This window comes from Impatiens glandulifera, chromosome 4, assembly GCF_907164915.1.
Source record: "Impatiens glandulifera chromosome 4, dImpGla2.1, whole genome shotgun sequence".
Classification (NCBI taxonomy): domain Eukaryota; kingdom Viridiplantae; phylum Streptophyta; class Magnoliopsida; order Ericales; family Balsaminaceae; genus Impatiens; species Impatiens glandulifera.
The window spans coordinates 3,910,220-3,982,308 of record NC_061865.1 but is presented as its reverse complement, the minus strand read 5'-3'; the positions used below and the strand labels follow the sequence as shown (position 1 = coordinate 3,982,308).

General features: G+C 28.9%; 8 protein-coding genes across 8 annotated transcripts; 5 read left to right on the top strand and 3 right to left on the bottom strand.

Annotated features, from left to right (window-relative positions):
- Nucleotides 1-3,854: 3,854 nt before the first annotated feature.
- On the bottom strand, nt 3,855-4,533 carry LOC124936591 (probable histone H2B.1). The gene has a single exon (XM_047477103.1). It carries the CDS (start codon nt 4,457-4,459, stop codon nt 4,010-4,012), a length of 450 nt encoding a protein of 149 aa, XP_047333059.1. The 5' UTR covers nt 4,460-4,533; the 3' UTR covers nt 3,855-4,009.
- A 5,306-nt stretch (nt 4,534-9,839) lies between these two features.
- LOC124937041 (double-stranded RNA-binding protein 2-like) lies at nt 9,840-11,805 on the top strand. The gene is made up of 3 exons (XM_047477556.1): nt 9,840-10,294; nt 10,395-10,614; nt 10,970-11,805. The coding sequence occupies exons 1-3, from the start codon at nt 10,049-10,051 to the stop codon at nt 11,575-11,577; spliced, it is 1,074 nt and encodes a 357-aa protein (XP_047333512.1). The 5' UTR covers nt 9,840-10,048; the 3' UTR covers nt 11,578-11,805.
- A 16,709-nt stretch (nt 11,806-28,514) lies between these two features.
- LOC124934484 (P-loop NTPase domain-containing protein LPA1 homolog 2-like) lies at nt 28,515-37,630 on the top strand. The gene is made up of 9 exons (XM_047475022.1): nt 28,515-28,523; nt 34,103-34,225; nt 35,460-35,507; nt 35,580-35,782; nt 35,858-35,939; nt 36,015-36,362; nt 36,470-37,143; nt 37,221-37,335; nt 37,409-37,630. Exons 1-9 carry the CDS (start codon nt 28,515-28,517, stop codon nt 37,628-37,630), a joined length of 1,824 nt encoding a protein of 607 aa, XP_047330978.1.
- Nucleotides 37,631-41,878: 4,248 nt separating this feature from the next.
- On the top strand, nt 41,879-43,695 carry LOC124936737 (berberine bridge enzyme-like 8). The gene has a single exon (XM_047477256.1). The coding sequence runs from the start codon at nt 41,886-41,888 to the stop codon at nt 43,464-43,466; it is 1,581 nt and encodes a 526-aa protein (XP_047333212.1). The 5' UTR covers nt 41,879-41,885; the 3' UTR covers nt 43,467-43,695.
- Nucleotides 43,696-45,166: 1,471 nt separating this feature from the next.
- Nucleotides 45,167-48,349, bottom strand: LOC124934483 (dihydroceramide fatty acyl 2-hydroxylase FAH1-like). The gene is made up of 6 exons (XM_047475020.1): nt 48,299-48,349; nt 48,124-48,216; nt 46,524-46,720; nt 46,332-46,437; nt 46,115-46,264; nt 45,167-45,289 (listed from the first exon to the last, which is right to left on the bottom strand). Exons 1-6 carry the CDS (start codon nt 48,347-48,349, stop codon nt 45,167-45,169), a joined length of 720 nt encoding a protein of 239 aa, XP_047330976.1.
- Nucleotides 48,350-57,471: 9,122 nt separating this feature from the next.
- Nucleotides 57,472-60,513, bottom strand: LOC124936463 (dihydroceramide fatty acyl 2-hydroxylase FAH1-like). The gene is made up of 6 exons (XM_047476963.1): nt 60,331-60,513; nt 60,175-60,267; nt 59,223-59,419; nt 59,029-59,134; nt 58,643-58,789; nt 57,472-57,810 (listed from the first exon to the last, which is right to left on the bottom strand). The coding sequence occupies exons 1-6, from the start codon at nt 60,379-60,381 to the stop codon at nt 57,691-57,693; spliced, it is 714 nt and encodes a 237-aa protein (XP_047332919.1). The 5' UTR covers nt 60,382-60,513; the 3' UTR covers nt 57,472-57,690.
- Nucleotides 60,514-60,631: 118 nt separating this feature from the next.
- On the top strand, nt 60,632-66,720 carry LOC124934482 (pentatricopeptide repeat-containing protein At2g34400-like). Its single transcript, XM_047475019.1, has 5 exons — nt 60,632-60,655; nt 63,393-63,522; nt 63,623-63,681; nt 63,769-63,841; nt 65,315-66,720. The coding sequence occupies exons 1-5, from the start codon at nt 60,632-60,634 to the stop codon at nt 66,718-66,720; spliced, it is 1,692 nt and encodes a 563-aa protein (XP_047330975.1).
- Nucleotides 66,721-70,387: 3,667 nt separating this feature from the next.
- LOC124934481 (TPD1 protein homolog 1B-like) lies at nt 70,388-70,798 on the top strand. Its single transcript, XM_047475018.1, has one exon. It carries the CDS (start codon nt 70,388-70,390, stop codon nt 70,796-70,798), a length of 411 nt encoding a protein of 136 aa, XP_047330974.1.
- The last annotated feature ends 1,291 nt before the right edge of the window (nt 70,799-72,089 follow it).

Below are 72,089 nucleotides of genomic sequence, written 5' to 3'. Positions count from 1 at the left end.
TGTGGGTATATGTAGAAAAAAAATGACATAAAAAATAATTACTTGACTTGTTGATTCAAGTGCGTGATGATATCGATTGAATGACTTTTTCAATACCTCCACAAAAACGAGCTATAGAGAACTATTTATTAATATATTTTAAAAATAATATCAAAAAATTGAATGTGCCAATAAGAATATTTCACATGGGCTTAAGGATAAATATGGAGATGGAAATGACAATATGTTACCACCCTATATTTTTCATTTTAAAACAAGTTTGGGTATTTTTGTAGTGAAAAGTTTCTCAACTAAATTGTTTTCGAATTTTATACTTTAAACTTATTTATTTGTTTATTATTATGTTTCAAAATGTATTTAAGTATGACACATTATCACGTTATGTGTTGTGTCTATGTCGTGTCGTGTAAGAAATGTGTTTTTGCACGACATGACACTTACTGTGAGTCTGTGACATGTCGTGCTAGAATTATAATAAATCTCAATAATTCAAAATACATATTGATATGGGTTAGATGCAAGGATTACATTTGAAGCTCGTCGTCTTCTCATGCTAATATAATTTTTTGTCGAAATGTCTTTAATTTTCATGTAAAATCACTAACACATTTATATATATATATATAATGATGCTTAATTTTTAAAGTGTCTGAATTGCCGGGTCGAGAGCTGTGGTTAATTTAGATATTTATGTGAGAGTAAATGGATACTTGGGTCGGATTGTGGGTTGACCCGCCCATAAATTTAAAACGGTTAAAAATAAATTTAAAAATGTTATTTGTAGGTTTTGAACTTGCAACCTATCAAAACAAGTACAACCTTTTAACCAACTAAGGTAACAACACTTTATATTTAAGATTCAACACCAAATTTGATGAACGTGAGACATTTTAACAATAAAAGTTCAAATTTTTAACTAACTAATCTATATATATATATAATGATGCTTAATTTTTAAAGTGTCCGGATTGCCGGGTCGAGAGCTGTGGTTAATTTGGATATTTATGTGAGAGTAAATGGATACTTGGGTCGGATTGTGGGTTGACCCGCCCATAAACTTAAAACGGTTAAAAATAAATTTAAAAATATTATTTGTAGGTTTCGAACTTGTAACCTAACAAAACAAGTACAACCTTCAACCAAATGTGATTGAGATGTGGTTTGTCGAGGGTTAATAGACCGATATCATTTGAAAGTGGTTAAAAAAAATGAATTAAATATTTAATTGACCAAAGTATGAAGTCATTATGCTAATTATTAAAAATATGAATCAAATATTTGATTGACAAAGTGAAAGTGTAAAGTCACGAAATGAGAGATTAATTCGGAAAAAATATGTGATGAAACATGTGAGAAAATAAATTGTTTTATCGAAGTGAATAAAATGTGAAATGAGAGTGTTATATTTTTTATTTTAATAATTTTAAACATTGAATAAATATTATTATAATTTTTTAATTTAATTTATTTTTATCCTTACACGAAAATTTTCCTAGTTTATGTAAAAACATTTATGTTTTCATGTAACCTACGAGACAATACTAAATAAAACATATTAATTATTTTATAATCTATATAATTATATATTAAATATATTATATATATAAAAACATGTTTATAATTTTATTTCAGTTGTATTTAAATTAATTTGTATTAATTATGTTATAATTTATATAATTATATATATACAAATATAAAAACATAATTATAAATTAATTTGTGAGATATTTAAATTAATTTGTATTAATTATTAATTATTTTATTTGTGATATAACATATTAATAATTTTATAATCTATATAATTAAATTATTTATGATATATTTAAATTAATTTGTACAAATTATTTCATAATTTATATAATTATATATTAAATATATATATATATATATATAATAACATATTTTAAAATTTATTTGTAAATATTTAAATGAATTTGTTTTAAATATTTTATAATTTATATAATAATATATTAAATATATATAAATATTAATGTAAAATCACTAACACATTAATGTAAAAATATTTATATGTTCATATAAATTTATATCTTCATGTAACTCTATCGGAGAATAAAAAAGATGAAACAAGTGATACCTAATTAAATTTGTTTCACTATGTATTTACATTGCTAAAAGAATGGAACAAACTAGTGAAGCTTGCTCATAAGTATTCATTATGTATTTATAGCGCTAATATGAATGAAACAATTTAGTTCACTAGGTATTTACAGTGTTAAAAGAGTGGAACAAACTACATAGTGAAACTTGATCAATAAATATTTACTGAGCGCTGATAGAAGTTAAACAAATAATACCTAGTGAAGCAAAACTTCACTATGTATTTATATTAATCAATCATTAATTTGTGTTTGCTTTACTTTTATTTACATTGTTAATAAAACTGAAGTAATAATATAAATAAATATAAATTTTTTGGTTGCACTCCCACTATTACTTTATCTCTCATCGATTTTTCAAACCCTATCACAAATTTTCTCTATTACAATCTTCTCGTAAAAATGGCATTTGTTGGGGGTAGCGTCAAATGATCTTTGTGGTCTTTGGGATGATGTTAATGCAACATTGAATCTCTTGAAGTGTATAGCGACTTATTTTTGGACATCTGCGATTTCTCTGTTAGAAATCGTCCGTCGAGTTTTTGCCTTTTTTTTTGCAGATTCGGTTTAATGAGATCTGCAAAAAATTATTCTATCTTCTTTTCTGATTTTAATAGTTTTCCCAAAGTGTCTGAACGAAGCCGTTTGTTAACTATTTAAAACCCTAAAAGATCCACTCGTATATTTTTATTATTCATTCATTGAGATTTATTGTTGCTTGTTTATATATATATATATATATATATATATATATATATATATATATATATATATATATATATATATATATATATATATATATATATATATATATATATATATATATATATATTTATTGCAGCAGCAACAGTCGAAGACAAAAATGAACGTATTAGGGAAACAGAGGCCTCAAAGGATGAAGGCTTTGGTGAAGCAGAATAACAATAATAATAGAGAAAGAATGAATGGTGGGTTTGAACAAAACAACAGAATGTGACAGCAGAAACAACAGGGGTGGAAGAAGAGGTTATGTCATATTTCTCTTATGAATGGATGTACATCATTTTGTTGATAGCAGCCAACAAGACAACATTGAAGCATTTGCAAATGCTTGGTTTCTTTTACTTTTGTTGTATTAGAAAATTTCCAATTCACTTAGATGAATAAAGAAAAAGGTCTTATACGTTTTTATTTTAGTTTTGGGGACTAATTAATTCTTTCTTTTTCCTTGTATAACCAATTAGAGAAAGTATTCTTACATTTGGATCACAACAGTAAACTTATCGTAAATGAATTATTATTCTTCATATTTATTTCATGAAGGGTAGAGGCATGTATGTTATTGAAAGAAGACAGACAAGTTGTTGAAATAATAAAAGAATTATTATATGATAAATATGTTGATTATATGTTTTTTTCTTTTTAAAAATAGCCACAAAAATTCTAATTTGTTTATAATTATAGATTGCCAATAAACATGTCACGCTACCCACTTATTTGTTTATTTCATGTATTTTTTAACATGCTTAAAATCTTATATATTAAATATTAATGTTTATGTCCACAATAATAACAAAATATACGAGTCACAAATGTTAATATTTTAAATAATTTATATCTAGTGGATATCGTTTATCTTAGATTAAGTATTTAAAAAAATGCATATTTTCTTAAAATCATAGAATCTATGATCAAATCAAATCTCATAAATAATCTACAATTACAAGCATCGGTAGAACAAGGCAAGAGTCGATTCAATGATTCGTAAGAAGAAGATTTCATAATCAGTCAATTCAATTGAGTTTCAAGATTAGCAAATACTTAAATATACAAATTCATAGGAAATAACCAGAATACCAAATCAGAAACCCTAACCCTAGATCAGAACCAACAACAATAAATTCGATTTCAATCTAAGAGCTAGTGAACTTAGTAACAGCCTTAGTACCTTCAGAAACAGCATGCTTAGCTAATTCACCAGGAAGAACAAGCCTAACAGCAGTTTGAATCTCGCGAGAAGTAATCGTAGGTTTCTTATTATAACGAGCGAGTTTAGAACTTTCCTGAGCAAGCTTCTCGAAGATGTCATTGATGAAACTGTTCATGATTCCCATCGCCTTGCTCGAGATCCCGACGTCAGGATGAACCTGCTTCAAAACCTTGAAGATGTAGATCTTGTAAGTTTCAATGCTCTTCTTGTTTCTCTTCTTCTTCTTGTCTCCGGCAGCCGCAGCGCCGACGTCCTTTGGTAGCTTCTTGCCGGCCTTTGGCTTCTTCTCCGCCGGAGACTTCTCGGTGACGGCGGACTTCTTCTCTTCTACCGGCTTCTTCTCCGCTGGCTTCTTCTCTGCCTTGGGCGCCATTGATGATGAGATTGGGATAGGGTAAGAAAGAAGTTATTGAGAGAGAGAAAGAGAATGGAATAATGTGTGATTTGAGAAATGATCGAGATTGAATTATATAGAAGACAATTAGGGAAATCTTATTGGTCAATGAACTCTCACCCGGATCGCTGACGTGTCTTGATATTTTCATTGATAGTTTTGCATAAGGAGCGCTTCGTGACGCGGATTGCCAATTTATAAAATAATAATATTTTAAATAAAAATAAAGAGATTAATGGGCCGATACTGAGTAAGGCCCAAGGTTGGTGTTTTACAGGCCTTGTTTTACTCACTTGTTAATAAAGTTAACCAAAGAAAAGGATTGCTATATATATATTTATATTATTGGATTTTTTTTTTTTTTTTTTTGCAAATTCAAAGTTGAGTTTATTAATATAATTAAGTTAATGTTAATGTTGGAGTAAAATTATAAAGAGAGTAATTCAAAGGATTTTGATAGATGCTACGGCTATCGGATCAACATTAGAGGGATGTATTTTTTATATTTATTTTTTTGGGTTAATTATTTTTGGATACATCACTTTTTCAGTTATAATGGATGACGATACATTTATTAATATTATTTTAAAAATAATTATTATTTTGGTGTTTATAAAAAAAAATATGAAGGTATTAATATGTATTGATATAATAAAAAATAATAATTTAAAATAAAAAAAATATTTTATTATTATGATTAATAAATTAAGTGATATAATAGATGAGATAGAGAGTGATATAATAAATGAAATAGGGAGTGATATAATATTTAATTATGATTGAATTATTTATATAACTCTATCAAACAAACTCTTATTTTGGTACAGTATGTTATTTTGGTACAGTATATAGTAAATTAGAAGATAGTTTTAGAAAAATTTTGTATAAATATCAATGTTGGATTTGTTTTATGGCTAAAATATTCATTGAGAGGATAATTATTTATAAAACTTTAAGTATAAAATAAATCATAAAAACAAAAGAGTAATTGAGTAGAGTTGGATTATGGTTCACATATTAAATTTCATCAAAACAATGCGGATAGATGAAAAACATAGTCCTTAGACGGTTAATTCGATGCTACTTGTTCAGGTTTGCATGTATGTATTCCACTCATTATTTGACAATTATACATAAAAATGAAGCAGTACACCATTCATTTGTTGATTTTTTTTCTCTTTATACATATGGCGTTATCTTAGTGGATACAGACAATGCATATACGGGTAGCATCAAACTAACCTCTTAAACACTTATTGTGGATGCTTTTGAGATATATATTATTTTCCGAGGAGTTTGATGTTGAGTTACAGGACTTCAACTAACCAAGTTCATGAATAAATTGGAATAGTTTAAATCAGGTAAGACAAGGAATGATCTTGTTATGGATTCCCTATGTTCCCTTTATAGGAGGGTAAAATGGTCAAAATAATTTATTTAATTTTAAATATAACCGTTTTGTCTTTCCATATGAAGGGAAAAGAAGGAATCCCATAACAGTGAATCATTTTTTAGTTAAATACGACACTCAATCATAGTGATGTCTTGAAAATAACAATGTCATTCTTCACCTCGATTTGTTGAACTAGGCTATACATATCTATTCGAGAAGAAAACTCGTTGGATCATATATATATATATATATATATATTTTGTTTGAATGAAGACTAATATTTAAAAGATTGATTAATGGATTATAAAAAATATATAGTTGTCTGATTGAGAACCTCTTAATTTTATTGAGGTTTCTTGTGGAATTTATATGATTGATTTTATTAATATAATTAAGTTAATGTAATGTTGCAGTAAAATTATAAAGAGAGTAATTTAAAGGATTTTGATATATATAGATGCTATGGCGATCGGATCAACATTTGAGGGATGTATTTTTTATATTTATTTTTTTGGATAAATTATTTTTTTTTGGATACAACACTTTTTCAAGTTAAGATATGGATGACGATTAATTTATTAAGAATATTTAAAAAATAATAAATTTGAGTGTGTATAAAAAATATAAAGATATTAATATCATGACATAATAAAAATTAATAATTTAAAATAATAAAATATTTTATTTTATGATTAATAAATGAAGTGATATAATATATGAGATAGTGAGTAATATAATGTTTAATTATGATTGAATTATTTATTGGAACAAACCCTTTTGTTGTTGGTAAAAATAAAATATATTGTTTATTTTGGTAAATGGAGAAATAGTGTGTGGTAAATCAGTAGATAATTTTAGCATTTTTGTATAAATATCATTGTTGGATTTGTTTTATGGCTCAAATATTCATTAAGAGGATAATTATTTATAAAACTTGAAGTATAAAAGAAATCATAAAAACAAAAGAATAATTGAGTAGAGTTGGATTACATATCACATATTAAATTTCATCAACAATATTAAATTTCATCAACAATGCAGATGGATGGAAAATGGCCCATTAGACACTTATTGTGGATGCATTTGAGATATTTATTGTTTTTGGGGGAGCTTGATGTTGAGTAACAGTACTTCAACTAACCAAGTTCATGAATAAATTGGAATCGGATAATTTAAGGAATGATCTTGTTACGGGATTCCCTATGTTCCCTTTATAGGAGGGCAAAACAGTCAAATAATTTATTTATTTTTAAATAGGATCGTTTTGCATAAATGATCCCGTAACAGTGAATTATTTTTTAGGTAAAATACGCCACTCAATCATTGAGTGATGTCTTGAAACGAACAATGTCATCACTTCACATCGATTTGTTGAACTAGGCTATACATATCTATTTGAGAAGAAAACTCGTTGGAACATATATATAGAGAATTATAAACAATAAAAACAATATATATGTTTGTCTCGAAGTCGATACATTAGTTATTCCGATTAAATTTCATTAATGATTAAAAGAAATATTATTTGGAACGTTTAAGAACTTTCGTTTAAGAACTTTTGGTTGTGACATATATTATTTTAATAAGACTAATATTTAAAAGATTGATTAATGGATTATAAACTATATATATAATTGGCATTTGTGTGATTGAGAACCTCTTAATTCTATTGAGGTTTCTCGTTAGATTTCGGTGACATTATGAAAAAAATTGTATTATGGTAAGTCGTATGTGTAATAAGAAGGTGAAATCGACTATGGTAAGTCGTATGTGTAATAAGAAGGTGTATTTTGTATTTTCAAGGATGACTAATATCTCAAGTTTTTTTGTGAAGTATGATTGAGATTCACTTATTGATGTCCGAGTCTTTGATAATTGATGTGAAATGTTGATTGAATAAGCTAATATGATATGAATAAATATTTGAGTTACCATCCCGATTATGTTTTAGTGGACTATTAATTGGAGATAAATTGTCGAGTTTTTAATGATCGTAATCATTCGATACGTATCATTTATAATGTTATTATAATGACGCATTATAATATCTGTTATGGAAAGCATGTTGAGTAGGTTGAGATGTTATTCGTTCTATTTAAGAATTTATGAGCTCGATAATTTATTGGGTAACGTCATGGTTGACAAAAAAAACTCCCGAACATAGTCATTTTCTCGATTTTTTTAATATTCCTCTTTCCTGCACATGACCATTTTCTAAAAAAAATAAAATAAAATTTGAAATTATGACATACCACGTCGAATTTGTGACCTTATTTTAGTTATAATTTTGTTGACCAACTCATTTTAAAACACAAGAATGAATAACACGTCTATGTCTCTCAAATGTCAAAAATATGTAATAACAAATAATTGTTGTGGAGATTAAAAGCCTAGAGTAGAAAAATTCACATGAAAAACCTTAGTTGAAGTTATGATATAAAATATATATTTTTTATTTATCAAAATACTAGTTTGATATTTAATTTGGTATTTGTTTAATAAGAAAATTTGTGTAAAATTGTTACATTTTATAGTTAATTTTTTTTGATTGGCTAGTTCATATAAATAATATAATAGGAACTATTTGATGTATATAGTTTAATATTTAAAAATGATCCAATCCATCCTTTGAATAAAATCTGCGGATCAAACTAAAAATTATTAAAATAATCAACATCTTCCATCACTCTCAATATTTATAAATCAATATAAAATTTAAAAATTATAATACAAAAATATTATTTTATTTTCATAATGCCCCAACCATTAGAACGCGTTCTTTGACAAAATGATAGCCTACATGTTACAATCAAAGTTTAAAATGTTCCCACTCACATTTGCATGAAAAGCAAAAGCCTTTTCTCAGAAAAAGGAAAAAGAATAAAAAAATAAAGAAGCAAAGACCTAATTTGATTGTTGTTTTGGTTATTTGAAATTTTTATTGAAAATTTTAATGAAAATATAAATTATTTGAATTCTTGTTTAAATTATTAATTAATTTGTCATGTTTTAAAATAAAGTGATATTTAAAATCGTTTTGGTTGTAATTTTAAAAAACTGAGTATTATTATTGAGATTTACACATTCTAATTTGTAGTTAGTTTGGATAACAAAAAAAATATATATATAATTTAAAACAAAAAATTGAAATTTTTTGAATAAAGATATATATTTTTTATTAATTTTTTTTTTATAAATTCATAATTTTGTGTACGATTTACTAATTTTGACATATTTATATTTGGATTTTTTTTTTTTGAAATATGCGCATTCAAAACTATTCATATGTTCGAATGTTTTAAAAAATATATAACTATTTATACAAATATGATAAACTAATTCAGAAAAGAAAAACTATTATATTAAATTAGGAAGACAAAACACTAATTCGATTGTGAAAAAACACTTAAATGACTAACATTATGATAATTAGAACCATAATACATTTCAAAGTTCGGATAAAAATGACTTGTGAAATTAGAGCTCTATAATGTACCAATTGCGATTTCATATTTCTTTTTTCAAATCTAGTATGCATTTCAAATTCCATTAATCGTGATATTTATAAATAATAAAATATTAATATCACAAATTTAACTATTTAGGATTTTGACTATAATTATCTAAATTCGAATTCGATTAACAAAATTTTTAATTTATCAAAAAAATAATAATTAAATTAGTGATATTAATTTTTTTTTATTAATAAATTGATATTAAGAAAATAAATAAAGAACTGAAGATTTGAAAAACAATATCCAAATTTTCAATTGGTGTCAAGTAAAAAAAACCTAATTTGACAATTCAGCATGTATTTATGTAAGTAAAAAAAACCTAATTTGACAATTCAGCATGTATTTATGGTAAGTATTTATTAAATTTAAATCTAAAAATTAAAGTAAAAAAAATTAAAAAAAGAAAACTTTGAATTTATAATGATTTGTCTTTTCCCGTCCCCCACTTCCCGCATATCTCTTTACTCTCTCCATGTGATGCATTAAACTCTCTCTCTCTCTCTCTCTCTTCTATCCCAAAACCCTAATCTCCATGCCCTTCTGATGATTCAAGCTTAATATACTCATCCTCTCGATCGGCGGCCTCAATTGGACGACTTCCATCTAAGAAATCTCCAATTTGAATACCCTTTTTTGGTGTATCTGAACGTTATAACAGAGATGTACAAGAACCAGCTACAAGAGCTGGCACAAAGGAGCTGCTTTAATCTTCCATCCTATACCTGCATCAGAGAAGGACCTGACCACGCTCCTCGGTTCAAAACCATTGTCAATTTCAATGGCGAAACTTTCGAAAGCCCTAATTTTTGTTCAACACTCCGTCAAGCTGAGCACGCTGCTGCCGAAGTTGCTCTCAATTCACTCTCATCTCGCGGTCCATCTCATTCCCTCGCCGCAAGGATCCTCGTAAGTAGTTCTGATTTAACAATTTGTGTTTGAAAATGATTTCATGGAAGCTGTTTAGATCTTGAATTGTCACTTGCAATTTCATATCTTTATATGTTAGGATGAAACGGGTGTTTATAAAAACCTGCTACAAGAGATTGCACAAAGAGTTGGGTCTCCATTACCTCAATACAAAACTTTCAGATATGGTTTTGGACATCTACCTCAATTTATTGGTGTTGTAGAACTAGCTGGAATTGCATTTACTGGAGAGATGGCTAAGAACAAGAAACAAGCTGAGAAAAGTGCTGCCTTATCTGCTTGGACTTCTCTTAAACAATGTAAGTCGCCTTCTTTTTGCATCATCTTTATAGAGTGTATTTTGGTTGATTATGTGATTCATGATGGGGATAGTTGATATTTGAGATTCAATTCAAACAACTCAGGGTCTTGTTCTATCTTTAAAATGCTTTCGATCCTCGGTTATTTGGATAACCAGTATGTTTTTTGCAGATCTAACTAAGTCTATTTTGATTGATTATGTATGTGATTGATGATGGGGATAGTGCCTTGTTCCATCTGGGTTATTTGAGTTTAGTCTTAAATAACTTACTATCTCATAGTTCAAAATCATCAACCAATTTTCAAGCCTTGGTTTATTATGAATAATCTAAAATTTTGTTTTATTTTGACCAGTGGAACAAGAAGATACAAATTCATCAACTGAACCAGACAATTCAACCGATGAGCTTGAACAGGTCAAAATATCACGAGCCTTAGTGAGGTACCGTCTTAAAAACAAGATAGGTTTGAGTAACTACCCAAACAAAAGCCCTATTCCATTTGAAAAGATATTTCAAATCCATAACCCACCAAGACCATCAAGTCCAATTTCAACCACATCCAAAATCCTCCCATTAATATGTCAAAAGCCAGTTCCTCGTAATAGACCAGTATCATCTCCCACACCAAATGAAGTCCCCTTTTCGCAAAAGTTCCCATCAGCAGTTCGTGCAGCTCCTTACGTTCCATTACACCATTTTAGGGCACCCAACGTTAGAATCGCTCCTGCTGTCACAATTAGATCTGCAATACCAGTTTATTCTGCTCCTCCTGTGACAATTAGATCTGCAATACCAGTTTATTCTGCTCCTCCTGTATCCTCTGTGAGGATTGCACCACCCGTCTGTACAAGAACTATTCCTGTTGGTGTTTCTCCTTTTCTGAACAAACCGGTGAGTTGGGAGGAAGAAGGAGATGCTGAAAGCAAGACAATAGAATCTTTGAAACAGATGAGACTCTGAACTATATGTTGTAGACAACTTTCATCGGATTTGAGTATTGTATTCTGTATTGTTTAGCTGTTACTATGCGTTTTCTCGCCATTTAATGGTGCGTTTCTTGTATCCTAGTTCCTTGGAAGCCCCCATAGCTGGGGTTGGATTTATTGAGAAAGGATTAGTAGTAGTGTTATGTTTCCATATTGACATATAAATTTCAATAATTGCATGCCCATTATTTTTAATTTGTTAGATCTTGAAGCATACATTTGTCTTTGTAATCTAGTTTGCAACAACTTCTTAGTGTAATATTTGTATAATCTACTTTTGAATCTTTTATTCAAAATTCGACTTTCATTAAAATCGTTTAAGTTGAGATGTTATTTGTAAATAATATTGCTTCATGTATTATAATTTTTTTAAATTAAATTATTTGAGTGAAAAGATATTAGACATATACAAATGATCCAATTGAGAAAGTGAAAGAACATAACATTGGGTGACTAGTGACTATAAATAAATTTTAATTATAAAATGTGGGTTTTTTTATGTGAATTATTTTTTAGATTATTTTCAAATAAATTATCATCTCATTAATTATTACTTTATTAATTAGATCATTAATTAAAGTATTAAATTATTTTTACTTTATTTTAAATAATATTATAAAATATTAACATTAAGAGTTAAGAAACTTAGAATGATATTTTTTTTATTTTTTTATATATATTTGACATTACTATCTTCATCAATGGTTAGATTTGTTAATTTGGGATTATATTATTTTATTAATTAAATCATCAAACAAAATATTAAATATTAATGATTCATATTTTTTGCTTTCTAAAATTAAATATTAATTTTTTTTTGATTCCTTTATCAACAAATAAATAATATCTCTTCAAAACAAGTATTTTTTTTTTTTTTAAAAAACCAAATTATTTCCAAGCGGCCCAAAGGTTAATTAATCTCTTTCTTATACATCTTTTTTTTTAGCACAACCAGCCCAATTAATTTTTCTTCTCTAGCCCAACACAGCGCACAATTTTGTATATCATGTTTTATTCTTTTTAATTGACTTGATCAATCTTAGAAGATTAACTGTGAAGGAAATATTGGCTTTTGTTAGTAATAAAAAAACAATTGAGAGGGAGATTTTTCTTATAATTTTCTATTAATTCCAAACAAGACTTCTTTTCTTATAGTGTTTTTTTTAGGTAGAAACGATCTTTTTATAAGATTTTGTTTCATATTATAGTTATTATCAAGAGCTTGTTTGATGATGAGTTATTTAAAATTTTTATTTAGTTATTTAGAAAAATATGATATAATGAAAGAGTAAGTTATTCAGCTTTTTAATTTGTTAAGTTACTATTATTTAAATCTTATAAAAAGAATTAAAAAAAGGTAAAAAATTAGATAATTAGATTATTAAAAAGAAATAGATGTGATGGTGAGTTTTGAATAAAAAATCAAAATACTCAAATATCGAACTTGCTAAAAGTTAATTTTAATTTTATTTACTTTTTCACTCACATCATTATCATTATCATTATTATTATTATTATTATTATTTTTTTTTTTAGAAAAACGACTTAACGTAATTTCATTACAAATTCTCAAAAATGAAAAAAAACTACGAGTTTAAGAGATCATTCTAGACAGGCCTAGAATGATTTTGAAATCATAACATTCTGAATAAAAGCTAAAAAGCTAAAAACGTAAATGAATTATCTGATTACAATGTTTTCAATTCAGTGAGTTTACAAAACGGTAAATTCCAGTTTCTATAGATATTCCAATTTCGCTCCGTGCTTGAAATTCTTATTCACGTTCCCGCGAGGGCGCTGCAATCCGATACAAAATCTTTTCATAACTCTTCAACGCTCTTGTGGGTTCTGCCATATACCCTTGCATTCCGTTTTGCTAAATGTTATACACTACTGCTCCAAAACCGCACTTGAACACGCTTGTTGCAAATCTATTTCCCTTGGCTTTAGGTAGTGCTGCATCTTTGATTTCATTCCATTCGCACAGGAAACTGATCAGCTCCAGGTTTTATAGAATCTGTCCCAAAGCTCTGAAGAAATACAGCAACTCCCGAATAAGTGATCTATGGTTTCTTCATTTCCTCTACATAGAAGACACCTCGTGTCCGGGATGCTCATATACTTGCTGATACGATCACAAGTGCTGAGTCTTTCCCAGAAGGCGAACCATAGGATAAAATGGTGTCTAGAGATAATCTTTGTTGACCATACAAGAGGAGCCTATTCTACTTTCTACGCTTTTTCCCAGGTTACTTACCATATTTTCTTCGATACCAGCTTCCCATTGTCCTCAGCTTTCCATTCATGAATATCCGGTCTGTCGTGTAGTTGTATGTTACTTATATGATCAAGTATCCTCTGTCCATCTGGATTTTTTCTCAGGAGTGAGTCCCAATTCCCGTCTTTAATGTCTCTGATTTTCGCTTCTATGCAGTCCTTTCTAATGCAGATATTTTGAAACTCCTCCCTGTGGATGATAGACTGGTTTTCGAAGTAGGGGTCGTGCCAGAATATAGTGCATTTCCCGTCCCATAGCCAGATGTCATAAAGATATGCAATATTGCTTCTTAGTTTAAGAATCTTTTTTAGAGACCATCTCATACCTTCATGAATTTTGCAGGTCCAGATGCTCGTTTCGTATTTCATAAACCTCGTATGCATCCATTTGATCCATAGTGACTCCTGATTGCGCTCCAAAGCTCACAGATGCTTGAAGGTGAGAGCCTTGTTCCACTCGATACAGTTCTTCAAGCCGATGCCTCCCTCGTCCTTCGGTTTGTAGAGCGGTCCATTTGACTTTTTTTCCTCCTCTTCGGCTAGTGCCCTAGATAAAGTTTCTCATCAGTGTATCGAACTCCTTCATTACCTTCTTCGGAATGATCATTTGCTGCGCCTAGTAGCCAACTATGCCCATGACCACGGTTTTGATAAGTTCGATCCTCCCTGCATAAGAAAGTTTTTTCGATGCCCAACCAGATATCATATTTTTTACCTTTTCAATTAGCGGCTTGCAGTGTGAGATCTCGATCTGCTTCGCGGTTAACGAAATTCCTAAATACCTTACGGGAAAACTGCCTTCCTTGATGCCCATTATGTTGAAGATGTCCTGCTTTATTTCGTCATTCACGCCTCCATAAAATGCCACACTTTTGTTTTCATTAATAGTTAAACATGTAACCTCAGAAAAGAACGTTAGTGTAGCCCTAATAGTTTTAATGGATTCAATGTCTACGTGCGCTAGAATGAATAAATCGTCAGTAAAGCATAAATGAGTTACCTCCTCTACCTCACAGAATGAGTGAAAGATGTATGGACGATTCTTTCGGAACATCGCGAAGATGCTCTCAAAGATCGCCATGATAGCTACGAAAATATAAGAAGAGAGGGGGTCCCTTTGTCTTACCCCGTTTTCACGCTTGAAATAGCCTATATGGACTCCATTTACGCTAACAACAAAGTAGGATGATGAAACACACTGTATAATCCAATCAATAAAAATCATAGGAAAAGCAGAAACAACCAGAAAGTCTCGAATGACTTCCCATCTAACAAAGTCGAAAGCTTTCTTGGTATTTATTTTGAAAGTTACTCTCGAGGATATTTCTTATTCCTGTAGCCTTTTAAAAGGCTCTGCATGTGAAGAATATTATGAGAGATTGTCCTACCGAAGATGAATGTTGATCGGTTAAGATTTATAATTTTTCCTATGACATTTTTAAACCGTTTAGAATTGATTTTTGAAATTATTTTATAAATCTCATTATAGTAGGAAATTGGTCTGAAATCTTGTACTTTCTCGGGTACATCATTATTATTTTATTACCAAATAATTTAAGTTATTATTTTAAAATATTTTTATTCAATTTAAAATTTATATATAAAATATATTTAGTTGATCAATCAAATTGTGAAATTTGGGGCTTCTTATTTGTCCATGTTAATTTCAGACATTTTTTTTTCAAAACTTACCCTGTATGATTTTTATTGTTAGTGTTATAAAAAATTGAGTATAACGATTTTAAACGCGTTTAATTTATTATCTACGTGGTATATATAAAAAATAAATAAAATATTCATGTTAATAATTTAACTACCGAATTTAAGTGAATTGAGTTTTGACTATCGATTCTCTAAAATTCAGTAGTCAAAACAATTCATTCGTATAAATTCCATATTGAAATCACGTAGATAATAAATTAACGTTGTTGGAATCAGTTAAGACAAAACTTATTTTGTATAATTTTAAAAATAATAATCATAAATTATAAGTTTTAAAATAAAATATCTCAATTTTCAATTAATCTCTAATAAAGAGCCTCTAAAGTTTATTAATTTATCATAAAAAGTTCAAATAACCTATAATATTAAAAAATTCATAAAACCCCAAAACAAAACACCATTTAATACGTCTCTATCAATAACATTTGTAATAAAAACTTATGGATAAATAAAAGTCTCTTTTCATTTTAAACAAAATTAATGTTTGTTATTCCACTCCTATAATTTAACCTTTATTTTTTGTCTAATTTTTTGAATTGGGCTTAATGGAGCTAATTGAAATATTGAAAATTTTCTTTTAAATCTTACCATTCCTATCTCTTTAATATTAGAATGTTTTGTGAAACAGTTATAAATGTAATTAATTTATTAATTACGTGATATTTATAAAAATTAAATAAAAGATATTTTTCACTAATTTAATTACCGAATTTTAACAATTAAAATTTTTACTGTCAAATTTTTGAATCAATATTGAAAACCCTAAATTCGTTGAAATTAAGTATTTAAATTAGTGAAATAATTATTTATTTATTTATTTATAAATATTATTATATAATATGTTAACGATGTTTAATCGGTTAATACAAAATTTCATTTTGTAAAATTTTAAAAATAAGAAGACAAAAATGGTAATATTTAAAAGAAAAAGTTTCAAAATCTCATTTGATTTCTAACAAGAACCCAATTTTATAATTTATCGCTTTATTTTAGGGAAATATGAGGAAATGACCCTAAAGAGGGGTCAAATTATGTTTGGTGCGGGCCCATGTTTTTTATAGCGCTGGTGACCCCCAAAATTTTTTCTGCCGAAAATACCCCTATTGCGTCACACACTCTCCAGTTGCGTGACGCACCCGAGGGCATTGTGAAAAGTCCACAATGCCCTTACTATATAATTAAAAAAATTCCAGTTTTTCATTTCTTTCTTTCTTCTTCTCTTTCTTCACTTCTCTTTCTCCTCCTTCTCTCTAAAAAGGACAACCACCGACCGACGAAGACGGCGAAATCCCTTTCTCCTCCTTCACAATGTCTCTTTCTGCTACTGGTATTCTTCCTCCTTCCTTTATTTCTCTCTTTCCAAGCTTTGTTTGTTAGGGTTTAGTGATTAGGAATGAGTAGGTGAATGCCACCGTTGCGGCGGAATCCGGGTGCGTCATCCAGTTGCGTAACGCAGTTGCGTCACGCATCTGCATAACGCACCCCAGACCATTTATAGCTATTACTTGCATTTCATTGTTACAGTGTCTCTCGATTGATACTATCATTTTTTTCAATTGCAGCTGAAGTATTTGCTGATGTATTTGTTGTGTACAATGGAGAGTGGCAAATTGCAGCCAATGGTACCAGGTTTTTCTCTACACAATCATGCAAAACTATGGATATACCCCAATGTACTACATTTGCTGAATTAGTTGATATAATCTATGAGACGATTAACGTTCAAAAGTCTGCATATGATTTAGTGATTAAAGTCATTTATGATCCTTCTGCAAAACTTCCCCCTGTTGTTATTGAGGGAGATAAAGATGTGGGCATGTATTTATCACGGTTGATATCGGGTCGAAGTTCGTCATCTTCGTCACCACTTTGTGTCTCATTAGTAGAGAAGTACCCAAGTCAAGATAGTACACTACCAATCATTACTCAAAAAACTATACCCGTCGTTGTTTCTGGAGTTGTTTCTCAACAGATTTTATTTGAAAGTGAAAATGAAGGAGGAGGAGAAGAAGATGAACGGGCTCATCATGAACTGATTAATCATGAACGGGTTATTGACTTTAATTATGAACGGGTAAGTGACTTCCAAGCTACTACTAGTCCTGCATCAGCAATTGCACGCACGCCGCACCGGTCAATACCTACACCAATGGGTACACCATCTAGTGCAAGAGCGTCAATGGGTACACCATCTAGTGCAAGAGCGTCAATGGGTACACCATCTAGTGCAAGACCATCAATGGGTACACCATCGACAGACCCGACAGACGTATCACCGACAGACCCTTCATTTGCATTGGCGTTAACTAGTGAAACCGTATTGAAAGTCGGTACGTTATTTGATACTAAAAAAGAACTTCAACTGACGCTATATAAATATGCGATGGCTTATCATTTTGAATTCAAAGTGAAAAAGTCTCGAAAACATCTTTGGTATGTGAAATGTATGGATGAGACATGCAAGTGGAGCTTACGTGCTGTGAAAGGTAAGTTTTCCGAGATGTTTGAGATTCGGAAATTCAATCGACAACACTCATGCTCAGTTTTGTCGAGGTCGGAGAAAAAAATGCAAACACCGGCATGGGTTATTGGGTAGTGCATGAAGGGTAAGTACATGGACCATCACCATAACCACTTGCCTAAGAAAATAATTGAAGACATGCAGTCAGCTTATGGGATGTTTTTGACTTATAATAAGGCTTGGAGGGCAAGGGAAACGGCTTTAACGACGGTGCGAGGAACGATAAAGGATTCCTATGGAAAATTGCCTTCATACCTATACATGTTGGAGAAGAATAATCCGGGTACCATAACAGATATTCAGACAGACGAGCACGGCCACTTCAAGTATATGTTCATGTCTCTAGGCTTCTCAATTAGAGGTTTCAAAGCCTTCCGTCGTCCCGTATTGTGTGTTGATGCAAGTTTTCTCAAGCACAAGGTGGGAGGTCAACTATTGGTGGCTGTTGCATTGGATGCCAATGAGCAACTGTATCCTGTTGCATTCAGCGTTGTTGATTCAGAGAATAATAACTTGTGGACTTATTTTATGCAAAAACTTAGAGAAGCAATTGGATTAGTTGATGATCTCGTCTTCGTATCCGATAGACACCCAAGCATCGCCAATGCCTTGTGTGCTGTTTTTCCAGAAGCAGACCACAATGCGTGCACATATCACATAAAGATGAATATTAATGCCAAATTCAAAACTGATAATTGTCATGTCGAGTTTGATTTGGCTTCTCGTGCGTACACTATCCCCCAATTTAATCGGTTTTTTGACAAGATTAGGGTTAAAGATCGTAGGATTGCTGCCTATTTGGAAGAAATTGGGTTTCAAAGATGGAGTAGAGCATATTTCCCCGGTAAGCGATACAATCAACTCACAAGCAATTATGCAGAGAGTTTGAATAGTCAGTGCAGGGAAGCCAGAAAGTATCTAATTTCAGCAATGCTTGAGTCTTTAAGAACAACATTACAAGGGTGGTTTAATGATAGAAGAGAAAAAGCGTCCAACCACCAAGAATTTTTATCTCCAACGTATGAAAAGTTATTATGTGATGGTTTTGAGAAAGCATGATTCGATACCGTATCATCCCTTAACCGATTTGAGTTGTATGTGCATGATAATGAGGCACATTTTAAAGTCAATTTGAAGGACAATGACTGCACTTGTAGGGTATTTGAAGTCTCCGGTCTTCCTTGTACACATGCACTGGCTGCTGCCCGTCACAGGAATGTGGTTCCTTACGACTTATGCTCAAGGTATTTAATCGTTTTGAACCTATTTATTTAACCTATTTTTAATCGTTTTATTTTCCTTCTCATAGGTATTATACAACTGTATCTTGGTTGAATGCATATGCGGAGACATGTTATCCGGTTGGTGATGAAGAGAATTTGGATCTTCCCGATATTATCAAACAACGCGTGTGTCTAAAACCACATGTAAAGGTTAAGAAAGGTCGGCCACAAACTAAACGTAGGACATCCCAAGGTGAGGTCCGTAAGGTCCCGAGACGATGTAGTTCATGTGCAGGTCTAGGACATAATAGAACAACATGCAAAGCAGTGATGCCTGCACCGTCTACTGCAAGAGTAAGAGCATCATCTCAGCAGCATGAGCCCTCATCATCTCAGCAACATGTGCCCTCATCATCTCAGCAGAATGAGCCATTATCATCTCAACTGTACGAGCCCTCATCATCTCAGCTCTACGAGCCATCATCTCAACTGTACGAGTCATCATCTCAATCTTACGAGCCATTAGCTTAGAATGAACTTGTTAGTGTTGTGTTGTGGTGTTAATGTTGTTTTTGTAGACTTATTACCAAGTCAAGTGTATTGTATTAAGGATTCAGTCAATGTTGTCTTTGCATTCAGCGAATGTTGTTTTCTGGTGTTTTTTGTAGTCAATGTTGTTTTATGGTGAATGTAATACAGAGACAGGGTGCATTCAGATAACTGCTAAATGTTTTCATTGCGTGACGCAGCTGCGTGACGCAACTGCGTGACGCAGCTGCGTGATGAAACTGAGTTACGAAACTGTGTAACATGGTTTACATTAGTGCAGAACCTATTACATTAGACATGGTTTGTATAACTGTGTACTTAAGGCATTAAAATAATTGGTGCACAACCTATTACAATAACATATATAACATCAACAATGTTTGATATCATTAAATCAACCATATTACAAAGGTTTGGGATTAACATTACAAAAATTTGATATCAGTACAAAAGTTTCATAAATAACATATGGATCTACAAGTCCATGAAATAACCTCACTGCCCACTTTTCTCTCCAAGCTTTCATCTCATTTGAGGTCATTTCTGCTAGATTCAGGTTTGCAGTCAAGTACTCAATATACATTAGTACAAAGACACCACAATCTCCACTCTTAGTTGCTTTGGAGACTTCTGACTCTGGAAGTCTTGTGTATGGAAAAACGGAATCAGGGTTAAGTAGAGAAAATCTTTGTTTATCTTCAAGAGGCAATGCCTTGTCAAATAAAACCGGAATTATTTCGCACATCGGTAGCACAAATTCATCAAGATTAGCATACCATCCAGGATCGCAGTCATATACGTCTAAGCGCCATTGCTGTAGACGGACAACACAAAGTATCTAGTGGACGTCTTTGATGTTCAAAGGAATATATATATCATCGCATACTTTCCAACTGTTCAGAAACATGTTTTCATTGACCCAGAAGAATTCTAAAAAGTTTTCAATGTCATACTCAATACGACTTTTCTTAAATTCAGGGTAATCAACAGTGAACCTGGTGTGGAGCCAACAATCTCCAATAAAGAAGTTCTTCTTATATGTCTTTGGATATAGCCAAGATCTTCTTCTCAGAATGAAGCAGCCTGCATCGATTTCCTACACGAGAGAAAAACATTCAAAATACAATCTGCAAATGTGAAATTATTCTAACATGAATATTACTTACATCATCTTGCAGCCAGGTGAACCTTTTTAGCAATCGGCGAAATAATGCCTTATCACCTAACGTAGTTTGGAGCTCAATTTTTGTGTCGTCTGTTTTTGGATCTTTAAGCCATATTTTCAATTGATGAAGAAGTTGATCGTCATATTTTAGAAGTGGATTGACGGTGATAGGATCTTTTAACTTGGGCTGTTTCATATTAGGGTCGGTGAAATCTGGATCATGCTTCGGCCTCATATTCCTTCTCGTGACCAATATGTCTTTCTTAGGAAGAGGAGGAGGAGGAGTATTGCATATTTTCAGTTCATCTTCATCATTTTCCTCTTTCTTCTTCCCCACTTTCTTCTGAAAAGTCTTTTGTATAGGCTTTCTCTTCACTGACTTCTCCACTTCTTCTTTCTTCTCCACTTCTTCTTTGTTCTTTGCTTCTTCTTTCTTCTCCCCTTCTTCTTTGTTTTCCACTTCTTCTTTTTCTCCCCTTCTTCTTTGTTCTCCCCTTCAATATGATCTTCAATAAGGTTGTCATTCGGATCCTCAATAACTGCCTCTTGAACAATGTTCTCTATCGGCGGATCCTCAACAACCTTCTCATTCTCGACAACCAATTCAACACTATCCTGCAAAATGGCTCCATTATTAACCTTCTCATTCTCCTTTTGTTCCTCTTTTTCATCGAGAATGTCATTCAGACCAATGGCATTCTCCTTTTCTTCCTCTTCTTCGTCACGAATGTCATTCAGACCGATGTCATTCTCCTTTTGCTCCTGCAACAAAATTGAAAAGAATTTATATTCAGGATGCGTCAAGCAGCTTGCGTCAAACAATAACCAAGATGCGTCAGACATAAAGTAGTAAAAAACAGAATTACCTGGTTGGTGACATGGCTGGCGAACTGGTTGCTTAGACTGAGAATCATCTTTTCAAACCGAATAAAGTAGTTTTGTTGATTCAATTTGATGTCTCTTATGTCTCTCTTCATCTCTTCGACATATTTTTTTATCTCTTCGACATCCTTCTTTATCACTTCGGCATCCTTTATCTGAACAAGAGATGCCGGTGTCGGTTCACGTGCAGGTGCCGGTGATGATGGAGGTGTTGAAGTTGCGGATGGGGGACTCATGTTACGCAGGCTACGACGCTTGGTGGCTGCTTTGTTGGGGGGATATATCATCATATTCAACCTTCCTCTTCCTCTTGGAAGGTTGGACAGTAGTAGGTTCTTCATCAACATCTTCATCAACATCTTGATCTTCATCTTCATTAGCCTTTCTCTTTTTCCCCCATCAGTAACTTCCTCAAACAAATCATCGAATGAATTGTCAATTTGTTCAAAATCCTCCCCACTGTACAAACTCGTCTCCGTGGAGGACTCTTCCATCTTAGAAAACACAGCGCTATTAAAGGCAGATTGTACCTCCTGAAATGTATTCTTCCTTTTGGATTGATACAACAGTATCCTTGGGCGAAAAGGGCCATCAACATCTTTCCTTGTGGCGAATTTAGGGACAAAGTTTTGAATGATCTCATAGCTCCACACCTGTAGTGCTAGTACAAACCCATAAACGGTATAAGCAAAAGAATTAGTAACTCCACTCCCTTTCCTGGACATATATACAGACCTGTGGTGTTTCATGTCCTGGTCAAGACCCCTCATGGTGAATCTAAAGGACAACTTTCCCCATGGAAATCGGAAGAAATCTTCAACATCTTCAACCATATGGATGATTTTGAGATTTAAAATCTGTTTTGGGTCATATGAGAAGAGGTACTGGTTAATCAAGAAGATCAACCCGATCTTCCATGCGTCTTCCTTATCGGTGCATTTCATAAAAATAGATTCCAACTCCATCATTCGAATTGTCGTATTCCTTTTGAAATATTTTATCAGCAATGGTGGACAACCTCGACATTCATCTTTGTATATAAGCAATTTGTCGAAGTTGAGGCCTGTAATCAATGCGTACTCTTTCAGACCAAAAGTATATTCCTCCCCATTCAAGTTGAAAATCATCCTATTCAAATTGGCATTAACCTTCCGAAGTAGCAACTGATGTAAAATTGTCCCTGAGAACAACAAGTCTGGGACTCCTTTCAATAAATACTGAAATTGGGAATTTAGAGCCCTCTCCATAAGACCTAGCGCTTCAAACCTATCAGATACTTTTTTCAGGGCTAGGACAGATTTCAATGAAATCATACCAGGAAAATCATAAACCGTGAAGTCTGCCATCTACAAAAGGGAAAACAAAAACAACAATGTTTGTGAAAACCTTTCACAACAAATATAAACAAACGAGAAGAAAAGCAACCGTCAAAATAGCTAGAAACAACTGTCAACTACGTTACGCAGCCTGCGTGACGCAATTGCGTCACGAAACTGAGTGACGAAACTGAGTGACGCAGCCCAACCCATAAACCATGCATGAACCATTTGAAAGCAAGAAGCATCCTACCCTAAACCCTAACATAAAACATGCATGAACCATTTGAAAGCAGGAAGCAACCTACCCTAAAATCCTAACATAAAACATGCATGAACCATTTGAAAGCAAGAAGCAACCCTAAAACCCTAACATAAAACATGCATGAACCATTTGCAAGCATGAAACAACCATAAACCTGATACGAACTTCAGATTTAGATGAGAAGAGAGACTGTTTCACCCTTCGATGAAGAACAGTATAAATTGACAAAGATGAGAAAAGAGATGAGCAACTGCTCGTTCATTCAGAAAAAATACTTGATACCCATCTAAAGAGAGATTACTGATTATATATTCTCAGCACATTCTCTTTAGGGTTAGACAGCTGGCCTAACTAACTGGGTCAGAATTTAAGAAAAACATAAGTTTAGGGGCAGAAATAAAGAAATATTAAAACAGAAAAGACAATAAAAAGAAAAGGAAAAACAAATGATATTCTTAATCAGGTTGCTGTGATGTCGCCACGTGGCTCCATAGTCTCCGTCGGATCTTTTGTAGTTACAGTTCGTATCAATACCTTCTCCATCTGAAATTCGACGTCCCCGGCGAATTCATGTAGACATCTACTTCGTCTCCAAATTAAAACACGCAGATTACTCCATCGTTCTTGCCTTGAAATCATAACTCTTCCTAAACTTCTCCCTCTCACCAACAAATTCACCTATTTCCTTCTCTTGAATCTTTATAAAGTTTGTTATTTCATCATTTCTAGATGAGCTATTTGGATGATGATTGGAAAACTGTTTCTTCACCTCTCGTTTATCTAGCTGCATTTTCTCAAACTTAGTTTCCAGTTCTACTCTGGCTTCATGAATCATCTTCATTTGAGCACTGAAGCAGTCTTCTTGAAACACAAACTCTTCATTGGTTTCTTCGTAATGTTTTTTGAACCTCATCTTACCGATGCGATACTCCTCCTTAGTCTTTTGCAGCTTTTCACTAACTATACCAAGTGATTTGTCGAGACCTCTAGATCGCATATGTTCTTTAGCCAGCCTATCCCTAAAGCACATGAGTAGCTGATTGTCTTCATTTACTTGCCTTGTCTGCTTCAAAACCATTTCATTATCAGACTGCAACTCGTATTTCAGCTTCCCCTTTCCTTGGCAATGTTGGTTGAAGACATCCATGTCTTTATTATCTGCCATAAATCCATAGAATTGACGCTTTCCACCAAGATAGAACATGACAGAATTGCGATAAGCTTCCATGTGTCCTGTAGCTGAGCTATCGAATATCATAATACTAATCTCGCAGTGACCTTGAGGTCCATCAGCATGTTTAGCTTTTGAAGTATTGTATTCATGGAAATATTGCAGCAGCTCTGGATTTCCCATGCCTATCCACTTTTCATCTTCACCTTTTTTGAGTTTTGTGTTCATAATAATAACTATGGGAGGCCACACAATTTCGCGATCTTTCATTGTTTGATGTGAAAGACCCCTCCATTGGCCAAATGCTTCACCAGCTGGTACAATCGGGGCTCCTCGAATCTTGCGTTCTTCATCCAATAGTGTCGCAAGCTCGCAATGTAGCTTCATCCTAATCGCCCCCTTTGATGCATGCGTGACAATCGATGGCAAACCTTTATACCAGTAAATCGCACCTGGACCATCCTGGCATGCCAGCCAGTGCCACTGTCTGGCTACATCATTCATTTCCTCATTCGAACATTTATCAAATATCTTAAAGAAATCGTCTAACATCTTCTGTTTCTTCCTAGTTTCATGGCTCTTCTCACTTGCACATGAATCATACACATCATTGTCAGAATCATCAAGTACCTCATACTCATCAGACTCATGATTATTGAAAACTGTTTCCTTAAAAACTTGCACATTGGCAGCAGCAACAGTAGAAGCGGCAGTCGTTGAAGACCAATTCCATCCATTCTGAAGAGACAGACCAATTGCAGGCCCTGAAGCTGCCAAATTGTTACTGAAACTATTTCCTCTTCCTGCCTTTGGTTGTTGCCAACCCTTACCTGCACTTTTCCCATTATTCCCCCAAGCTTTAGGTGGGGAATTCACAGTTTGTTGATTCCATTGTTTTTCGGGTTTGTTCAAAGAGTTATTCTTGGACTTACGAACACACGTCTCCCATTCACCACCTTCAGAGTCCATACTTATATCAGTAACATTCTTACCCAGCTCCTCTACCTTCCCATTTGACATTGAATTATTTGTACTGTAAGTCAGATCCAAATCAAACCCCCCCTCCTGATATCTTTTCTTGTTTTGGAAAACAACAGGATGAGCTTTGACCTGCAAACCTTTCACTGTAAAGTGAGCATGTTTAGACTTAATATCATTCATATGGGATGATTCCTCTAGAGTAGAACTGAATGACTGAGGGCTTTTTAAAGTGTTCATCCTCATGGGTATGCCTACAACAGACAGCCTAAATGGTGCATCATTTAAAGAATACTTTATTCTGGAATCTGGAGAATTATTATGTTGATTCGTTGGCATACCAGCAGATCCCAAATTCATATTATCAGTGGAGCAATAACCACTCAAGTTATATTTATGAACTGACCTGTTTTGATTTAGGTTCATCGGTTGGCTGGTAACCGTTTCACAAATCAAAAGGCCAAAATGTTGTAGGAGTGCTTTCTTGAGTTCCATCCATGTTAATTCCACTGACTGGTTCCTTGTCTGCACAAACGCAACATACTAGGTTCTAGCGTTTCCCACGAAATGGATCAAGGCAATATTCACCTTAGCAGCGTCGGTGGTGCCACCAACCTTAAAATGGTGTTCAGCCGAAATCATCCACCCTTCGACGTTCACTCCATCAAACTTTGGGAACTCTTTTTCTGTCAATCTCGTTGTAGAAACATATTGTCTATCTATAAGTGGAGTTGCTTGTGAGTAACCCGTTGAATCTGCAGCATCATGACTTGTTACAGTTTGCAAATTATCTTCAATAGATCCCATTTTGTTTTTCAGCCATTCCTGCATTTTGTTTACCGTCTTAGCAAGAGCATCTATTGATTCACGCAGCGAGCTGTTTTCCGATTGATGCAGGTTGTCTGCCATCTTGAGGAACGTCGACTCTGATACCACTTGATACGAACTTCAGATTTAGATGAGAAGAGAGACTGTTTCACCCTTCGATGAAGAACAGTATAAATTGACAAAGATGAGAAAAGAGATGAGCAACTGCTCGTTCATTCAGAAAAAATACTTGATACCCATCTAAAGAGAGATTACTGATTATATATTCTCAGCACATTCTCTTTAGGGTTAGACAGCTGGCCTAACTAATTGGGTCAGAATTTAAGAAAAACATAAGTTCAGGGGCAGAAATAAAGAAATATTAAAACAGAAAAGACAATAAAAAGAAAAGGAAAAACAAATGATATTCTTCATCAGGTTGCTGTGATGTCGCCACGTGGCTCCATAGTCTCCGTCGGATCTTTTGTAGTTACAGTTCGTATCAAAACCCTAACATAAACCATGAATGAACCATTTGCAAACAAGAAACAGCCAACCCTAAAACCTAACATGAACATAAATCAATGAATGAACGAACCATAACATAAACCAACATAACTAAAACTAACCTGATGAAGTCAATGAATGAACGAGAAGACGAAGACGAGCAGGAAGAGACGTCGAGGCAGTTGCGTCGTCGAGGCAGGTGCGTCGTCGGGTGCGAGAGAGAGAGAGAGAGCATGAATAGTGGTCGAGGCTTATTTGGGTTTTTATATAAAAAAAAAATTAATGTGACACATCGTATTCTACTTGACGCATCCGAGATGACGCATCCATCTTGACGCATCCGAGATGACGCATCCATCTTGACGCATCCGAGTTGACGCATCCGAGTTGACGCATCCTACGTGACGCATCCTACGTGACGCATCCTACCAAACAAACAACCTGCATTCAACGAATCAGCGAATCAATGAGGAACGTTCTGTAAAGGAAATATACACGAACTGAATAGGAAATCGAAACAAACAATAACGAAATAAACACAAAATATAGTGGAATGGTCGAATGAAATGTCAATTTTGATATCTTATATTGGTAGAGTAATTTTGGAACAAAATATCCTACTTTACAAATGATTGCCCGAGACATCTTTGCCATACCTATATCTACCGTTACATCAGAATCTGCATTTAGTACGAGTGGTAGAATCGTAAGTCCTCACCGCAATCGACTTCTTCCCGGAATGTTGGAAGCATTAATGTGCACTAGAGATTGGATTTGTGACGACAATTCAGGTAAATACAAATATTTATATGTTATTACTTAATATAGATCCACTCTTGTTACTAATGTATGTATTTTTTATATATTTAATTCTTAGCTACGTCTTCATTTGATGATTGCACATCTACTATATGTGATCCTGACAAAGAATTTACTTTCTATGTAATTAATTGTTTGTCAATTATTTGAGGTATGTTATTAGTTAAATAATTTAATCTTAATTTTATTTTTTGTATTTGTTAATGTTGATTGTTTTTTCTTTTGATTTTGTAGGTTGTAATTTACATGTGTTAAAGAAATGTATTCAAGAAGGATGCTTTTTGTGAGAAAACTAATTTGATGATTTCTGAAGTTTTTGCGTTTAATTAAGAATTATGTTCTATCACTTTTAAGTTTTTTTTTTCTGTATGTTTGTAGTATGGATGAATTTATATTATGTGTGGATGATTTTCTATCTATTGTTTAAGGATATAATATTTATTAATAGTTTTAGGTTAATTATATTTTGTAGTAACATATTATATTTAATTTATATATTTTTAATTAATTAAATATAAATTTTTAATATTTCATATCGGGTAATGGGGTACCCGTCGGGGGTAAGGTACCCGATAAATCGGGGATGAGGATATAAATAGAGATACCCATCGGGTTCGGGGTTGGGGTCGGGTAGTAATTTGAAATTCGGGTTCGGGGATGGGTACTTCACTACCCGATGGGTAGGGTACCCGTTGCCATCCCTATGCCCATGACCACGGTTTTGATAAGTTCGATCCTCCCTGCATAAGAAAGTTTTTTCGTTGCCCAGCCAGATATCATGTTTTTTACCTTTTCAATCAGCGACTTGCAGTGTGAGATCTCGATCTGCTTCGCGGTTAACGGAATTTCTAAATACCTTACGGGAAAACTGCCTTCCTTGATGCCCATGATGTTGAAGATGTCCTGCTTTATTTCGTCATTCACGCCTCCATAAAATGCCGCACTTTTGCTTTCATTAATAGTTAAACATGTAACCTCAGAAAAGAACGTTAGTGTAGCCCTAATAGTTTTAATGGATTCAATGTCTGCGTGCGCTAGAATGAATAAATGGTCAGTAAAGCATAAATGAGTTACCTCCTCTACCTCACAGAATGAGTGAAAGATGTATGGACGATTCTTTCGGAACATCGCGAAGATGCTCTCAAAGATCGCCATGATAGCTACGAAAATGTAAGAAGAGAGGGGGTCCCTTTGTCTTACCCCGTTTTCACGCTTGAAATAGCCTCTATGGACTCCATTTACGCTAACAACAAAGTAGGATGATGAAACACACTATATAATCCAATCAATAAAAATCATAGGAAAATCAGAAACAACCAGAAAATGTCTCGAATGATTTCCCATCTAACAAAGTCGAAAGTTTTTTTGGTATCTATTTTGAAAGTTACTCTCGGGAATATTTCTTATTTCTGTAGCCTTTTAAAAGGCTCTGCATGTGAAGAATATTATGAGAGATTGTCCTACCGAAGATGAATGTTGATTGGTTAAGATTTATAATTTTTCCTATGACATTTTTAAATCGTTTAGAAATGATTTTTGAAATTATTTTATAAATCATTATTATAGTAGGAAATTGGTCTGAAATCTTGTACTTTCTCGAGTACATCATTATTATTTTATTACCAAATAATTTAAGTTATTATTTTAAAATATTTTTATTCAATTTAAAATTTATATATAAAATATATTTAGTTGATCTATCAAATTGTGAAATTTGGGGCTTCTTATTTGCCCATGTTAATTTCAGACATTTTTTTTCAAAACTTACCCGATATGATTTTTATTGTTAGTGTTATAAAAAAATTTGAATATAACGGTTTTAAATGCGTTTAATTTATTATATACGTGGTATATATATAAATAATAAATAAAATATTCATGTTAATAATTTGACTACCGAATTTAAGCGAATTTAGTTTTGACTATCGAATTTCTAAAATTCGGTAGTTAAAACAATTAATTCGTATAAATTCCATATTGAAATGACGTAGATAATAAATTAACGCGGTTGGAATCGGTTAAGACAAAATTTATTTTGTATAATTTTAAAAATAATAATCATAAATTGTAAGTTTTAAAACAAAATATCTCAATTTTCAATTAATCTCTAATAAAGAGCCTCAATTTAAGTTTATTAATTTATCATAAAAAGTTCAAATAACCTATAATATTAAAAAATTCATAAAACCCAAAAACAAAACACGATTTAATACGCCTCTATCAATAACATTTGTAATTAAAACTTATGGATAAATAAAAGTCTCTTTTTATTTTAAACAAAATTAATGTTTGTTATTCCACTCCTATAATTTAACCTTTATTTTTTTGTCTAATTTTTTGAATTGGGCTTAATGGAGGTAATTGAAATATTGAAAATTTTCTTTTAAATCTTACCGTTTTGAGCTCTTTAATATTAGAATGTTTTGGTACGACAGTTACAAACGCCGTTAACTTATTAATTACGTGATATTTATAAAAATTAAATAAAAGATATTTTTCATTAATTTAACTACCGAATTTTAACAATTAAAATTTTTACTGTCAAATTTTTGAATCAATATTGAAAACCCTAAATTTGTTGAAATTAAGTATTTAAATTAGTAAAATAATTATTTATTTATAAAAATTATTATATAATATGTTAACGATGTTTAATCGGTTAATACAAAATTTTATTTTGTAAAATTTTAAAAATAAGAAGACAAAATTTGTAATATTTAAAAGAAAAAGTTCAAAATCCCATTTGATTTCTAATAAGACCCAATTTGATAATTTATCGCTTTATTTTATTGAATGAAGCCTTAAAAAAAATTCACCTCCATGTATTGTTTTAAAAATAAAATTGAAATTTCTTTTAAAAAAATATATTTTCTAATCATAATTTTTGTTTGCTATGTACTTTTAAAGTCAATTTCTGTATCCATTGTACATATATTTGTAATCTCAAAATATATCTACTTTAAAAATAAAACAAACAAACAGGACAGAGAAAAATATTGACTCTGGTCCCAAATCAAACACAAGTTCAGGTAATAATGAGGGGGTTAGTATTGACTGATTTGGAACCTTTTTGACATGTCAGATATTTTTAATGAAACTTGTCCACGTGGCATAAGTGATACACAGAATGTATAATTCCAATTCAACCCCTCAAAGTGTGCAATATTACTGAAATGTTGTTCTCGCAATTAATGAAGTTTGACCTGACCCGTTACTTAAAACTACACACTTTCGATCCTTAAAATAAAAAAATAAAAAAATTTAACTATCTTTAAATATTTTAGTCTGGTTTGAAAAAAAAAAAGTAATGACTTGGGATAAAATATTAAAAAATAATATTAATATATAATTATAAAATAAAAATAATAATTTAAAATATAAAATAATTTATTTAAATAATAAATTTTAGTGATATAAATTTTTCTGGACTAAATTATTTAAATAATTAAAACCAATACATAATGTATAGTCATCCTTTTATACTCATTTAAAAAGGAAATAAAAAATATAATTAATTTTATTTATATTTAATATTATGATTTTTTTTTGTTAGATATTTAAGTTTTGAATTTTTTATTTATAATGCAACCATTATTTTATTCATTTAATTATATTTTTTTATCAATTAAAATAATTATTTATTTAATTATTTAAAATTAATTTATCATTTAAAATGTAAAAAGAGAACAAATATGAAATATTTAATTAAAGAAAGTAAGACTAATAATTAATTAATAAAGAGATTACAAAGATTTTATTTGTATAATCTTTAAACAATTTGGTACTGTTTGGATTGTGATTTTATAAAAAAAAAAAGCATACTATTTAAAAATAAAAAAGAGTAATTATTTAGAATAATTTTATAGATATTTAAAATATATTTTAAAAATATTAATATATAATAATAAAATAAAAAATAATATTTTAAAATAAAGAGGATAATCAAAATCAAATAAATATGTGATCGTAATCATTTCATAATCATTTATATATATATATATATATATATATATATATATATAATTTTATTTATATTTGATATTCTGTTTTTTGGGTTAGATATTTGAGTTTTGAATTTTTTATTTACAAGTTAACAATCCCTTATTCTGTTTGATATTTCTTTAGATTTTAAAATATTAAAATTACTTTATCATTTAATTTAATATAAAGAGAGAAAAAGTATGAATTATTTAATTAATAAAATTAAGATTAATAGTTATTTTTTTATTAAATTAATGTAGAGATTACAAATATTTTATTTGTATAATCTCCAATATAGTTTGTTTGCATAAATATAGGAATATAAACTACTTGCTTAAATCTAGGAATAAAAACTAGGATTTTTGGAGAAATGAGAAAGAAATAAGACAAAACCAAATTGCAGAAAAAATGGAGACTTAAATATTGCATTATTTGATAAATGTATGAAAATAGATTTATTGATTTAATGTATAGATATACTAATAATTTGACTCAAAATTAATAAAAGGCATGACATTTTTTCAAATAAAATAAAGTAAAATTCAAACTCATCTAAATGCAATAAAATTATCTAAATAAGATCATTTTCAGGTGAATTAACAATAATAGTATATATTTTATCAACAAAATTGAGGAGATCAAATTTAAAATGAAAATTTTGATTTTTTTTTTGTAATGAAGAAACTTGTTATTATTTAAACAAAATTCATATATTGTTATTTTTCAAAATAATTTGTGGTATATTTCAAGAATGATGATCATTATTTTTATTTATATAAAATGTTTGGACTATGAATATAAATTGAAAAGTACATGTAAATAAAATAAATTAATTTTAATTATTGACTTAATAGATAACCATGTTGATTTCATTAAATTTATTAATTATTATTTAAAATAATACAATTAATAGATAAAATTGATTTATAAATCATGTATTATAGTATATATTTATCATATTATTTATTATCTTTAAAATTTCACTTAATTATAAAACACAATAAAATTTAATTAGCATACTTAATGATGAATAATACACTTTATCACAATCACTTTCAAAATTATCAAAATAAAAAAATATAATTAAATTCAATAAACTTTTTTAAGTGAAAAGTTGCAAAATAAAAATATATATTATTTTTTTGATAAATATTTAAATAAAATAAAAAGAACTTTTAAATGCAGTTAATAATCCGACCACACTCTCTTCTCAAAATCAAGTACTGACCTCTTTGGTTGCTCACAGAACTTATGTCCATATTGATTGGTTCCGGGTTAAAATTTGATCAATATTTTAAAAAAATATAATTAATTTTTTATTTTTATTATATTAAATATATTTTATATAACAAATAAACTCTTAAAAAACTATTTTTTAAAATATATTTTATATAACAAATAAACAAAATAGAAAGTAATTATTGAGAGAAGAAATATGTATCCAATTTTGAAAAAATTACAATAGAACTCATTTTCCAAAGGTTTACAAATAATAAATAATTTTGTTTTATAATTCTCAATTTAACCTAACATATTAGTATTGACACGACAAGACCAATAACATACGAACAAATTATTAGTATTGACACGACAAGACCCATAACATACGAACTAATTATTAGTATTGACACGACAAATTAAAAGTTTTTCATCCAAAAAAAATTATCACGACTAGACAATCATAATCATACACTATCACCTTAGAACATTCTAATAAAAATCAAATATTTCTTTAAATAAATATATATTTTTAATATTTGACCGTTGCATGAAAAACTAATACAAAAATAAAAAAAATAAAAAAATAGTGGGCCACTTAAATAATATATAATTTTTTCCGATTCGGATTATACTAATTGGTCCTAATTGGGAAGCCCAAATTCGTCCATCCAAAGTCAAAAAAAATAATCTCGAAATAAAAGCCGGTAACAGTGCCATTGCCGTTTTAAGAAGAGAGAGAAACAAGAAAGAGAAACAAGAGAGAGAAAGCTTCGTCCTTTTAAATGGAGTGAAGGGACTCGTGAAGAAGCCTATACAGATTTTGATGATGCGTAGCCAGATTGTTAATCGTTGTTAAAATCATCGCTTTAAGTTTTGTTGAATTTTTACATCGATTTCTAAACCCTAAATTCTCGGTTTTCGATTATCAATCGCCGTCAAGGCATTGATAAACTTCAAGGTAAAAAGATCAACCGATTCTCGTTTTTCATCGCTAATCGGTTTAATCTCATTCAGATCGCTTGTTTAACTTGTTGTTTCATTCATCAATCTGTTTATTTCAACTAAATCTGAGTTTTATTTGGTTTAGATATGAAGGAGGTGATGAAGCTGTTGTATATATCAGTTGAGAACGATGAAGTGACGCGGTTTCGTTACACACGTCCTCTATTGCAGAGTACTCTTCAGTTCATGGGATGTAAACCTCGACATGCATTTAAGGTACAAGTAGTGAATCGATTGATTGATTGATCGATCGATCAACTTTTGCATTCTATTGATTATGTTTAGTTTGATGATTAATTCTTTGTTTTGATCCTGCATGAGCTAGATCTATGTAATTCCTTATCTGATTTAGCCTATTCTTTATCATGTTTATGATCCAAATCATGATTTGAAATCATCTATAGTTCTTTTGTTTGTTAAATCTGACATTGATTTAAAAATAATTTGGATCATGATTCATAGAATATTCTGAATCATGATTTAAAAAATAGTGTGTTATAAATGACATATGATTGTGAATGGGACTGATATATGGTTTTGATAAATGGAAGGTTATGAGTTCGAGTCTTACTTATTTGTGGTCATGATTGTGGTGAATCTTGATAGATTCCCAAAATTTATTATAAAAAAATGATATAGTTTTCAAATAGGCTTTATATATACCATTGAAGATTCTATTTTGGTGAGATTAGATTAGATTTGATGAGATGAAGTATTGATTTTATGTTCAATTTAATCTATATAACTGTTATTTATATCAACATGCATTGAACTCTTTGAGTTCAATAACTTTAGATAATAATCACCTTATCATTGCAATTCATTCGAAACGACAAAAATTCGATACGACAAAACACTAGATTTAGCGTTATCGCTGTGTGGGCCCACCCCTTATATATACTATGGGGTTGTCCAAACAAATGTCACTTATAAGTGTTACAACAATATTATTGTTGGTTCAATATTTTTTTGACAACTATAGTTACTTCTGTTGTTTTAAAGGTTTACATCGATAGCAAAATCTAAACGATTTGACATTTTATAGTGACATTAAAATTATCGCTATTACTATGCGGGCCCACTTGTGAATGAATGCTGCTATTAAAACCCATTGCTTAGACTAAATATTGTGAAAATAGTGTGATCAAATTTAATATATTTTTCAATTTTATTTAATATCTGTAATTATCCAAATCTATTATTTGAGGGAAAAATCCAAAATAAACAACCCCTTGGTTTCTAAGTTATGTTTCATACTCTTAGATTTATATACAATAAAATTAATAGATTTGTTTTTGGTGTGATACATAGTAAGAGTTTAATACTAAATCTAAACCAAATCTAATTCATCAAAAACAATATATAGGATTATACAAAAGTCTGCTGATTGATCTAGTTTCCTGTGTTTTCAATTGTTGCGTTTATTACCTAACTTCTCCCATTTGATCAGATTACTCAAAGAGTATATGAAAAGATAAAGAACCAATTCTACCCCACTGCATTGGTTCCAGCAGGAGGATTAACTGAGACAATCGATAAGCTGCTTTTGACATCACACATGCAAATTCAGGATAATCCTTGTACTGAAGTTAATCGCAGTCAAATTGATTTGGAAAAAGATAATGATGGGATTGCTCAACAGTTTGAGCTTTATAAAAAGAAGACTACTATTGTAGTTAGCAAGCAGATTTTCATCAGCATTATTTGCAATGCTCTTGCTGAATACAAGTATATTGGTTCTAAGCAATCTGAAGATCTACTCTTGGCTTGCAGGTATGTAAATAAAACCATCATTTGAAAAGTAATTATAATTAAACAATTGACATTTTATTTTTTGTAATGCTTTAGGATTCGCGAAAAGAAAGAGTCAATGATTATCCTTTTGTGTGGAACTAGCGGTTGTGGAAAATCCACCTTGTCTTCGCTTCTGGTATGTTTTCAACATATGACAATTGCCTATTTGTAATAACAATATTAACTGTTTTTTTGAATTTTTCTTTTTCAGGGAAATAGATTGGGAGTGACAACAGTGATCTCGACTGACTCAATCCGTCATATGATGAGGAGCTTTGCGGATGAGGAACAGAACCCCTTGCTTTGGGCTTCGACATACAATGCTGGTGAACACTTAGATTTGAAGGCTGTGACAGAGGCAAAGTCGAAAAAGATGGCGAAAAAATCTGGAAGTATTAATTCTGCTGATTTAATTATTAGTCAAAAACAATTGGCTATTGAAGGATACAAAGCGCAAAGTGAAATGGTCATCGACAGTCTCGATAGACTAATCACATCGTGGGAAGATCGAAAAGAATCTGTCATCGTGGAGGGCGTACACTTGAACCTTAATTTCGTCGTAAGTAATTAGTTGATCACACAATTATATTCATTTCCTTTCTAATATTAATATTATTTACATTAGCATTGATAGATCACAAACCGTATGACCATTATTCTTTGTAGATGGGATTGATGAAGAAACATCCGACGATTATACCATTCATGATCTACATAGGCGACAAGGATAAACACATGGAACGATTTGCGGTTCGTGCAAAGTACATGACTCTTGACCCCGTGAAAAACAAATATGTGAAATATATTCTAAACATAAGGGCAATTCAAGAATATCTATGTAAGAGGGCAGACAGGTATCTTGTCCCGAAAGTGAACAACACTAATGTAGACAAGAGTGTGGCGGCTATTCATGCCACGGTTTTCAGTTGCTTAAGAAAGCGTGCCTCCGGAGAGAAACTCTTTGATGCTGCCACCAACACGGTTATGGCGGTTGACGAGGAATATAGGAATAAACACGCTGCGAATTCAATGAGTTCGAAAAAAATGTCCCAACTCATTCAGAGAAAGGATTCATCTAGGAAATTGATGGCTCTTATGAACACGGACGGTTCCGTGGCTATAACTTGGCCCCTTAATGGGAATCCCATTTTTGGCGAGTCTTTCGAGGATGAATCGGAATACGAGACTGTTGAACCTTTTAATCTTCAGTTTGGACAATATGGAATGAGCGAATGGACGAGGGGCAATGGGGAAACGAGTTATTATGGTAGCCGTATCGATTATGAATCTTCTCGTTGTAGCTCACCTCGGTTTTCTATTAGCTCTTCCAAGGAGGTATTGTTTTGTTTTCATTCTAATCCTTTTGAGTTACTATTTTTTTCCAAATAATTTACATTTCAATATTCATGCAGCAAAGAGAAGAAAGTTTTATAAATGTAAGCGACGATGACGACGAGGAGGAGGTTGAGGAAGAACACTCGGATATGGATAGCGATGAAGATTATAAGAACCGGGATAATGCACTTTCCGATGTAAGATATATTTTTTCTTTTAAATACTAAACATTTCATAAACTAAAATTTAGTTTTTATTTGGCTTTACTAGGGGGAAGGATCGGTTGATGAGAATTCTACTAAATCAGACGAAGAATACGAAGATCTTGCGATTCTTCAAGAAAAAGAGGAAGAATGCTGGGAGAACATTGACGGTTTCTCGATGAAGGATGAAAGCAAACCATTAACAGAGTTGAATTGCTCTCATTATTCTTCTTTGCTTCAAGAGAACAAGATCCATTGGGGTTCTGAAATCAAAAGTCCCATTAATTAAAGCATTTTTATATATTGAATCTCATGGTTTGATTTAGAGACAAATTCCTTGTTTTGTACGATAAATGATTTGAATTGTTTTAAACTAAGTTTTTTTTACATTATTTAAAAACAAGTACATTATTTGATTTATTGTTCTTATTTTTATGTGATTGTTAATGTTTTAAATTCTAGTGTCCTATTTTTTTTTTTCAAAAAACAAACTTTGATTTTATAAAATATAAATTATTGCATTTCTTGTTGTATTTTTATTAAATAAATGTTTTTTTCATAGAAAAAAAGGTTAAATAGGTTTGATTATTGCACTTGAAGTTTATTATTTTATAAAAATATAATTTATTTAACTTATTTTTATAATTGATAAAATATATATCAATCACAATAATGAAAATAAATTAATCATATTATTTAAATTATAATAAAACTTAAGAAGAAGAAGAAAACTTACTTATGCTAATGTGATTATAATTAAAAAATTAATGTGATTTTTTTTACACTTTTAACTTCTATTTTTATATTTTACCTATAACTTATCTTGTAAAGTGTGGTAAAAAAATGTGTTAATTGTATAAAAAAATATATTAAAAAAAAAGTCTTAATTAGTTTAAGAAAATCTTAAATATATAAAAACATATTAAATAGGTGAAACACAAGTTAGGACAGGTCAAAAACATATTAAATTAATCAAACAGATTAACCGTACTGTTTATTATATAAATAAAAAAAAATATAAATACATATATTAAGACATTAGGAATAAGAATATATATATATATATAAAAAAAGAAGAAATACTTTGCCATCCACTACAAAGGATAAAATGTGATTTTTGAATATGACACTCAAAGGATCCAATCATTGATATTAAGGGTTTATTATCCCTTAATCTTTTATTTTGTCCCGCAATGCCAACAAACTTGCATATTGTAATAAGTTTCACATTCATAATAATATTTTAAAATACTTTTATAAAAAGAAAAAGAAAAAAAAAAGAGTTAGAATTAATTTAATTTAAGTTAGCATGACCTTTTTCCTGGTATTAACCCTCAACTAAAGGATTGAAAACTATATTAAGTTTGTTTTTATAAAGCATCTATATTTCCTTTTAAGAATTGAATAACAATATATTTTTTTTCAATATATATATATATATATAAACTAAATTGTTGAAACACAATTTTCAAATGATGACATGATTATAAAAAAAAAAAAAAAAAAAAAAAAAAAAAAAACTTAACCACCTCTAAAATCTTGTAGAAGACACCTATTAGTTCCCAATAAATGAAGCCAAGAACCCAACCTAATCTCCCCACTTTGATACTATTTTTGTAATATCATATATATCAAATGAAATTATTAAGGTATACAATAACTCTATATATATTTTCATAATATAAAATATTAAATAATTCATTAGTCTATTTAAATTTAAAAAATAAATAATTTTAAATACAATATTTATAATATGTTATTTTTTATTTATATATTATTTATAAAATTTTAAAATGTGTAGAGATTAATACAATATTTGTAAAAATGGAAGGAATTAAAAAAATTTAGCAGTGTTGAAATTAAAGTTGAAGAAATTTATAATTTTAATCTTTTTATATAATAACATAATTTTATTATTATAGTTGACTAATATCTAATTTATCTATTTTATAACTAATATCGTGCTATCGCAAGCGAGACGCGACCAATCGTGCCGTGACCGTGCCGCTTATTTGTCTTCCACGCTTCGTGTGCCTCGACCTTATCGCCTCTTCGCTTTCCACGCTGCCGCGACCATGCCGTGACTGTGCTGCCTCTCCACCTTCGCATCCCGCGTCCCGCGATCATACCATTTTTTATGAACAATTGCAGCTATCAAGAAACAAACAACTATATATAAACAAAACAAACAACTATGCCATGCTATTAAAACTATACAAACAATAAACAATGGTACTCAAGGAAGTAGAGAACAAAAGTATACCATTTGCCTCCATCGTGCTCGTGCTCATGGCTGTGTCGTTGTGTCCGAAATGAGCATCATCACCTCAATCGCTCATAGTTGTCTTCGCAGTTGTTGTGTGATTGTCTTCGCCGTTGTGTGTTAGGGTTTGAGTTTAGAGAGAAGTAGAAGACAAGAAAGAGTCGTTTTTGCAAGCTTTATGGAACGCTAATCATTTCCCCAAATAAATGCATTATTAGGGTCATTTCATTAAATTTCCCCTCAAGGAGCTACGAAAGTGTATTTTTTTTAAATGACTGTTTTTTAGTCCAAAATATTCTAGAAGTCTAATAACAAAAAAAATGTAAATTGAATGAAAAAACAAATAACAACGACGATCATGTGAGAGAGAACATGAGAAACAAAGAATATGTGGAAGCAGATGATCCGTTCAAAATATAAACACTCTTTATTTAAGACGTTTATATGAATTTGAGACGTTAAATATCTAAATATGATGTAGGTATTACAAAAATGAATAATCAAGTTTATATGAACATACCTTATTCACTAATAATATATGTTATGTTTTTGATAATTTAAAACTTAAAAGTCCAAGGAAAAGAAGGAAGCACAAGGAATTTTTCAAATAAATAGGTGTACATTATTACCTTAATTTGTTGCCAGATTAAGATTTGGAAGATTCAAATTCATAATTATTGTATTTAACATGTTACTTTTAAAGTAACAATTACTTAGATATCTTGAATATTTTTAAGATTGATGAGAACATACATTATTGATATTTTTAAACTCTTAGAAACCAATTATAAATTACCACATAAGAGATTTGCTAGTAATCAATGAGCAAACATAAACAATCTTAATAATTAAGTCATAAGTTGTGGGATGGAAGATTGTAATTAAGGTTAAATAAAAACTTCTAGTATTAAAAACGAACTTTATATAAAACATACAAAAGATCCATTTTAATTACATTTTATATTTATTATGAAACGTTTATTTAAATTAAAGATGTTTTTATTGTATTAATTATGGATTTTAATGGTTAGTTATATAATGACAAAATTGATTTATGAACGTTAAAACATCTTTTTGTTTTGTTAGAGAAAATTAAACATTTTTGTGAATTTAAAAATTCGAAAATGTTATTTTTTTTTTATGTTTTTCAATTTTTTAAATTTACCATGTTTTTCAATTCATATTTTTATTGTTAGATTTTGTGTTGAATTTTTATAGATAAAAAAAAAAATTATTATAATATTTTGTTGGTTAATTGTTATTTTTGAAAACCTAATAGTTGGATAATTTACTGAATAAAGTGATTTTTTTATATTCTTTATTTATTTTTATTTTTTCATCATGTTTTACTGTTATATGTTTAACTTATCATTTTTAATATATATAAATATTTTAAAAATCAATGTTTAAGAATTTTTATTTTAAACATTTTAAATTAAAATGTAAATTATAATAAGAATAATAATAGACCTGAAATCATATGCAGTTTTTACCTGTAAGGGTTTTCGTTGGAGGATTATCTTTTCTTTTTTAATTTTTTTTTTTGTTGATGATCTATTCATTTGTTAACTAAGTTTTTAGTTTGATTCTATCTTCGGAATTTTTTTATTACAAATTGTATTAATATATTTTTATTATATTATTTTTGACAAAGAATCAATTAAATGTTTTCATCCTTTTAACACAAACAAATTTATTAATATAGTTTAACATTTCTAAAAAAGTGCCATGCAAAATGATAAACCCAAATATTTTATGGTGACATAAATTTATATAGAATGTTAAAAAATTTATCTTTATCTTTTCTTTTATGGTTAGAATAAAAATTTTAGTCAAACATAATCTCATTTTGAATTTTCTAAATTTAATAATTTTTTCAACCAAAATTTCTTAATATTTGATTTTTAATTTAATAATTTATGGATATATATTGAATTTTTCATTTACTTACTTTTTTATTTAATTAATTTAAAATAAAATCACTTTTACTTTAATAATTATTACAAATATATTCAAATTTTAAGACAATAATTAATTAAGATAGAGATTATTATGTCAAATCCAAAACTAATTAAACTTGACCAAATAGCCACTTAAACTTATCATTTATCAAATCATCCTCTATTACATAGAAATTAAAACATTTAAATAACCTGTTCAAAACTTTAAAGATTTATTTATTCCTTAGTTATAAGTTCAAGGGTCTATTTTATCTTCTTCTCCACAGAACTAATATAAAATCAACAATTTGCAGAGATTAATGTCAACCAAACTAAATCAAATGAAAATTTCAATTTCAATTTCCATCTTCATTCTTCTCTCACTAATTTCTTTCTCATCAGCCGATCTTCAAGAAAAATTCATACAATGTCTTGATAATCAAAAACTTCCCAATGCCTCATCCATTGTTTACTCGCCGGAAAACCCATCTTTCAAAACAGTCCTCACATCTTACATTAGAAATCTCCGATTTGATCGGCCGACAACTCCTAAACCAGAGTTCATAATAACCCCACATTTAGAAACTCATGTCGAATCGATTATCGTTTGTTTAAAAACCCTGGGAAATATCCAACTCAAGATAAGAAGCGGCGGCCATGATTATGAAGGAATCTCGTACGTATCACATGTTCCTTTTGTTTTGTTAGACATGTTTAATCTCCGATCAATAACCGTCGATGGTGATTCCAAGACGGCTTGGGTTCAGGCGGGGGCTACGTTGGGAGAATTGTATTACAAAATTGGAACAGAGTATGGTTTGGGTTTTCCGGCGGGGGTTTGTCCGACGGTCGGTGTCGGAGGTCATATAAGCGGCGGAGGTTATGGAAACATGATGAGGAAATATGGGTTGTCGATAGATAATGTTATCGATGCTAGGATTGTCGATGTAAACGGGAAAATTCTTAATCGTGAAACTATGGGTGAGGATTTGTTTTGGGCGATTAGGGGCGGCGGTGGTGCGAGTTTCGGGGTGGTTACCGCGTTCAAGCTAAATCTCGTGGAGGTTCCGGCGGTGGTTACGAATTTTCAACTCGATAGAACGGTTGAAGAAAACGCGAGTGAACTCGTGTACAAGTGGCAAAACACGATTGAAAGTATTGATAACAATTTATTCATTCGATTGCTCATTAAAAGGGCGCAATCGAATGAATCAGAGAATTATACTGTTAAGGTAACTTTTTTCGCCCAATACTTAGGCGACTCGAATAGTCTTTTAACACTAATGAATACTCAATTCCCGGAATTAGGTGTTAAAAAGACCGATTGCCAGGAATTGAGTTGGATACAATCGCTTCTCAATTGGCACGATTTGGACATTAAGTCACCAAAACTACTTTTAAGTCGAGAACTCCCGACACAAATTTATTTGAAACGAAAATCGGATTATGTTAAAACTCCTATTTCAATACACGGGTTGAATTCCATATGGAAAAATATGACGGAAGGGGATATCATGCTCGTCTTCAATCCCTATGGAGGAAAGATGCACGAGATTAATGAGACGGCTACTGCATTTCCGCATCGAGCGGGGAATTTGTTCAAGATTCAATATGCGGTGAATTGGGAAGATGCGGAATTGAATATGGATAAGATGTATTTGGATCAATCAAGGAGATTATACAAATTCATGAAACCTTTTGTGTCGAAAAAACCTAGATCTTCTTATCTTAACTATAGGGATCTTGATATTGGAGTTAATAGTTTTGGAAAGAATAGTTATAAGGAAGGGAAGAAGTATGGGAAGAAGTATTTTGGAGTTAATTTTGATAGATTGGTGAAGATTAAGACCGCAGTTGATCCCACCAATTTCTTTAGGAATGAACAAAGTATCCCTGTTTTGAATTTAGTTCAAGAAACATAGGGATAACAATTTGTATTGTGAGTTTATTTTGAAATAAAATAAACAATAACAAATGTTAGAATTCGTATTAATAAAATGGTTGTAGTCTGAAATAATTGTCATTTCTTTGTATTTGTATAATCAAGTACAATCAACTATCAAAGAAATTATAATTTTAACTCATTATAAGTTAATTTCTAACTTATTCTTTCTTTTTTTGGAAGTTAATTAATTTAGAGCTGGTTTGATCATGTGTTTTTTATGATTTTTTTAGAATTAAAAAATGAGTTATTTGTTTAAATAAATTATTAAAATGTACTTTTGTATTTTTTTTTAATAAAAATAATGTTGGAGTATGTTGATATTTTTATTTATAAGTTAAGTGATTTAATTATTAGAATTATATTAACTAGATAAAAACAAGATAAAAAAAAACATTAAAAGTTAAACTAATCTGGAAAAAAAATGTGTTTTTGTTGTATAATGAATGTGTATCAATTATTAATATTAAAAAAATCCTATTATTAGTGACATTATATTAGTAATAAACACAATTTCAAACTATTACTTTTTAAAGGATTAAACTATTTCATGTTTTTTTACAATAGTTTTTAATTAGTTTAGAAAAATAATTATTCTTCATTTGAATAGAGATATATTTCAATTATTGAAGATGGAATGATAATAATACATTGGAGGTTAAAATTTCATCATGACTGCAATAACAGTAAATAAAAAAAACCTAAAAAACTTAAACAAAAGAATATATAAAACAATATTTCGAAGTATTATCTTTATTTTTATTTCTTATTTTCAACATGGCTATGTAAACTAATAACACTGTAGGTTGAAAAAAGTCGACTTAAGATTCTCGTTTTCAATAGGGCTATATAAACTAGAAACACTATAGGTTGAAATGATGATTCACATGACATCTCGGCATAACCAAACAAAAAAATCTAACAATTTAATCTATTAAAACGAAATTTATTTAAATGATGGGCATCAAATAATAATAAAAAAAAATCATTTTGATTAAGACGATGGCGCATTTGTTCTGTTTCAGACAATAATTTTACAGACTAAGACGGCAAAGAGATTGTTACAAATCAGCCGATTCAAACATAATACGGGTTTCACCATATTTCACTATTTTGACACGCTGCAAAAGTTGAAACTTATATTTTATCGAGAAAATGAATATTAAATTATATTGGAGTTGGTGCATACAAAGAAGATATAGCATATCAGAGTAAACCAACATTAAATTCAACTTAATTTAAAATTCAATTTCTCGATGAAATCAAGTCGTAGCGTATCGAAATATTACGTAACAACAATATTATTTTAAGAGTGTTATAATATTTTAAATGGGTAAGAAGTAAATTTAAACAAAACTAAACATACAATGAATAATTTCAAACAAAATAATATATAAAGTGATATTTCAAATTAAACTTAATTAGATGTAAAGATAATATTATACTTATTACCCTTATTTTAATTATTAAAGTTGAAATGATAATAATACATTGTTATTGTTGTAAACTCTTAAATACATATGGTAAAATTTCATTATGACAGTCACAGTAAATAAAAAACACTAAAATTACCCAGATTAGTGCAACTTAAACAAAATAACAACAATATTTTGAAGCATTATATTTTATTTTTACTTATTATTATTATTATTATTTAATTCTTTTTTTTAGCTTGTTTGATCATGTTTTCTTCTTCTTCTGGTCATAACTTGGAGGATAGGTTCCAAACACCTTGTCCCAGAATGAACTGGTAACCCCAAATCCCATATCTTGGATTCTGAAGTGATGATTCATATGATATGTCTGCATTTTCAAAATTTACTGTCAAAATTTACTATATTTTATAATTTAAAGATTAAACTTTATTATCTAGAGAATATAACTATTTTTTTTATCATATTTATTCTATTCAAAAAAATTATATTTAAACTATCGGGCATAAACACAATTACAAAAATCATACCAAATTATGAAAAAAAATTAATTAATCAAGATCTGACCGGTTCACTTCGATTAACAATTTAAATGATACAAAATAGATAGTTTGTTAAACCAACTTATATACTTTGGCAAATTCATATATTCAATTTCTAATTAATTCACGAAACCGTGCAAATTAATTCTATCAATTAAATCTCATCATCCATTCCTAACGAAAACGAATTGTTGTAATATATTCGTATCATAAAACCGGTTAACTTTGATACACTTATTTTTATTTATAATTTTTTTTTTTAGATTTATCAATAAAATAAAATCTAAATATTACTTTTATTCGTTATTCCTTTAGATAGATAAAAAGTATAAATATTTATACAAGGATAATTTCTTTTTCTTTTATTTAACTCATTTTGATTTAACAAATATTTTTTTAATTATTTAAATAGATTTTTAAATTTTAATGATTTGGAAACAAATTTATACAATTCATTTATAAAATATTTATAAATTAGTTTTTCATGTTTTAATTAAAATATTAGTAAACACTCTTATCATTTGAGGTATCATACTAAATTTAAAAAACCGAATATCCGAACCTATAACCGACTAAACTGAAACTACCATGAATTTTTCGGTGAAATTCCGACCAAATCGAATTTTAATAATTATTGTGAAATTAACAGTTACCTTGAGCTCCGATTGAAGTCCCAATTTCCCTGGCTTGGAATGGTGCAAGAAGTAATGAGTGCAATCATACTTGACATAGCCAAGCAAGAGGCCGGCAAAAACGGCCGGAGTCACAGTTTCAGGCGTGAGAAGCTTAAGGAGAATCCATAACTACATAATAAATAAGTATATTATATAGTATATACCAACTTGGCGGCAAGAAAACGGGCGGTCTTACCGGAATAATCATGATTAAAGTTACTGCCGGCGGGAGGACTAGCCGGAGAGCGTCCATAGGGTGCTTATGATGGTAACCGTGTAGAAGATAATGAGTAGTGTTCCCCCTGTTATCACAATTTCAATATCAAGAATCCTATCGAATAAGTAAATTGCACGGTTTGAATAATCGGAGATGAAATTAGTAATAAACCAATAGCTGGTTGTTTTGATGTGGAAGAGAAACCGGTGCATGATATACTCTGTCAACGTCGCTGCTGCGATTCCACAGACGACCAAGGCGGCGATGTTTGAATACGCGACGCCGAAACTAACCGATTTGGAGATGAACCAGAACGCCACCGGTACCCAAATCAATGGAACCGCCCACCATACAGTTTTAGTCAATAACTGCATGAGAAAACCATTTTGAACCAAGAGTTACACACATAGCCAACAAACGGGCTCCAAACAAGGAACTCGGGAGACTAGGTCCGCCTCACCTCGATTTTTTTAGAAATTATGGTTTTAGGCCAGTAACAAAGAAGAAACTAAGTTAGAAGAGGGGATAAAGAAGATTAAAGAATGTAACGTGTTGAATTGGGCTCCTCTTTTATCGACTTGTTTTTGTCAAAAGTGTAAAAATAATAACAATTTAATAAACTATTAATTAGTTAGATTTGTTAGTTAGTTTATTAATTGTAATTAGTTAGTTCTAAAACTATAAAAAAAGATTTAATTATTGAGATAATAACTTAAAAAATATAATTTACAAGTTTACATCTTTTTTAAGAATTTAACGTTAATAAATAAATAAATAAAAACGTTTTGAATCAAGAGTTAAGCACTTAGCTAACCAATGGACTCGAAACAAAGACCTCGGGAAGACTAGATCCGCCTCACCTCGTTTTTTATAAATTATGATTTTTGGGCCAATAACAAAGAAGAAACTAGACTAGACAGGAGATAGAGCAGATTAAATATAATGGTTTTGAGTCTCAATTCTTTTAATAATTCTTTTAATAAATTTATATAATATAATTTTAAAAATATAGATTTTAAAAAATTTATAGATTTAAAAAACTTATAAGTTAGAATTTAATATCATAAAATTTAAAATAATATTAAATTTCTTTAATATTGTTGTCATTTTATAATTACAGATGATTAATAACTCGATTAGCTCTCTTATAAAAATAATGCAAGTTATAAAAAATTTAAACAAAAATTATGTCAAAGTAAAATATATATTACTCATCTATAAAATAAAACTATATTATTATATAACAGGATTAAATAATCAACATTATTTTAAATTAATTTTCTCAAATTAAAATTTACAGCTAGTAAGATTTTTTAAATCTCCATATAAATTAACTTCAAACATTCTATTTTTTAAAAATTATATTAATAATAATAGATTAAACAAATTATTTGAATCATTCTATTTTAAAAATATATATACAACTATTTTGAGAAAAGTGTATATGTGTTGGTAATAGGACAGAAATTATAAGATGTTTAATAAATTTAAGACTCTTATTTATTAACTATATATAATTGTTATTCTCTTGTTTTTTAATAGATTTAAGTTTTTATATAAAAAATATAATAATAAGATTTGTAAGATAAATTTTAATTAAATTAACATAAATTTCTATTTATATAAACTTAAACTATAACTTCATCATTGAATATTAACAAAATGACGCATGCCTAATTAATTTGTTTCTTTCTTTTTAACTTGTTATAAATTTATTATTATTTTATAAAGAGTTCTAATGTAAAAATTCAAACTCATCAAACTAATTTACCTCCAAAACATCGTTATCAAAGAACCGGGGTCCTTCTTTCGTTATAATAGGTTGGTGAACCCATTTGTCATACGCTTCTCCTAGATGGCCGACCTGTTAAAATTTCGAAGTTATATATGTTTAATTGTAGCTAATATAAGTTTCGCGAAGCTAAAATGCAATTGAATCTAATTACCTGAAAAACTAGGGCTTTGTTTAGATCAACAATGGAATCTTTCTTGGCCATCTCCAAGTATTTTTTTTTTTCAATTGGTGTTTGAGATTAGTATACTCTGAATTCAGCTTCAATGTCTATTTATACTTGTAATATATATGTATTCATTCTATATGCACGCAATAACTTCTTTAATGATACATTATTACTATATATTATTCAAGGTTCATTTCGGGTTAATTATAAATTGAGATTAATAAGGTGGGCCATTGGGTTAGGCAACTAAAAAGAATATTTAAAGATTGTTCGGTTTGAATTTATTATAATAAACCTAGTATATTTAAAAACCGTTGACTTATTTTGATTTTAAGGAAATATATATATATATATATATATATTTTTATAAAAGAAGACTTAAAAAATAATAATATATAATGATAAAATAATTTTTTATTTAAAAAAATATATATTTTTATATTTTAGTTAATTAATTAATTGATAAAATAGATTATAAAATAATATTTAATTTTAACACAACTAATTATCTATCTTAAATTATTTTAGAAAAACATAAATATATTTTTATTTTTATTTAAAGATAAATCGTTTAAAATTAAGTGGGTTAAAGTTTATAATTTACTTAAAATTGATAATTTGTAAACTTGTAAAATTAGGTTTATTTAAAATTGAAAGATATTATTTTAGAGAATATTAGTAATATATTATTATTATTATTATTATTATATATATATATATATATATATAATTAAGTATAAACTAATTTACATAATAATAAATAAGCGATTCTAAAAAAAATTAAAGTTACATAATCAATTACATAGTTTAATTATTTATATAATTAATTATTTTAAAAATATATATAAATTGTTTTATTTTTATAAAATTTGAATAAGTTATAATTCTTAAAATTATTAGGTCATAAAAATCTTAAAGTTTAACTACTTTAAAATTTATCTAAACAAGAATAGTTAAACATTTTAAAATACTAACATCCTAAGATTTTACCAGAGATTTTGGTAATCTTATTTAATATATCCCAACTATATATTGAAATAATGACAACCTCCATCTAATCTTAATCTCAGGTACTATTACATTATTCACATTACAAACAAACTAAAAAAAAAAAAAATCAAAATATATTATATTTTTTAATTATATACTTGTACATCTAATATATTTTTATCACAATAATTCATTTTAATGACCCAAAATAAATAAAATTATTTTAAAATATATGTCTATTAATTATATTGTCAAATTAACTTTCTCCATAAATACCTAAAATGTAATATATACAATATCACAAACAGTGAGAAATTACACTAAATATAATTATTTTTTTAATAGTGACTCATAGTATATATAATATAAAAATATATACTTTTATCAGTATTGTTGAGTTATAGTAAAAAGTAGAATATAAATATTTAAAGCAAACTAACTTATTTAAGTTACTTTGTGTGAATGTATTTATATTATGCTTTTTACAAATAATGATATTTGAGTTCGGGAAGTTATATGTGATATCAGAACCAACCCGAACAATGTGTTACAAGAACCACCTTTCAAATCCTAGCAAAACATAATTTTGCTCGAAAATATTTGTAATGTATTTTCTTAACTCATAATAGTACCTGAGTGTTAGGCGTGATTGATTTTGAGTTATTTGGATTCCCTCATTTTTCATGATATTAATTATTTCATCATCTAAATTATTTAAATTCTTAAATAAAATATCACATTGCTCACTAATTTTTTTTAAAAAAATTTCAAATAATATATTTAATTATTTAACTCAAATATTTTTTTTTTCTTAAGAGAAGAGATGGATACCAAATTTTGGGAGACTTAAGTAGAGGCAATAAATTTTCTCAACCCCTATACCCAGCGGATAAGCAAACGATTGGTTATAAAGACAACTTATTCGAGATGTTTTGAACAAAAAAGAAAGATATTTGTATGATCAGCATGTTTTAAAACTAAATGGATTCTATAAAAAAAAAATCGATATTATTCTGCTATAAGTATGCTATATTACCATCGCTATTAGAAAAATGATTTTTAACGAAGGGATAAACTTTCGGAGAAAGCCAAAATGTTCTCGGTGATTGTTTTCGCCGATGGCGATAAATGCTCTCGAACAGTGTCTGTGAGAGCGTTGTGGATGAAAAAAAATCGAAAGAATTTGCGGCTCTCGAAAATAATTATAATTTTTTAACGAAAGTAGGTAATTGGCTCTCGGTGATAATCAATATTTCTAAAAAAAAATATATTCTAAAATCTTCATCCGGTTTGATATCATTTCGCCCTCCTTTCCTTGTATCTTAGTTTGATGCAACAATTAGGTTTTACAGATGGAATTTAATATCTGCCAAGCATGTAAATTATAGAATTAAAATAAAAAGAAAGGTCATTTTATAAAACATATATCAAATATATATCATTCAACTTACTAAACTAACTGGTAGGAAAATAAATTATGATTAGTATAAATATTTAAAGTTCAATTTTTTTTAAATAAAATTTTAATTTGAAATTAAGAGTAATTAATGACTTTACTTTTTTTTTATGCTGGAATATATATATATAAAATGATGCTTAATTTTTAAAGTGTCCGGATTGTTGGCTCGATAGTTGTGGTTAATTTGGATATATGTGAGAGTAAATGGATACTTGGGTCGGATTGTGGGTTGACCCGCCCATAAACTTAAAACGGTTAAAAATAAAATTAAAAATGCTATAGGTATGGTTTGAACAAATACAGCCTTTTAACCAACTAGGCTAATAACACTTTATATTTTAAATTCAACCCAAAATTTGATAAACGCGTGACATTTTAACAATATAAGTTCAACTTTTTAACTAACTAATATATATATATATATATATATATAATGATGCTTAATTTTTAAAGTGTTCGGATAGCCTGGTCGAGAGATGTGATTAATTTGGATACATGTGAGAGTAAATGGATACTTGGGTCGGATTGTAGGTTGACCCGCCCATAAAAATTTTACCGTAATATTTTTTTCACGATTTTTTATTTTATTACTTGCACAGGATACATGCTAGTTAGAATAAAAACTAGTTTGATTATAGAATAAAATGAGAATGCGTTTAATCATTCCAATGAAATAAAAAAAAATCTAACTTTATCCTATTATAATAGAAACGTGCAGCGACTATCATGGTCTCTTATTGAAAAATTAAAGTTTGCTTAATTTTATGTAACATGTGTTGACAATATTGTTAATTTGGTGCTGACTATTTGGTGCTTGTTTGATAGTGAGTTATTTAAAAAAATTATACATTATAATGATAAAAAGAACTATAATGTTAAAAAAATTATCAAACCGACCAGTATATATGGGAAATTTGAGGAAATGACCTCAAAGATGCCCTTATTTGAGCCGGTGGTAAATTATAATTTTAATTGCTTTCGTGGTCATTTTTTTATTTTTTTGATGAAATTGCCCTTTTCGCGAAACGCTAAAGAGCTTAGCGTTTCGCGAAGTGGATTAGGTTTAATATAAATACTATAATTTTTTCATTTCCTTCATTTTCTTTCTCTCTCTTCTCTTCTCTTGTTCTCTCTTTCACGGTGGCGGCGACGACGACGGCGGCTACGGCGACGGAGGCTGCGGGGCGGCGGTTCAATTCATACAGATTTACAAGATCTTTATTTCTAACCCTAACCTAAATCAATTTATGTTTTTATTTACACAATCTTCATAAACCCTAACCTTAAACCTATTTTGCATGCAGGTCTTCGATTCTAAGGATTTGAAGGTCGAAGAAGATGTTCATTTCAAACCTAAACCTAATTCAACTTATGTTAATGTTTCCATTTTCTTCATCTCAAACTCTTCGATTTAACCTGTACTTATTTGGTTCATATTGGTTCATATTTGTTATTTAGTTCATATTTGTTCATATTTGTGGGTTCATATTTGTTATTTGGTTCATATTTGAGCATTTCGTTAGGTTCAATAATGTCTTTTGCAGAAAATCTCGGATCATATGGGTTTCCGTTTCAGGGAAGATTCGCTAAGTGGTTAGCGTTTCGCTAAGTGCTTAGTGTTTCGCTAAGTGCATTTCGCTAAGTGCATTTCGCTATGTGCATTTCGCTAAGTGCATTTCGCTAAGTGCTTATTTATTTTGATTAATAAATAAGTAATGTAATGCTTATTTATTTTGCTAATGATGTTTGAAGATTAAATATTGTGCTAATTTAAAATATATTTTAAATAATTTGGTGCAAAAATTTAGAAGAGATAAATCTAGGAAGTTATCGTCAAATATTTAAAGAAATTGGTGTAAATGGGGAATACTTAGAAAGCATGTCAATGTTCACGATAAAACAGATACTTAGGTTTATAAGACGATGTCACATGAAATGGGGTGCTTTATAACCCTTTGCAAGGAATTGAGGCGAATTAAAGGTTGGTCGATTTCTTGCCATTCCTTTACTCTCTTCCAAAACTATAATCTTATTAGCTTTAGTTTGTTGATAATAAAAAATGAACTTTTTTTCAGTGGCTTGTTTGAAAGGAGAACAAAGGGTACGAAGGCCATGGTGGGCACCTCCTTGTTTCGCGGTTATTTTCGTCAAGTCTGCGAAGAGTAATCGGCAAACCAGAGTTGTGTCGTTGAAGCTTGAACCTTAATAGATTTTGCATTTTTCTATGTATGTAATAATATGTATGTATGTGTGTAATTCTCACTTGTTTCATGGCTTTAATCATCTAAAATTCATCTTTTGGTTCTTCAATGGAGAATTTATGTGAATTTCTTTCCTATTTTTATTAGCTTTTTTTGGTTTTATGTTTGATTTTATCAGTGTTTTCCTGTTTTAAATGCATGTATACAACTTTGTAATGAAAGGAGTGCATTATGATTAGGATATATATGATAGATCTAACCAATAATAGTCTACATTCTTTATATGAATCTTTATTGAACTCTTTGTTATGGATTATTATTTTCATCTTGATTATGATAAATGGGTAAATTTTTAAAAAAAATTATGTTTGTCAAAAATTAAAATATAAATTAAATTACATTTTAAAGTAATTTTTGCACATATATTTTAAATTAGCACAATATTCATCCTTCAAACATCATTAGCAAAATAAATAAGCATTACATTATTTATTTATTAATCAAAATAAATAAGCACTTAGTGAAATGCACTTAGCGAAATTCACTTAGCGAAATAGACTTAGCGAAATGCACTTAGCGAAACGCTGAACACTTAGCGAAACGCTAAGCACTTAGCGAAACGCTAAGCATGCACTTAGCGAAATTTCCCTGAAACAGAACTGAGATTATCTGCAAATATCATCAACGACATAAATATGAACCAGAAATATGAACCAATATGATATGAACGAACCAAATAACAAATATGAAACAATATGAACCAAATAAGAACAGAAGAGTTTGAGAATATCGTGGAAACATGAACATAAATCGAATTAGGTTTGAAATGAACATATTCTTCGACACCTTAGAATCATCTTCACCTGACCTGCATGCAAAATAAGTTTAGGGTTAGGGTTTGAAAGAAATGAAGATCGTGTAAATCGATTTAGGTTTAGGTTTAGAAAAATGAAGATCGTGCAAATCGATTTAGGTTAGACCCCCGCCTTGCCGTCTCTGCCTCCGTCGCCGCCGCCGTGAAAGAGAGAACAAGAGAAGAGAGAGAAAGAAAATGAAAGAAATGAAAAAATTAAAGTATATATACTAAACCTAATTCACTTAGCGAAACGCTAAGTCCCTTAGCGCACTTAGCGTTTCGCTACAAGGGTAATTTCGTCAAAAAAAAATAAAAAGACCACGAATGCAATTAAATTTATAATTTACCATCAGGTCAAATAACCTGGTTTTTGAGGTCATTTCCTCAAATTTCCTGGTTTTTGAGGTCATTTCCTCAAATTTCCCGTATATATATAAATAGAATGTAAGACCCAATTTGATAGAATATAAGGATGTAGTAAAGTCAAATTTAAAATTATAAAAAAAACTCAGAATGAAAGCTATTAAAATCTTAAGATAATTATTAAATTAGAGAAGGTTAACTGATTTGTTTTTAAGTAAATTTTTAAATAGGTAAACTCTTACGATTTTAAATATACGATAACACGATTTTTTAATTTTATAAATAATTTTGTTTTCACAATTTTATACTCCTTTACATTAAAACAAACAAATTTATATTTCTAATTTTAAAAAATTACTATTATTCAAATAAATAAATTAATATAATTAATTTTATAAATATAAACTGTTTATAGTGTTATTTTCTTAATATTATTTTTTAATTAATTTTATATTTAAATATTTAAAATTTGTTAGGTATAAAATAATTAATTATATATATAAATAAATAATAATAATATTTTTCAAATAAAACTCTTATGATTTTAAAGAAAACTCTAAATTTTACAAGTTTACAACTATACAACGATGGTAAGTACTCTCGATTTTGATTGTCTTGTTCTAAACCATTACAATTCACTATTTATCTTTGATCGTAACGTGTTAGAATATTGAAACTATCTATCATATTAACTAAGGATACCAAACATGATAAAGAAGTGTAAAATATAATCATAATTAATGAATAAGACTCAAACCATGCATATTACTAAAGCCCAAAATAAGGCTTGCAACTACCCCCAAATGAATTAAACTTGTAATCTGCCCCCACTCCTATGCAATGAAATGAACATATATTAATGTCTAAAGCTTTTGGGGTACTTTATTTATTGACTGATCCAAGATAAATATATTTCAAATCATTACTCTTAGTATTTGAGATTCACAAAAGTTTTGGTTGTCCTAATCAATTGTAACATCACAATTAAATTTGATCATATTTACTTATCCCGGTTTCCAAATAGTGATAAATCGGATTGCCCCGAAGGATTTAGTTTCATTCCCATAGTTAATTTCCACCTAAACCATCAAGAAATTGGTAGAAATTGGTTTGCTCATCTTCTCAAACAACTAATACATCTCTATCTTTAACTATTCAAGATCAATCATTATTAGGAAATAATAATAATAATTTGAGTTAGAAAGGCTAAAATTTAACCTAAGAAATCTTTAAAAAAATATCAATTAGGTGCTATATGACTAAGGGTTATACATAATACATCTAACTGGAGCAATCTTATTAACCTGGCCTAGCCTGAAGATATTGTTTGGTAAACCATTAGACTACTAATGCAGAGTTATTATTATTTTTAAAAGATTATAAAAATTAATGTATAATATTACATTCTATTGGACTAATTAATACAACCCAACCTAAATCAGATAGGATTCTCTGCTCCCGGTTTGTATTGTATTTCTATGGTAAGGAAAAACGGTTAATTCGATGTTACAATACAGTCACTAAGGCAATGCTACATGTACAAAATCAACAAATAAAAAGAGTAATGCTTCACTTTTGTGTACAAATGTTATTTTATGAGTGAGATTGCTTGTATAGTTAGCATCGAAATAATCAGGACGAAATCATTAAAACAAATATTTTTTTTACTATTTTGCCACCTCTTGTGGGTGGGAGCAAACAGGAGCAAATGAACCTAAATCTCATTCTCAATGGAATTATCATGAGTACATGCCAACCTCATCACATAGCCACCTAAACAAAAGTGTATATATAAAAGCTCATATACTTAAACCACTAAACTTATTAAAAATAGTACAAAATTAAATTATTTTTTGTTAAGAATATTAAAATATTATAAACATAATTACCCTTCATTTCAAATTAAATATTATAAAGTTTCACAAGTCCTAACCCTCAAAAGGCACTGCAACTTTCTTTCTCCTTTAAAGAAAATCTGATATAAAACCAAAAACAAAACAAATTACAACATAAAATTAAAATAAGATGAATAACATCGAAAGTAAATCTTAAAATGAAATAGAAATACCCACTATCAAATTAACCATCTATGACATATGGAAAAGTATATTTTCACATAGAAATCAAACTGAATAAAATGGATGAAGTTGGTATATTGTTAGTTAGATGATAATGGACATGTTAGAAATATTGGATAAGTAAGTTAGCATTTAATAGTATTCGCCCAAAATTCATTAGTATATGTGCTTAATTATTTATTTGCTTAATTATTATTTCAAGCTCGAATTTAGGTTTTTTTTTTTTAATTAGATGAGACTTGAATTTTGAATTTTGTCATATTAATTCAAATTATCATAATTTTAGATATTCAAGGCTCTCTCAAGTGAATGAAAGTTTATTTTATTACTTAAGATAATATTTTCATTTTTTCCGTTAATCTATAAAATTTGTAATATATATATATATTCTCACCTTTTACTGTTTTAAACTATTTTTACAAAATACACATTTAAAAAAAAATATGGTCATAAAAGGTTAAGCACATAACCTGCAAATACACTTGATCATTTAACTAGATACAAAATTTGTTGTCTGACAAGCTCGAACTCGGAACCTTCCAAGGAGGTGGGAATATTCACCTCTTATTGTCTGACAATACACATTTTTAAGCTAGTATTTGGTGGTTTAAAATTTGCATGTCTAAAAAAATACTAAATTTAAAACAAAAATGTTTAAATTGATAAATCGTATACAAAGTTACGTCGTTTCGTAATTTTATTAAAAAATAAATACTAAATCTATATTTTTTCAAATGTTTTCTCAAATTGCACTTTTCTAGTCAAACAAACCATTCTCGATAAATTAGAATGCTTAAATCTCGAAAAATTAATCAATTTAAAAACGTAAGTCGAAAATATCTATAAATATCATTTTATTTACAAACGTGATAAATTAGTTGAAAAAACAAAAAATAATACGTTAGAATAACAATATGAACGCTAAAATTGTGATATTTCGAGTATCATATGACACAATTCAAAGTTCGAGCATTAAATAGTAAACGAGTCTTAGAATATTTAGTGTTTTTTAATGTTGAAAACTAGCATAATTGCACAGTTGTGACATACACTTCAGTCTAAGCGGTTTTAAGTAAGAATTTTTAATTTAAGATGTTTTAAGTGATAATTTGTAACATTTGAGCTCTTAAGAATGAGTCTTATCACTTAAATTCCTTTATGTAAGTGGATTATGTGATTTTTTTTTTAAAAAAAAATTCTAAACAATGCATAATTATTGAAGATGGAATTATAATAATACATTGCTGTCATTTTGAACCCTTAAATACATGTGGGTAAAATTTCACTATAACTGCAATTGCCAATAACAGATAAAAAAAATATCTTGAAATTACCCAAACTACTACAAATTAAAAAAAAAAACAGTAATATAGGTGATTCAAAATTCCAACAGATATATATTTTTGTTTTTTTTAAGATTCTCTAATGAATCATGTGGTCTTCTTCTGGCCATAACCTGGAGGATAAGTTCCAAACACTCTATCCCATAATGAATTAGTGATCCCAAATCCCATATCTTGGATTCTGAAGTGATGATGCATATGGTATCTCTGTATTATCAAAATTTTATGTCTTTACAATATAATATAAACACATAAAAAGTTATTTTAAAGAAGGAATATAACAAAAATATTTTAAGTTTTAAAAATAAGGTAGAAGCAATTCGGTTTGATTTATACATTGAAATGCATAATCAAACGGTTGACATTATTGTGAGAAAATCGTAAATTTCAATTTGTTGGTATAAAAGATTGATTTGCTCGATTTAATTTGTTTATCAAAATATTTAACATACATTAAATTTAATGACAGCAATAATGATAATAAAAAAATAAATATAAAATGATTTAACAAAAAATAAAAGACTTTCAATTATTATTATTATTTGTTTAATGTTTATTATAATTCAATTCGTTAAAGAAATTTAATATGAAAATATAAATTTAAGTATCAAACTTTTATTACAATCAATTATGTATGTTTTATTAGTTTTCATCATCCATCAATTTAATACTTCTACTAATAGATAGAGACTTATCTATGTTATGTTGTAATGGGCTTAAGCCCAATCAAAAAAATATAATACAATTAGATCAAATTATTCTTTAATTTTTATTTTTTTCATTATTTTAGTGATATATTGTAATGTTTTTATCATTTAGATTAAAAGTTACTTATTTATATTATTTTGGATTAATCACTTTAAAATATATATATATATATATATTAATAAATATGATGAATTATTTAATGATCAGATGATATTAATAAAAAAAATAATTGGGTAATTTAAAATTTGAAACAGTTCTAAATGACTTTCAAAGATTTAATCATATTTTTAAAAAAATCAACATTTAATAATAACTTGAATTAGTAATTTACCTTAAGCTCAGATTGAAGTCCTTTCCCAGGCTTGCCATGGTGCAAGAAATAATGAGTACAATCATACGTCACATAACCGAGCAAGCCGCCACCAAGAACCGCATGAGCCGCGGTTGCAGGTGCAAGAAGCTTAATTAGGCTCCATATCTACGTACATAATCAATTTTATAACAACCATGCATGAAGAAAACGTAAACAAACAAAAGAGTAACAATAGAAAGCAGAAATTTGATGTAAAGAATGGTGTTAGAGAATGATGTGTTAACACATAATAAGTGAAATTAAAAAATTAAATTTCTCGATCATGATCATGTTAGATTTCAAGTCCTATAAAATGCTAGCCCAACATCAATAATAACAACCAATTTATAAAAAAAAAATAATACCGGAATCAATAGAATGGGAGTAGCAGCAGGCGGGAAGACAAGGCGAAGACTGTCCATAGGATGCTTATGATGACAACCGTGGATAAGATAATGAATAGTATTCCCCCTGTTATCGCAATTTCAATATACAGAAACCAATCGAATTAGTATATCGCGGGCGATTTGAATAATCGAAGATGAAATTAGTGATTAACCAATAGCTGGTTGTTTTGATGTGGAAGAGAAAACGGTGTAGGCTATATTCTAGCAGCGTCCATATCAGGATTCCACATGCGATCGAGGCAGCGAGGTTGGAAAACGTGATGCCGAAACTAACCGATTTGGAGATGAACCAGAATGCGACCGGTAGCCAAATTAATGGAATCACCCACCATACAGTAAGAGTTAATAACTGCATCAATTCATTAGAAAATCATTTTGAATTATGAAAAATGTTAAATAAAAGATAGTATAAATCATTATTAATGTTTTATTATATGCAATAACAATTTTAAACTATTTTTTATATAAATTTTATTGTTATATGCTTTTGAATATGGAAGAATATATATGACTACAATTCAACAAAAAAAAAACAATAATTATCGTTTATCAATTTTAAAAAATAAATAAATACGGAGAACTAGCCTAACCCCATGAGGTCATAATCCCCACTTCTATTCAAACATTTCCAGTAAAAATTAAACATGTAACATTTTGATTTTTTAGGTCGACTATTTTCATTGGACTAATGACTTATAACTTATTTTAATAAAATTTAAACAATACTAAGAAGATTAATATGATTTCGGTAAAGATGACCTGCATAAATCAAGAAATGATCCAAAATAACTAATCTTAATCAAATAAAATCAATTAAAAACAATAGATTGATAATTTCAAACAAATATTTTATTAAATAATTTTAAAAATATTAAGTTTTTGATATTCGGAAGGGTGATTGGAGAGTAAGGTTATTGGATCACACAATATTAACATAATATTTTACAAATGAAATTTGTATTAATGTATGTCCAAAACTATTATATTTCTTCAATTGAACTTATAATATACAATTGTTTTTTTGATTGCATAGGTTACTAATTCTATCTTTGAGCAAATTTCACATAAATAACTTTAGTAATATATTCCAATTGATATTTTTACCTCCAAGACTTGGTTCTCAAAGAACCGAGGTCCTTCTTTTGTCACAATAGGCTGATGAACCCATTTGTCGTAAGCTTCTCCAAGATGGCCGATCTGCGAAAAATTTGCAATTATATAACATGTTTTCTCGAGATGTTAAACGCAATTATATCTAACCTGAAAAACTAGAGGTTTGTTTAGATCAACGACGAAATCCTTCTTGGTCATCTCTTAGGAATGTTCACTTCAAGAGGGGCACCAGCCGGCTTTGGAACCCTAATTTGATCAAGAAATGGAGCTATTTTTCTCCTCAACTTGTTAATATTTATGGTAGAATCTATTGAAGGTGAAGGGGAAGAAAACTGTGGAGAAGGCAGCTTCTAAATTTGTAACTGTCTATTTATACCTTTAATAATTGTTTTTCATTCCATATACAATTATTTCATTTATTCAATTATAATATTTAATCATATACAAAATGGGTCTTCAATTTTTGTTAAAGGTGTACATACACCATTCAAAGTATTTAAATTGTACTCAATAGATTTAATGTTTAACTATAAGAAAAAATAAGTATAAACCTATCATACATAGTTTAATGTCAAAATGTTTGAAATAAGAGTTTTACTATCTTAATTCGATTCTAATTGAAAATAAATTATTTTTCTAAGGTGATATTTTATTACATAGCCAATTGATTTTTATTTATTTATTGTCAAAAATCTCAAATGGGTCAAATCTACTAGTAATATTTGAGCCAAAGAAAATAAAGGTTGTTTTTTCACTACATTTATCTTATTGGACACTGTCTATTTAAATTGTCAAGTCATACTTATTTTTTGAAACTTTAAGTTTCAATTTTAAAATATTAAAATATTGTAGGTTGAATTTTAAAATGTATAAAGTTATATTGGTTTGGTTCCTTAACTTGGAAGTTAGGGAGGCAAGAACTTTCCTTCATTGTCTGCTCACAAAGGGTAAATGACAACTTTGTCCCAACGATAACGTTGGCTTTTCTATGAAGCTTCATATGTAATAATTGTTTATTCATTTGTATTATTAAATGACTAAATTTAATTGATAAAGTATTATATATTCATTATAGGTCAATTGTTATTTAAGATCTAAATTGAATTGTATTTATTGTATAAGGCTTTAACTTTGAATTGTGCTAGATGAAGTTTAAATTATTAAAATTGTAGTCATTTAAGGTTTTTTTTAAATATGTTCGTCGTCTTATTTTAACGTCTTATTTTTATTTTTCAACTAATTTGTCACATTTTGGACGAGTTTTTTTAATTAAGTATTGTTTTTGATATTTACACATTTTATCGAATTTGATTTGCGTTACTAAAATAGGTATATTATAATGAAATGTTTGAGAAAATTTGAATAAAGATATATTTTTGTCAATTTATAGAATCGTATGAAAAAATTGTGACCGAGAGTAATATTTCTGAATTTGAAAACAAGAATTGAAAAAGCTTATTGAATTATACAGGAGATGGTTCCCGATCCTATTAACTAGAACAATTATGTATACAAAATAGTCTTTAAAATAGTGATATAATAACATAAATAAAATAACTTTATAATTAAAATTATTTTAAATATTAAACAAGTTATCTAATATAACTTTTTATAAGACGTTTTTATGTGTATATACTCAATCAAAACATAACATTCCTATGTTAACATAAATTATATTTGTTTTAATAATTTTGTATTATTTTTTCAATAACTTCGTAACGACATCACTTTGTATACCGTCTACATTTGAATATATTTATAATTTAAATTGAGTATTTTCTTTCAAGATATACGCATTTAAAACTGTCGATTATATTTTTAAATACCATAAATATGTGTAATATAGGGAAATAATTAAAATATCAAAAGAGAATTATTATTTTGTTTGTACAAATATGATAAATTAATTAATAAAAAGAAAATATTATGTTAAAATAAGAAGACATACCTTTTCATTGGTTTGTGAACAAAATTTACCTAACTAAAATTATGATAATTTAAATTTTTATAACATTTCAAAATTCAAACCTTATTTAATAAAAACAACTCAATTTTTAAAAAGGAATGGTATAATCATTTTAACTTACAAAGAAATTTTAAATTAAAAAACACACTTTTTAATAAGATTTCTCAAATCTTTTTAGATTATTTTAAATCTTCATCCTCCTTTAATCCTCAATGTGGTATTAATTTTTAATAGAGTAGTTAGTCTTAAAGACCTTTTAAATATATTTTTAATATTAAATTATTGTCATTACATAACTCAAAAATTATATAAATATTAAATCATATTTAATTTAATTTAAAATGTCATGCAAAATTATTGTGAAGAATATTTTCTTACAGTTTAATATACTTTTAATTATAATAAAATAAATACATATTTAATTTCAGAAAAAAATTATCAAATATCATAATGAAAATATATTCTCATATAATTAAATATGAATATTAAAAAAATCTAATTTAAATTATTTAATTTATATATATATATATTATAAATAAATATATATATATATATATATTTGTTATATAAAATTAAATAATTGACATTCTCTCCTGCTCTAATGATCTCAATCATTACTGAAATATATAAATTGTGGCATTAAAGTCCAAAATAATTTAAATATGTATTATCTTTAATATATTATTATACATAAAAACTCTTTTATCACTAAATCATATTATATCATTACAATTTTTAGAGCTCTTTAATACCAAAATATTGATTATTATAATAGCTTCCAAACATTCTTAATACAAATGCAATTTCCAAATGCAGTTTCATTCAAAATGATACTTTTAATATTTGTCTAAATTGAACTTTTTTTCACAAATTTCTACACTGATGAATAGTCTTCCATATAAAATATCTCTAAATTTTTATTGATATTCTTACTTTGAGATAAACTTCAAATATTTATCTCTATATATTTTAATGTCAATGTATCTCACATATATTTTTTTTAAAATAAATTGTTTCATACTAGTTACTATGTAATATATATTGGGAATTTTGACGAAATAACCCTCATAAAAGGGTTATTTCCAAATTTAGCATAGGCTGGATAATTTTTTTAAATTTAACCTTTTGTCAATGGGAAAAGACCATTTTGCCCCTAAATTAAAAAAATAACATTTTCTCTTTCCTTCTTTTTCTTTCCCTTTCCGTTTTCTCTCCCTCTCCTCTTTTCATATTTTCGAAACAGGAAGTAACAAACGACCATCATCATCATCTTCTTCTTCTCCTCTCCTCCGACGACGAAGCCGAAGGAACCAACGAAGCAACAAACGAAGCAACAGTAAATGTGAGTTTTTCCCGTGGCCAAAACCTGAGGAGTAACCTGGTGGGCTTTTCTTTTTTCTTGCAATTCTTACTTTATCTATCTATCTAGGGATTGATTGCCTTTGTTTGAAAGTGTTACTGAAAGTTGTGCAGGGTCACTTGTGTTGGATGGAATAGATGTAACTGGCTATCCAATATTTAATGATGCGAAGGTTTACCATCTCACTCTTACATGCCTGAAATAAGCTGCTATAATCAACTACCACTGCTGCTAATATCTCTCAAATTTTCCAATGCAGGTGGAAAAGGCAATTGCATCTGTCGCAGACGAATGCGTATCTGTCGCAGACGAATGCTCATCTGTTGCAGATGGTAAACCTTCGCATCATTAAATATTGAATAGCCAGTTACATCTATTCCATCCAACACAAGTGACTCTGCACAACTTTCAGTAACACTTTCAAACAAAGGCAATCAATCCCTAGATAGATAGATAAAGTAAGAATTGCAAGAAAAAAGAAAAGCCCACCAGGTTGCTCCTCAGGTTTTGGCCACGGAAAAACTCACATTTACTTTTGCTTCGTTCGTTCGTTGCTTCGTTGGTTCCTTCGGCTTCGTCGGAGGAAGAGAGGAGAAGAAGAAGATGATGATGATGGTCGTTTGTTGCTTTCTGTTTCGAAAATATGAAAAGAGGAGAGGGAGAGAAAACGGAAAGGAAAGGAAAGAGAAGAAAAGAGGAAAGAGAAAATATTATTTTTTTTAATTTAGGGACAAAATGGTCTTTTCCCATTAACAAAAGATTAAATTTAAAAAAATTATCTAGCATATGCTAAATTTAGAAATAACCTTTTTACGAGGGTTATTTAGTCAAATTTCCCTATATATTTGGTAGGTAATAAAAACATAAATTAGTGGGCTTGAGCCCTATTTAGCCTGGCCTTATGTAAGTTTGAGTATAATAGTCAACTCCAATATTAATTTTCTTATATATAAATACAAAAATTAACAAATTTAAAAGTAAAATAAAATACAAGTAATGTTATTTAGATTTTATACAATATTTTTATTATATAAAAAATTAAAATTAATTTAAAAAATTTATTGAAAATCTTTTAAAATAAAATATTACAAAAAAAAAAAGTTTATTTTTGTCAAATAATTTATTCTTTTAATATTTGTTATAAATTTAACAAGATTTTTTCTAAAATAAATTTTCTTTAATATTAGTCATCATATTCAGAACTTGAATATCAGGTATTTAATTTATTTTAAAATTTTTTTCATTAACAAATTCTCTTTATTATCATTAATATTTTTTTTATAGAGTTATAATTCTCATTTAAAACGTCTTAAATAGATTGAAGTGAGAGTAATGATGTAAGGTAATATAGTTTTCTAAGTTTAAACAATAATAATATATTTTTTTGAGATGTATTAGGCTATTTTTCCAATCACTCGACTATGTTAACCTCGTTCTACTCTTCCAAACTCTAAAACCTACATACGAGATGGCTAGTTCTAGTTCGGCACCGAGCAAGAGTTGCTCTAAATCCCAGTCCTCTTGTACCCATTTTAAAGAGGATAAATATGACCATCTTAAAAATAATTTTTTTTTGAATCCATGACTATATTTTAGATGTGTATTACAATAATAAAAAAAAAATAGTATGAATGGGCAAGTGCTGAGAAACATACTAAAAACCCTAAAAAACTCAATCCATATAAACAAAACTAAACAAATCGATCAAATTCTATCCAAATCCATAATCACATCTCTAATCAACGAAACCCCAATCTGGAACTCCATAATCAGATCATATTCCAAAACCCAAATTCCTTCTTCAGCCATCTTCATCTACAACCATTTCCTCAAATCAAACTCCAATATCTCTCCCGATCATCACACTTACCCTGCCCTAATCACCGCCTGCAGCCGCCTCCCTTCCCTTCTATCAATCGGAAAACAACTCCACGCCCGTATAATCATCACAGGTTTCAACAATGACATCTACGTCCAAAACTCTCTCATTCATTTCTACGGTTTTGCAGATGAGAAGAATAATGCACGTAAGGTGTTTGATTCAATGCCTCAAAGAGATTTAACCACTTGGAATTGTCTTATAGCAGCTCATAGTCATGATGATGCATTGATTCTCTTGAGGAAGATGAAATTGAATGGAATTGATGTTGATTCCATCACTTTGATGAACATCCTGAATGCCTGTGGGCGAGAGAGAGATCAGAAAGGCGGAGAAATTGTTCATGGATTAGGTTTGAAAACAGGACTCGGGTCAGATTCAAAACTACGAAAATCGGCTATGGGAATGTACGTTAAGTGCAGCGATATGATTTCCGCGGAGAAATTGTTCGATGAGATGACGATTAGAACCGATGTAATCATATGGAATTCATTGATTCATGGATATGTACAGTTAAACCGTCCAAATGATGCCTTGAAGCTTTTCATGAGAATGGAGAACACTATCGAAAAAGATGAAACCACCGTAGTTAGTCTTCTGGCAGCGTCTGCAGCGTTGCTAAACCTAAATTATGGTAAGCAAATTCATTCATTTCTACTTCGTAAGAACATAAACTACGATAAATTCATCGAAACAGCTCTTATAGACATGTATTCAAAATGCGGGAACTTAGAAAAAGCCTTATTGATCTTCAAGAATTCGAAATCAAAAGATGTTTATACATGGACTACGATGATCCAAGGGCTAGCTAACAATGGGCGTGGATATGAATCATTGAATTTATTAAACGAAATGGAGAATCAAGGGATTAAGCCGAATTCAGCTACGTTTGTTTCTGCACTAACAGGATGTGGGAAATCAGGTTTGGTTGAACAGGGTTGTGAAGTGTTTAAGAAAATGGTGGAGATTTATGGTATAAAACCTAGGATTGAGCATTTTGGGTGTTTGATTGATCTGTTGATTGGTTGTGGGAAGATGGAAATGGCTATGGAGTTTATTGAGATGATAGATGAAGAAGAGAGGATTGTTGTTTATAAAAGTTTTTTGAATGGTTGCATTGATGATTGTAGGATTGATCTTGGGTTGAAGTTTGTTGATGAACTTTGTAAGTTTGGATTGATTAGTGATCATGATTGTGATCATGATGATGCCATTTTTGTTATGGTTTCGAATTTTTATGCTTTGGCGGGAGAATGGTTTAGGGTTGGTGAGATAAGGAAGATGATGAGAAGTTTTGATCTTGTGAAAGAACAGGGTATTAGCTCTATTTAGGTTCATCACAAATTGTGATTTTTTTTTATTAAAAAATTGTTGTTTTATTTGTTTTATCATTAAATTTGAGAAGTTCTACATTCTGTTTAGTTTGGGCTAACTTGGGGGTAAGTAAGCCAACAAGTCAATAGTTAAGAATGACCAAATCTAAGGGCATTCATTCAAAAATAATTATTAGAACTCTAAATCTATTCTTATGCCAAAGCTAACCCAATAGATTAAAGACAATTTTTTTTTCTTGAAGATGAAAGTTAAACTATTTACAAATATAAAAATTAATGTAAATCTATTAGTTGAAAACTATTTATCAATAACTGGATAATAATTGAATTTTTCGTCTTGAATTTTTATAATTTGAATAATACGTTCGGTTGATGATTGTGTTTGATAATCATTTTTTGATTGTGTTTGATAATCATTTCTCGAGTTTATTTTCGTTCCCTTCTTAGTAGCAAATAAAAAGAAATTATCAGACATTTATTTTGTATTCATTCAATAAAGGAATTATTGAAACTATTCTTTTATATGAAATCTTTACTATCATGCTCATTATTTATACAAGTTTCACATTATTTTGACAATGATCATTTGACATTATATTTTTCGGTTATTTCTTATTTAGAAGCATGAGCTTAGGCCCAACCTTCTTTTTAATCCCCATTTTTGGGCGGTTGAGGATTTCGTAATATTCTTGGTTTGAAGATCTAGTGGTGCTACCCGAAGACTTAAATGAATAACCATCGCTATTAAGAACAACCGAGATCCAATGATAATTTGCGCGTAGTTTCTGGTCTTTGACATAAAAAAATAAGGTTGTAATAACGAAACAGACATGTGAAAATTTGATCGACTGAGAATAATTTTAATTGTCGTTCAAAATATTTGATAAAGATTTGTCGACACTAATTTATTGATTCATTGAGTTTTTCAACTTAAACCCTTATTATTTAGAACTCAATTAAATTTGTCAATCAGGTGACGCTCAACAAATTGAATAATAATCCTTTACTATTTTTTATTGTAAATTTTATTTTATAAATTTATATCATTTGATATTTAGATTATTAATTATTTATTTTGTACATATTATTTTGTATTATTTATTAATTATTTTTTATAAAAAAAATATAAAGTATATAATTATATTCTATAATTGTGATTCATTTATTAGGAAAATTTTATATTAAAATCTATAAATAAATAATTTTACTATATATTTGGTTTGCTTTAAATGAAGTGACCACAAATAGGGTAAGAAACAATATCACATAAATCTTCAGATTAATATAGTGCCCAAAATTAATAAATTTTATAATAACAAAGTATATTTATTTTGTTAATAAATTGAATGGTTCTTAAAAATTTATAAAAAAACTCAAAAAATGCATCAATTGAGTTTCATTTTTTTTTAATATATATGAACCACTTAAAAAAAACAGCTTCAAATTCAAACAAGCTCAGTCTCATGTAATTTTTGTCATTTTTGAGTTATAAATTGATATTCACTTTAAATAACTTATCATCTCATCTTATATACTTTCATTAATAATAATATCATTCATATGCCGAAGCTAACCCAATAGGCTAAAGATAATTTTTTTTATTTATATAAGAGTCCAACCATTACAAATACAAAAATTAATGTACATCTATTAAGTAAAAACAACTGAGTGGTAGTCAAGATGATCAATTTTTTCGGTTCAAATTTTATAATTTGAATAATACTTGATGAGTTTTATTTTTATTGGGTTGGTAATCATTTTTCGAGTCTCTATTTATTTATTCTGAGCAGTAAAATGACGAAATTATCCGACATTAAGTTAATTTTTTATTCTTTCAATAAAAACTCACTGAAATACTATTCTTTTATATGGAGACCCTTACAAATTAATATTCTCCCATTATTTGTATAAATTTCTCAATATTTTGGCAATATATGTAGATGTTTCATTATCATTTAAGATGATAATTTTTTGTTATTCTTACCAATCATCAACTAAAATAATTTTAATTGCCGTTCATAATATTTTATAAAGATTCTGCGACAACCGTTTCATTGATTTATTCGACTGTCTCTATTTCACCCTTATTGTTTATGAACTTCATTAAGTTCGTCTTTGAAACAAACTGCATGACAATTAAAAAATTTCATTGTAAATTTTTTTTTTATAAATTCATATAATCTGACATTTATTTCATTAATTATTTATTTTGATTTTATAGATATTATTTATTAACTAATTCTTATAAAAAAAAAGTTATATAGTTATATAATTACATTCCTATAATTGTAATTCATTTATAAGGAAAATTGAATATTAAATTCTAGAAATAAATAAATTCACTCCATCCTTGCTTTTCTTTAAATTAAGTCACCACAAATAAGGTAAGAAATATATCACAGCAATCTTAATTAATATAATCCCCAAAATTATTATTAAATAGTAATTATATAATTATTACACTTCATCATAAATCCAATTCAAAACAATAATCATACATTACACAGTAACAAACAGACTAACTGCGAAATCTTCACGTTTCTTCCATGCATGTTCATATATCATTCATATTGTCACAAAAAAAAAATATTTAAAAAAATCATTTTATATTTATATTCTTAATATATATTTTTATCAAATAATTAATTTAGTTTTGATCCTTTTGAATGATTCAAATGAAAGTAAAAACAACATTATGGATAAATAGATCTATTATTTTCCTCTAAGTCATTTTTTTAATATACAATTGAGGAGGATGTATTATTTATGTTTTTAGATTTGAGTTTATATTTGCATTATTTGATTGAATTTTTCGTCTAAACATTTTTATAATTCAAATAATATTCTCAATCGTTGATGAGTTGTTTGTTGTTAATATTCTCCAATTGTGTTGATATTATTTCCCGAGTTCATGTTCCTCATCTTCTTAGAGAAAAAAGATAAAATTATTGGATATAAATTATTTTTATATTTTCAATAAAGAGTTATTGAAACTTTTATAACTTTACCAGTTTCGTCCCATTATCTATACAGGTTTCTTACTATTACTATTCTAACGATTATAATTTGAGAAGATATTTTTCGATAATTCTTAACAACTCTAGGTTAAAGATAAATTTATAATATTTTTTTTTACTGTTTCATTAATTCGTTCAGTGTGTATTATTCCAACTCTTATTCCTAATTAATTCAATTAAGTTCATCTTTTAGAGTGAATCTTTAACCAAATCTTATAATAGTTAGAATCTTTTTCATTATAATTAAATTTTATTTTTATAAATTCATATAATTTAACATTTATTTCATTAACTATTTATTTTGATTTCATATATAATTTAATAATATTCATCAATTATTTCTTATAAAAAGAATAAAGTTATATAGTTATATAATTACATTCCTATAATTGAAATTCATTTATAAGGAAAATTTAATATTAAATTCTAGAAATAAATAAAAATTCACTCCATCTTTCATTTTCTTTAAATGAAGTCACCACAAATAAGGTAATAAACATATCACATAAATCTTTAAATGAATATAATCCCCAAATTTATTATCAAATATTAATTATCATATAATTACAACACTTCACTCACGTTTCTTCCATATTCAAATTTTCCTCCATTTATCTCTCCTCTTTCTCTCTCTAAAACTTATCAAAAATGGCGAAATCTGATTCTCTTCTTCTTCTACTCTCCACTATCTTCGTCTCCACATGGTCAGTCTCAGGTAAAGAAAAGAATAGCAGTAGTGCGATACAGGATTGGAATTGTTGTGCAGCGGATATAAGGATTAATCAATGGCCGTCAGGATATACGGCTATGAACATTCCAAAGTTTACTGTTGAAGTTGTGAATGAAGCTTGGATGGCTACGGATGGAGTGTTTGATGTTCATATCTTCTGCGGTGAATTTGCATCGGCGACTCTTGTTAATCCGATGGTGTTTAGAAGAATTGGATTTGGTGATTGTGTACTTAGAGATGGAGGTAAGATTGGAATGGATGAAATTATTTCGTTTGATTATTCGAATATTTTGCCCTATCCTTTATTTGCTGTTCATGTTAGATGCTAGCTAGATTTTGTTTTTTTGGTTGAAGATATAGTTAGTAGATTTGAATTTGTAAAAATTGAAGTTTTATTTCAAATTTTGTAATTTGATACGAAGTTTGTTTTAATTGTCTATATTCATAAGTCAAGATGTCACTTGCAACACAAATTTGTATTTTTAAACATAAAGATCTATGGTTAAGAATAAGATGTCACTAACAACATGAATTATGTCTTTCGAAAGTAAATATCCCTCGTTAATATGTCGCTAGCAATACGAATTTGAACTTTCGAACGTAAAGATCCTTCATTATGATGTCGCTAGCAACACGAATTTGTTCTTTCGAACGTAAAGATCCTCGTTAAGATGTCACTAGCAACACGAATTTGCTATTTCGAACATAAAACATCTATCGTTAAGATGGTTACTTATATTTCTTTTTAAATTCTTAAAATGAAAAAAAAATGTCATAAATCTTGAATAATTACTCCTTAATAATGTTATTTATAAGCATTGATAAAATTATTTTTAATAATAAATAAAATACTAATAATATTTTTCATGAAAAATAATATATTTTTATACAACAAATGTGATTTAAACAAATAAATCAAACTCAGGCTTAATTATACATACTATTGCTTAATTATAAAATGTAAAATAGTAAAAAGAGAAAATTTTAATCTAACCTTAAATTTTTCAATAAAAACAAATTTGGAACTTGTGTCCAAAAACAATAGTTATCATCTTTTCTCCTTCTCACCACCATCTAAAAACATTTATTATAAAACAAAATCTTTATCATTTTTTAAATTAATCCTATCCAATCTTTCTTTTTTCCATTTTCTTTTAGTTAGAAGATTATTCAATAATTCAATTATGACATTACAAGTTACAAACTTCTGTTTCTGACTCTCAAAAAAAAATAAGTGAGATTAAAAAATTAACTCAATTCTCACTTAAAACAATTTAAATTATACTTTTCTTTAGTTCAAAATTTTTTTAGTTCAGCATTTTAGAGAAAAACAAACAGGACAAATCCAAGCCACCGAATCGCATTCTCGACACAAACAAAAATGTCGACAAAACAATCAAACAACCAACCAAACACTTTGCTTCTCACCACAACATTATTCTCCTCTACTCTATCTGGATTCACGTACAATGATTCACATTTATTACATCATTAAATTAATTAACTAAAATATTAAAATTATTATATATTTTAAATTATTAATTTAATTTGATTATTTTATACCATTAGATTTTTTGAATTAATAAAATAAACAAGAACTATTTGATTGAATTCTTGAAG

Excerpts from the sequence above, each read along its gene's own strand:
- LOC124936591 (XM_047477103.1), bottom strand. The coding sequence starts at position 4,459 with ATGGCGCCCAAGGCAGAGAAGAAGCCAGCGGAGAAGAAGCCGGTAGAA.
- LOC124937041 (XM_047477556.1), top strand. The coding sequence starts at position 10,049 with ATGTACAAGAACCAGCTACAAGAGCTGGCACAAAGGAGCTGCTTTAAT. Across the intron at positions 10,295-10,394 it reads CCCTCGCCGCAAGGATCCTC|GATGAAACGGGTGTTTATAA; the intron begins GTAAGTAGTTCT and ends TTTATATGTTAG. Across the intron at positions 10,615-10,969 it reads TTGGACTTCTCTTAAACAAT|TGGAACAAGAAGATACAAAT; the intron begins GTAAGTCGCCTT and ends TATTTTGACCAG.
- LOC124934484 (XM_047475022.1), top strand. Across the intron at positions 37,144-37,220 it reads AGCTCTTCCAAGGAGGTATT|AGAAGAAAGTTTTATAAATG; the intron begins GTTTTGTTTTCA and ends CATGCAGCAAAG. Across the intron at positions 37,336-37,408 it reads GGGATAATGCACTTTCCGAT|GGGGAAGGATCGGTTGATGA; the intron begins GTAAGATATATT and ends TGGCTTTACTAG.
- LOC124936737 (XM_047477256.1), top strand. The coding sequence starts at position 41,886 with ATGAAAATTTCAATTTCAATTTCCATCTTCATTCTTCTCTCACTAATT.
- LOC124934483 (XM_047475020.1), bottom strand. The coding sequence starts at position 48,349 with ATGGCCAAGAAAGATTCCATTGTTGATCTAAACAAAGCCCTAGTTTTT. Across the intron at positions 46,438-46,523 it reads ATCAAAACAACCAGCTATTG|GGGGAACACTACTCATTATC; the intron begins GTTTATTACTAA and ends TTGTGATAACAG. Across the intron at positions 46,265-46,331 it reads CTTTAATCATGATTATTCCG|TTATGGATTCTCCTTAAGCT; the intron begins GTAAGACCGCCC and ends TTTATTATGTAG.
- LOC124936463 (XM_047476963.1), bottom strand. The coding sequence starts at position 60,381 with ATGACCAAGAAGGATTTCGTCGTTGATCTAAACAAACCTCTAGTTTTT. Across the intron at positions 60,268-60,330 it reads ACAAACCTCTAGTTTTTCAG|ATCGGCCATCTTGGAGAAGC; the intron begins GTTAGATATAAT and ends AATTTTTCGCAG. Across the intron at positions 58,790-59,028 it reads CTCCCATTCTATTGATTCCG|ATATGGAGCCTAATTAAGCT; the intron begins GTATTATTTTTT and ends TTATGTACGTAG.
- LOC124934482 (XM_047475019.1), top strand. The coding sequence starts at position 60,632 with ATGGGTCTTCAATTTTTGTTAAAG. Across the intron at positions 63,682-63,768 it reads CAATATTTAATGATGCGAAG|GTGGAAAAGGCAATTGCATC; the intron begins GTTTACCATCTC and ends TTTCCAATGCAG. Across the intron at positions 63,842-65,314 it reads ATGCTCATCTGTTGCAGATG|CCATCTTCATCTACAACCAT; the intron begins GTAAACCTTCGC and ends TTCCTTCTTCAG.
- LOC124934481 (XM_047475018.1), top strand. The coding sequence starts at position 70,388 with ATGGCGAAATCTGATTCTCTTCTTCTTCTACTCTCCACTATCTTCGTC.